Here is a 72,089-nt window from a genome sequence, read left to right on the forward strand (position 1 = left end):
CACTGTCCCCTGTAGCATGGGATCCCAAGCAATTGCCTTGCTTGCTACCACCTAACACCAGTCCTGGCTTTTATATGCAGAAAAACTCCTGGGCCAGGGAGCTTTTAATAGCATGTTCCAGGGGCCTCAGAAAGAAAAAGGTTGAGAACCCCTTTCTTAGCTCATACAGGTATTTAAAGACCCCTCCCCCCCCAATTCCATGAATTGCATCCAGTGGCAAACAGAAAGCCAATACAGAAACTTGTGCAAAAGGGTTCTATATTCAGCCCAATCCATATCACTCTACTCCACTTTCACCATATTACCTCCATTATATTTTCCCTCTGCTGTCCTCCAATCCTTTTCCCACAGTCCGCTCTTACCTGAAGGCAAACCAAATAAATGTTAGAGTGCGAGTTGCACTTTGAAACCAACATTTCAAGCAAGTTCAAAATATGGCAAAATAACTTAGCCTATCCTGTTTCTTGCATTACGTCTTCTACTGTGTAAATCCAATGGAGATATCCCTGCATGTTTTAAACTCCCATGCAAGTAGCAAGGGTTGAGCACTACTGCCCTAAATGTCCCCTCCAAGTGAGAAGAGGATTCTGCTCAGACAGATAAGAACATAAGAATGGTCATACTGGGTCAGACTAAAGGTCCATCCAGCCCAGTATCCTGTCTACCAACAGTGGCCAATGCCAGGTGCCGCAGAAGGAGTGAACCTAACAGGTAATAATCAAGTGATCTCTCTCCTGCCAGCCGTCTCCACCCTCTGACAAATATAGGCTAGGGACACCATTTCTTACCCATCCTAAGGCTAATAGCCATTAATGGACTTAGCCTCCATGAATTTATCCAGTTCTCTTTTAAACCCGAAGAACTTCCTTTTATTTGTTTTAAGCCTGCAGCCCATTAACTTCATTTGGTAGCCCTTAGTTCTTCTATTATGGGAATGAGTAAGTAACTTTTCCTTATTCACTTTCTCTCAGAGATGGAGATTATAAAGAGATATTACGCTCAAAAGGAGTATGACAGAAATATTCAATAAATATGCAGACATGTTGCGTGGAGAACCTTCTGTACAATGGGGTGATACTAATGAAGTGTTCTGCTTGCTCAGCAGATGATTCAAATGGCACAATAAGGGCTATCATTCTTTCTCCATTCTTTCTTTGTAGAGGTTCCCATCATGTTCTGATTAGACCACTTGATGGTTGTTTTCTAACACAGCTGAACCAACAATGCAATGCAATGCTGAATCAGCAATGCAAACTTCCTAGTGAACATAGGATATCAGATGCCCCAGTACAGGTACCAGCCTAGAGCCTGGCCCTTATCCTGGTGAATTAATGGGAGTCTTGCCCTTGACTTCAGTGGCATCCTGATGCAACTTTAATAGGCAAAATATTCAACTGGGTTCTATAAAACAACTTGCTATGTTAGTTAACTTCCTGTTTCTACACATAGATCTATTTTTGCTCTATGTAACACTAGGTTTATGAGCAGTAGTTAATATTCATTCAGAATTAAGTAGAATGCAGTTCCCAATTCATGCATGTTTATTTATTCATATTTAAAGACTGTTAAATTAATCTCATTTAAATTACTGCATGCTACCAGGCACAATTACTATAATTTATTAGGTTAATTTTGGTATTTTATTTCATTCTGATGGAACCTTGAAGAAAGTGTATATTGCTTTTGGAATGCACCCATAAAATATTTTTTAATGTTATTAATTCAGTATAGCTGTTCAGAATGCAAAGCCTATGGTAAGTGTTTAAAAGGCAGCAACTTCATTACAAAGATACAGCCCACAATGTTGTCTGTCACAGATAAAGCGGTGTCATCTAGTCAGAGGTTGCTAAAAACTCTCAGCACAGAAAGGTCAGCGGAGGGCTATAGGCGGACAAAGATTCTGAAGGCCTGATCCAAAGCACAGCAAGGTAAATGGAAACGTTCACATTGACTTCAGTGGAGGCATGAGCAGGTCCTTGGACCACACTTTTAGTTAGAGAAAATAGTTCACTATGTCTCATTTTCCCTTTCATTCAGAGCCACCCTCTGGCCACCACCAACTGTCTTCCAAACGGATATGGGAAAACTAGAAATGTACAGGAGAATCTCAGTTTTATTTTTTTTCCCCCAAGGGAAGTTTTTAGTCCTTTTCCTTGCAAATGAGTGGGTAGTCAGCAGCACGGACCAACCTCAGGACTCTGCCTGTTACAAGTTTGAGTCTGCTACAGCCTTGAGCTATGTGGTCCAACCACCAGAAGGAGACAGAGCCACTCTGCCAATGCATGTGTTTCACTAGGATTAAAAGGAATGCACATCTGGTCAGGAGGCTAGGGGCGTGGGAGCTAATGATGGGATCCACAAAGAGACTTAGGTGTTGCAACACAGTGTCATGGCACCTTTTAAGCAGCTAGAAAAATCACAGGAACATCACAGTAATACTGTGATCTACAAAGCCCAGTTAGGCACCCACATGCCCCATGTAGTGAACAGGCATTGCCTTAAAATGCAAACTACGAAAGCCAGCACGTAGGTATGGAGCTGCCTCAGCTAGCCAATGGGAGATCCAGGCAAGAGAAGTGTATACTAAGCCCTATCCCTCTCATGGAGATAGGGAAGCCCCTATCTCAGCTAGTAAGCCACAAATGGGAACTTGTTGCAGCTTAGCCATTTCTTAGGGGAATGAGTTACGTGCCTGCCGTGCTCCACACAAAAAGGAGAGGCGGCAGCAGCTCCATGCAAAACAAGCAGAAACAGTAGATGGTGGTAATGCCCACATTATAGCTTTTAGGCCATTGGTTACAGCACATGCTTAGGATGTGGGAGACCCAGGCTCAATTCCCCCTCTACCAGAGGTCTCTCACCTCTCTGAAGAATACTTGAGCTATGGGCTATTCTGATATGGGACTCCTTCCGTCTCTCCTCTTGAAGCTGCTCTACTACAAATAAATAATGAGACTGGTTGGAGCAGGGCTACCAGACCCAGAGTCTCCCACCGGGAGCCTTAACTGGTAGGCTACAGAATCATATTCTCTCACTTTCTCGGGCCCAGTGACTTTCCTCTGTGTATAAATACTTAAACAGTCATTGGGAGTGAGAGAGAGTAAAATTTGGAATGGGACCCCATCCAGTAGTTGTGCTCAGAGGCAGCTTCTGGGTGACGCCCCGCCCATGATTTAGGTGGCTGAATGCCCATCTTTCATGAATTGTTCTGGGGCTTAGGTGGGAGAAAGGTATCCAGGCCCCTAGAGGGAAGCAGAAGTGCCCATACCTAAAACTTAGGCACCTAGAGAACTTTTGCCGTAGGAAGTTAGACGCAGAGTGAGTTTAGCCTCCTACAGAGTTAGGTGGCAGCCGAGTAGAAGTTTCATGGACCGCAGTGGAGCTGCTCACAGGGACTTAGGACTAACTCTGGAGTTTAGGCACCAAAGTCGCTTCGTTGATCACACCCTAAGTCCTCCTCCCTTCCACTTATCACACACCCTCGGAAATGAGTCATTTCAGTGTAGACTGTGTCCCCAAGAATCACCACACAACCCTCTGAACAACCTTTAGGATGCCTCTGAATATTTGGCCTGGAATAGGTTAGCTTGTGGGAGAGTGCAGCAAAGCAACTGTATGGCTGTGGTAGCACAGCCTACCCACCCCGTGTACGTACCCAAAGAGTCTGGGTAGGTTCGTATCAAGGTAGCTAGACAGTGCCGCTGCTGCTGCCTATGCTACTACAGCTACGCTACTGTTTTTAGTACACTAACTCAAATGGAGGGAATGCAAGTCTACCTACTCAAGAGTGGAATCACTCTCCTCGCTCTAGTTGTAGACACAGCCTGAGTGTAACTGAGGTGGTGTTACCCACAGCAATAACTGGTTAGTTTCTGGACCCTGGATTTTGCCACCAGAGGAAATCTTGGGGGACATCACCAATTCCTTTCTCCAGCTGTTGAGCAAAGAAGGATATTCTGTAAAGCTCAGACAATATAACAGTCTCACCTATGAGGTCTGAAAGATAGAAGATGAAACAGGACAGCCTTCACTATTGTCCTGGGGACAAATCTTCCCCACTTTTCTTCCAAAAAGAAACCAAACATGTCCAAAAAGAAACCATATACATACTTGCTTAACAGCCACTGTTTCTATTGTTATATTTAATTATCACACTGAGGAGTTACAAATTCAACAAGCTTTTATGAAATTTAATTATGTTCCCCGCAGGATTTGCAGAGAAAAAGGTACAACTACTTAAAAATGACTTTTACTCATGATGACAGTTTCTATTAAAAACTACATGATGAAGGTGCAAGCTGCTAATGAAGGGCAGTTGCTACCTGAAGCTCTGTGATACATACTCTAGTTTTACCTTTAGTTGAGTGTTTTCATTTAGTTGCTCATTTTGTCATACAGAAAAAAAAGTGAAGAGGTTTGACACCTGCATAAAGGGCCAACTTTGTCCTGCATGTAAACCCATTAAGATTACACCAAGAATTTCTTTATTCCATGGCACTGTCCTAGCAGATGCTAGAAAGACACCGCATGCAGTGTCATCTAGCAGTTAGATAACAAGACTGGGAGACAGACAGTCTGGGTTTTAATTGTACTTATGACATCAGTAACTTTGGGAAAGTAATTTAACCTCTTTGTGGCATCGGCAAAAAATGGGAATAATACATACCAAACCTATCACACAAGGGTGTTGTGAGACTGTCAATCAATGCTTGTAAAGTACTATAATTATTTTATTACTTCTGTAAAACACACACCTTCCCAATGCATAGGAAAGACTATCCTACCTTCTGATGTAGGGGGAGGCAGGGGAAGAAAATGGATTTGAAACTGATCCACCAACTGTGCAGCGGTAATAGACTTAGAAAAAACATCATTTGTAGTACTGATTCCAGTATTCCAAATGACTATGCAGCATTAATTCTTTTGAACTAAACTGCTTAGTCAGAAGGATAAGTGAAGCTACAAGGATAAAGGACTACTTTTTTTTTTAATTAAAAAAAAAATCTGTGTTTAGAAAACCATTCATTTCATTCAAGGCAAAGAATGCCCTGGAGACAGAAAGACAATGGTTTGTTTTTGATGCCACAAAACAATATTTGCAATTAATGGTCATACAGTTAAGATTTCACTGAAATTCTCATAGCAAGTAACCAAATGTAACTTTCATCCTACTACCTAATGGGATACTGAATGCTATTGAACCTTAGATATTCTTTGATTATTTTCAAATAGTTTTAGAGCAAAATCATTATCTTTTTTTAATCTGCATGCACGATAATTTTCAGCATTCCTTTTCTGTGATGTCTATCACTTTATACTGTGCCTTTTAAAGTAGCTGGGTGCAGGAACCAAGTGGAAATGCAGTAATATATTTGCAAGATTACCTGAGATCAGAATCTGACCCTAACACAGGTATATAATAGGGCTGAAATGCCAGCTCCTGTGATGTTGAAAGGGGTAGTTTTAAATTGTTGGAAGTAATTTATTCTAAAATTACTACAATATTTAGTTTGGAGAAACAAGAAGTCATAGGCCAGCTCTTACTAATTGTTTCCTCTCGCTAACACCTTAGGGGTGTCTCCCCCAGTATTTAGTCACAGGGGCTCTTCACCTACCTTAGGGGGCACCATAACAAGACCAAGCAAAATAACCACTACTATTAACATGGGTAATTTATTATAAAAAAGGAAAAGAAAAAGCTAAACAAAAACACAAAACGGCAGAATACAAGTGGTAAATTCCATTATAATCTTGTCTGTATGTCTCTCGGTGGGGAGCTTGAACAGAGTTTACACCTTTGGGAGTGAACCACCTCTTGCAGTTGCTTTTCTTTTGGTAAGTTAAGACCAAAATATATCGTTTCCCCAAATTACTGTGAATTTTAGTTCTCAAAACAGTCTTTTAAAATTAAATTACTTTTAGAAAGCGTTTAGTTTCAGTTGTTGACTCTACATGATTATTTGGGGGGGGGGGTCTTCCTGGATTGATTGAGAATTTGCTTGTGCACTACCAGTAATTAATTCCTCATTAATATATATATTCTATACTTATACTGCCTCTTACACTAGTTTAGCTTACCATCAAATGACCTTGCTATATTTGTACATAAAACATTTCACTATTCACATAACAATATCAGGCAGTTATTATATGAAGGCTTGCTTTCAGATGTAAAATGTATATTGACAAATATTTTGTAAGAAGCTTATGCCATCTTCAGCATTGGAGAAACATTAAGTGTAAATATGTTAGAAATAATATTTTCTGTAAAATGTTTCCCATCAGAAACGTTCTCCATGATTAAAGAATGAAGACTTCTGTTTACAAAATAAAACCGTTTCAATTAGGATATTTCTCTCCTTTTCTGGGTGGAATTATTTTGACCCAGAACCAGTGATAATATGCCTCCGGACTCAGTCCCCCATTGGCTTAAAAGAAAACAAACAAACAAAAACCACCACACAACTTTTACCTCAGGATATGAGCCAGACTGCTTGTTGCCAGGCTCATTACACTGCTTGGGCCTCTCCTGTCAAACATGGTGCCACCCAAGTTTATCCTTCCTGACTGGCTGCAGTGGTTGCCCACCCAAAAGCATAGAGAAGAACTCAGGGGCCAGATGACCCTAACTTCTTCCCCGAGGACCCTGTCCAGGTCCAGTAAGATTCCCCGGTGTCCACTTCTTTAGGCTTTTCAGTAGCCATTCCTATTGCTGGGGCTCCTCCCACTGCTGACAACTGGCAAGCTGCACCTACTGCTGCTTCTGTTGACTCTACAGGAGAACTGCCTTGGTCTGTTGCTGCTGTTCTGCCAGTAGACAACAACAAAAAATCCTCCATCTTTTTCCTTCATAATAATAATTTTAAAAAAAACCCAGTGGGGTCAGTGGCAAGGCACTACACAAACCCCCACCAACTATCACATATGCCACTGTCTTTTCTGCAGCTGCTTCAATTTTCCCTCAGTTCCAGGTCACATTACTTACCTACACTTTCCACCACATATAGGCTGCTGGCCTGGTTGTTTCCCCAGCACAGGAAAGATTAAAGACCACACCCTGATTCTTTAGTCCCTTCCTTCAGGGAACTATTTATTCTTTAAAACAAAAAAACTCACTAAATTACACCCAAACAAAGCTATTCCCCTGACCAAGATAGGGTGCAGAAGGCTCAAAGGCATCTCCCAGGCCCTGGTACTCCTCCCTTCAACTAATCTCTTTCAGCCCTTTATTGTAATCACCTAGCCCCTTCTCAGCTGGGTCTGATAATCTCCTGTACCAGGCCCACACACTTGTTCTTAAAGGGGTCTGCCTTTGAACAGGGTTGGTTGCTCCTGACATAAAGGGTCAGATCACCCTATTATAGTAAGCAACTAAAGAAAACCGAAAACATTAAGAAGCTACCATATCAAGGACAGTAAGTCAACTTTAGCCTCAACTAAATGGCTTCTTTCTTGAGTTCGCAGACCTAATTTCAATTTTTTTATAGGAATCAAGATATAACTTTTAACTCTAGAGTATTTCAAAGTTTTCTCCTTTTGGATATTTGGCTAAGCAATTCCAGAACACATCCAATACATTTGACACCTGGTGGGTTATTATTTTAAACACAGTTTCAATAAACCTCAAAAGTTGATAGTGTAAAGACTTAAAAATATGTGATTTCATTAAAAACTGGTAGACTAAGAAAGATTGCTAGTGGCTGCTCACCACTAGGGTTACTGTAATTTATAACTTGGGTCCACACAGCTAAGTCATTCATTCTGATAATAAACCTCAATCATAGATTTTTATTGCAACATTTTGCAGTCTAAGCGGAAAACCTTGTTCTTGAGAACAAATTAGGCATCCCAAAGTGACTCTTGCAAGTAAATATTAAATGTAATATTCAGTGTTAGAATTCAATTGGATCAATTTTATATATAAGTGTTATTGAAGCTAGAAAAAAATTGTAATTACAAAAAAATTCACAGAAAAAGATTCATGCAGTATAATGGCATCTGGTGAGATCTGCTTCTCTGGCAGCTTAACGACAATATATACTTTCATTTATGTCTCCTATAGTTGTCAGAAAGTTATTGGGTCCAAATATCCTTTTTGTCGGTCCATAACTCACCATTAAAATGATGCAAGATCCTATTATGTTGACATGCAGACTCTCTCATTGGGATTAATCCATATTCTGCTACTCAATAGTGGGGAAAAACATTGTGGTCAGACATAATACGCTGCTGCAAAGGCTAATTGCCAGAAATAATGTCATTAAATCAGATGGACCCCATTAATATGTAATGATGCCCAATCTACTATTAATATAAATACTCTTTCCAAACCCAGCAAGCTATTTAAAAAGTAACTGGAATAATGATTTCCCCTTCTGTAAATAAAGTATAATCAGTATTTAATTTCAGATTTTGCACTCAATGGAAAAAAGTACATTTTCTTGTGGTTTTCTTGAAACTATTTTTTTTCCAAGGTACAAAAGTATATGATAAGATTACAATTATTTTAGAGTATTTATAAAAACAAATTTAAAAAAAATCAAAACTCAAATATGCTATTTAAAGTCCCACAATTTAACAGCCACAAGATGGAACAGGTGTTCAGCAATGGAAGAAAGGAACGAGTAGATTCAGCAATTTGTTGGGTTAATTTGCCCTGGAAGCCTAGAAAGAGAGGTTACATTTCTGCTGAATAGTGTGTGAGAGAAAATGGCATTTATGATTCACTGCCCAACAATGCATGTGTTAGAGATTAAATGCTTTTTCCAAGGGGTCTTTGTTTTTACTGACCACTTCTCTTAAAAATAGAGAAAAAACTGGGGTCTGAAACATTTGTCTTCAGGCAAGTTCCAAGACAGGACTCAAGTGAGACATTGACTTTTATGCCAGATTTTACTAACTAGCAATCACATGAGAGTTTGAGAACTTTGATCAAGAGCCAAATTATGCAACAGTGTTCTTCCATCAGGTTTCGGAGTTCTAGGTCTGTTCCTGAACCAATCAATGGGAGTCTTTGAGTCTTTCAGGGGACTTCAATGGGCTTTGTATCAGGTACTTACTGAGCCAGAGCTCACTCTGAACAGACTTTTGGACACTGAAGAGGTATGGAAGTGGCAGAGTGGCCCTCAGCATACAATGTTGGCATCCTTGTAGTTCCAGCAAGCTAAGTATGAAGTAGTAAGACTCGGTTTCAAACTACTAACAGAAAGAATGTTGGTCATAACCCCCAACCCAGGACAAAAAAAATGCAGATATTTGACAATATTGAACCACTATCAAAAATAAAGAGAATATTTATATTAGCCATAACAGGTAGGGATCAAGCCAATAGAAATGCATTGCTAAGGCTTTGGGGAATGTGTTCTGAAGTCAAATTACAGTCCACCATCATATATTGATTTTCTTTAATTACCTCTACAGGGCATACTTTACGCCAAAGAGAATATCTTATATGAAAAATGTATTACCTTTGTGTCAGGCATGTAAAATTTATGAAGGCACTTTCATTCATACTTTATAGCCTTGCAACTCTATGCACTCATTTTGGTTACTGATGACAAATATCTTAGCTGATCTACTCAAGGTGAAACTAAAAAATTTTCCCAGTAAACTGCCAGTTTCAAAGGTAAGGCAGTTTTCATATAAATTCACTCAACTTTGTAAATGTTGTATTACTTTAAACCCAAACAATTGCTATCTTGGGATGGAAAAGCCACAAATTTTTAGCCCATATTAAAGCAACGGATAAAAGATTTAAAGCGTCGTTTGCCACTGGAAAGAAAGCACATTCTTTGCTAGACAAGACATCAAGTCAATTTGGTTCATTTTGAGTCCATTTAGTAACTTTATTAGGCATTATTCAGATGATGGATTTCAAAAGGATATTCACTGTAGCAACATTATTTGCTTCCAAAGACAATAATTAAGTTAACACCACGAATAAATTCTTCATTATCTTTAGCCCAAATAAGGTGACAGTGGAAAAAAATAGGAGAAAATAAGGTCCTTTGACAAAACTCTCTCACACAAAGGTAAATAAGTTGCACATATATAGCACCCTTCATCTGAGAACCTCAAAGCAACTTACAAACATGAGCACTACAAGTGGTACTCTATATTCTCATAATTATCAGTATCCCCATTTTGAGGATGAGTAAATTGAAACAATAAGAAGTTAAGGCTAACATTTCTTTAAAATGTCCACTAGTTCTGGATGCCCAATTTGAGATACCTAGCACTGATTTTTCAGAGGTGCTGCTGAGCACCTGTAACTCCCAAGTATATCAACTACAATAGTAGGTGCTCAGTACCTCAATAAATCAAGCCCCGGTGTTTCAAGATGGGCATACAAAATCTGAGGAACTAAAAATTAAATGGCCACTTTGGAAAACTTTGATTTAAGTGACTTGTCCAAGGTGAAACAGTGACTCATCAGCAGTGTCAAGAATAGAACCCAGCAGTAGGAACCCTGCTTCTCAACCCATTGCACTAAACAGTAAGCTACATCCATTTCCATAAATCTGTATTAATCTTATGGAATAATTTTTAGGAGAGATGCCTGGGCTGCAAAAGGAAGAGATGAGGAGAATGGAGAGAAGAAAAATAAAAATGTGGAAACAATTAAATTAGTGTAGGTTGTCTTAGAGAGGATCAGTTAAAAAAAAACTATTCCTTTTGATCTCTGTCAGCTCCTGTTTTTCTCATGTTTGTTGACATCTTTCCACCACTGTGACCTCCTCGCACCAGTGCTGGTTCTCGCCAACACATTAGAAATGTCTTATGGGGTCCAGCAGCCTCTTGGTCCTTGGCATCACCATTCATTTCCACATGCTCCAGTGTGCATAGTCAAGCTCAAACATCTGTGATACATTAATTCAGGGGCCCACAGTCTAGCAGAGTCAGCTGAACACAGCCACGCACTTTTAATGGAGCCCTACTTTGGGTGGGAGGAGAGAAGATACAGACGATTAGGAGGAAAAGGCAGGCTAGTATGTGAGCAGACAGCTAAAAAGCTGGGTGGGAAATGGATTGGCGTCTACAGGTTAAATGGGCATCCAAAGAAGAGTGGGAAGGGAGAGGTGCAGTCCCATTTTTGGCAAAATTTTCATCACTTTCCTAATGGCTGGAACCAACCTGAGTTGAGCATGCAACACTAAGTACAGGAACAGCTAACTTCAAAAGTGTCACCACCCAAAACTTGGAGCAGAAAATAAAGAAAAAGGCAGACAAGCAAAAACAAAGCAAAGACCAGGCACACATTAAAACTCTTAAAATCCTAAGGAAATTCTCAGACTAAATACTTTGTTAAGGTAAGGTTGAGAGTATCTCTCAGTCTTTTACCAGTAAAATTTGTTACATGAATGCTGTGATGGGGAAAAACACAATTACTAAAAAGCTATGACATTCAGAATTAAGGGATTAAATTTGCAAGAATTAAATATTTGAAAGTCGGCAAAGTACTTTACCTCTGCCCTTGGAAACTCAGATTCCTTTATCCATCTTTTTAGCCTATAAGTTACCTCAAAAACTAGAATGCAGCTGAGAGTAACATGGGTAATTGAATTGATCAATATGTGAGGCTTATTTTTGAACTTTTCCGCACCCCATGAGCCATAGGAGGCTTGTTCATCCTACAGCTCCAGCTGCCTTAGTGTCACAAGATATACAGGGGGGAGAAAGCTACTTTTCAAATCCTTAATGGACAAATAGCACAATAAAAGGAATTATTCCCTTTCACTCGTTAAGGAGGTCCAAGGGTGAAATTCTTACCACATTGAAATCAATGGGACTTTTGCTAAGATTTCATCCAAGTCCTTAGATGTGCTAAGGGTGTTCAGAACCTTGGAGGAGGTACTCCGCTTCTATGATGCTATCTGTCAACAGAAGACTCACTCAGAACCAGCTTGCTCTCCAGTGGAGACATGAAACCAATTACAAACCAGTGCTCAGTGACGCACATTTTCCATGCTTGCTTGCAAAGCTGTATAAGTATATTGGTTAATCAAAATGTAATTGGTAAGATGTGGATTTCTTAAAAACTTAAGTTAGGGGTTGCACACTTTGTAGTTTGTAGAAGATGAGCTTATTGTACATTCCAGTTCCCCAACACACACTCCCCATGTAACGCACCCCTTTCCCATTCACCTGTATTTCAGAGACTCCCTGCAACTCCTCTAATCTTTCCATTGATGGGGGTTCTGTGTGTCCCATTCCCCTAATGCCAGGGGCTCTGTATTCCTCCCCCCCCCCATTATCAGGGTCTCCCACCCCAGTTTCCCTTTCTGCCAGGAGTTCTGTGTGCCCTGTTCTATCTGGGTGAAGAGTCATTCCTGGTATCAACATGTTAAACTCTGTGGGGAAAGTAGGCAGAGATGAGATAGAAGTATTGTTATGTTGGAAGTTGTTAATGGATGCCATCAATCAGTTTGATCGAAACAAGTGCAGAGGAGCATGAAGTTGTGGCTGTTCTAAACAGCTGAATGAGGCTTCATATGTCTCCCATTTTCCCCTCTTTCCGTTTTCCAAATTTTCCCCAAAATCAATAGGGGTATGGACATTGATGTGCAGAACATTTCCTGAAATTTTGGAATTGATCAGATTCAATGTTCAAAAGTTATGTTACGTAAACACAGACAGACAAACACAGAAATGCTGTTGAGTTGAATAAAAGGCCCTCACAAGCTTGGCAAAAAGCTCTTGAAACAAAAACGTACGTTACGAAATAAGGAAGTTGGAATTACTAAAAGGGCAGAGTTAGAAGAGATAAGATTCCTTAATTATGAATCCTGAACACAGTCAAATGTTTGGGTTTCTTGAAAGTTAAGTTAACTTCAAATATCCTGGTTTTTAATAGCTGTGGGGTTTTGGATGGGGGGGGGTGGCTTCCTATAACATTCGTGGAATATTTACCCATATGTTACTAATATGGTGTCTCAACCTGAACCACTTTAATGAAAACTTTTGCCTGACAATTAGTTTTATGATGAGCTAGCCTATTCATGGTATGCTATAACACTTAAAATCCTTTGACAACTTTAGGATATATGGCTCACAGCCAAGAAAAGATCACCTCTGTTGTTCATTTTGAATATTGTGAAATTCCTTAAAAATACATTCACAGTGGGTGGGAAGAAAGAGGTTAACTTTTGACCAAATTTTCAAGAGGGTTCCTTCAATGAAACAGAGCATAACATATCTGTACTAACAATGAAATTTTTTTCTGTAGTCACCTTTAAAATAATATGAATAGGTCAGTGTGTTTGTCAGAATTTATTGGCATAAAAATAAATCAATAAATCAAAAGTATAAGCCTTGTATTTAAATTAAAAACTCTACAATCCCATGTCTTTTCTTCATATTTCACTCTGCCTCTCAAATATATCATTTCTGACAGGTTTCACAGATCATGACATCAAAACCTATTCTCACTAATTCTTGCTTATAAAGACTGGAAATATGCTCTTTTTCAGCCCTCCTTTACTTAATATAAATTTCTATTGGCGCTACACTGAAAGTGAAAATTTACAGTTAATCTCAAGCTAAAGGGCAAAAACACTGTTCAGTTTAAGTAGCAGAAAGTTTAAATTATTGCCTTGATAAACTCTAAATTTAAAGACAACTTGGAAAAGACCTTTCACATCTTCTGTATTTCAGTGTTAATGCATCTATGCCCATGGGATGGATTCATTTAATTTACGTTATTGTGAAAGACCATACTGTCTCTTCACAGCTGTAAAGAAATAGAGGACACCTTTATGTAATATACTCTTAACAAATGGTACCAATAGCACTTACTTTTTATGTACTTCAGTTTGTTTCAATGAACACATGTTCAATATTTGATTAGCAATACTATCATCAGTTCATATAGTACATTTCTGCTTGCCCCAAAAATAAACATAACTCAGGGGTTTTCAGACAAACAAGAATCACTTACCAAACTGATAATTCCATTTAGGAAAAGGTTGGGGAAGGTTGTAGAGGCTGATCTGATAAGTTGTAAGTGCCCTCAGCAGCCACTGATTTACAGTCCTGCTCACTGACTTCACTGGTGTGGGCCCTTAATAGTTACATGTCATCATTCAACAATTTGGACTCAATCCCACCAGCAGCTGAAAGAAGTTTTAAGAAACACAGCCAAGTAGTCAATGCCTCCTGATGTATGCAAAGCACAGTGTTATTGCCAGCCTGCTCCCCTACTCTTACACATGATCCAGTAAGGGGAAGTAATTAAGCCCCATGCTCACCTGCCCTGCTGATGGCTAAATGTTAATCTCACAACTGTTATCTGCAGGATCAAATCTTTTAAGTGAAAGTAAACACTTAGTCTATTATCTCAAAAATATTTGGTGCTTTTGAATCCTTCCAAGTTCAGGGGCATATTTGCAAGTATTGCACATGTAAACCTGTCAGGATTGATGACAAAAGGTCCTGCATTCTGTGGAATGCTCCCTACCACAACTCCTACTGACTTCAGTGAGAGTCCCATGTGTAGAATAGCTACAGGATCTGGTCCAAACTTATTTTCATTCCAGATTTGGAAGGGCTGCTTCCTGCTATCATTTTGCAAATAAAGTCCCTGCTGAATGAAGCCTGTGGGAGTTTTTAAGTATCTACTGGTACCAGGATGGGTCTGTACATTAGGAGAAAACCACATAAATGAATGTCGCTAACAATATTTACATGGGAATTTTCAATGATTTTTTCCCTTGTTTATACCAGCCACGCGTTCAGTAACATCAGCCAGCTTCTACGCAAGGATGATATAGTGAGGTTTTCTTGTTTATAAGGCTGCCTGAGTGGACTTGTAGACTCTGAAGTTTTATATTTGTTTTATTTTTGAGTGCAGTTATGTAACTAAAAAAAATCTACATTTGTAAGTTGCGCTTTCATGATAAAGAGATTGCACTACAGTACTTGTATGAGGTGAACTGAAAAATACCATTTCTTTTATCATTTTTACACTGCAAATATTTGTAATAAAAATAAATATAAAGGAAGCACTGTACTTTTTATTCTGTGTTGTAATTGAAAATGAATATTTACAAATGTAGAAAAACATCAAAATATTTAATAAATTTCCATTTGTATTCTATTGCTTATCTGTGCAATTAATTTTGAGAGTTAATCGCTTAAGTTAACTGCGATTAATCAACAGCTCTAATACCTTATTGAACATGAAGTTCAGTACAGGCCTGAACACAATCTCCCGCTATGAAGCAACACTATTAACAAAATTGACAGTGAAACAGAAAGCAGTAGGAAACACTGCTATTCATTCTAAAAGAGATCAAACCATTCCCAGGAGTTCTTTGGTATCATTCATTGTCCCTTAGCTGGGTATTTTTAGTGAAGTAGAATGAGACAGTAAATAGTAAATGAGAAGTTAGAAAATATTTTATATGCAACATGATTAATAGCAAGTATTGTATTTTACATGCATCTTTCTGCTTTATTGAAGTGAGTCAGTTGTAATTATTTCTGGAGCCGTCTAACTTTCAAGCCTGTGTCCTGGGCCTGGAAATTACAGTCAGAACCTATTTAAATTTTCACACCACTAAACTACTAATTGACAAAACAAGCTCAGAAGCAGCTAGAAGAAGTTTGGTTGGTTTATTGTCCCCCCCTGCTTTTCTTTGCATCAGAAGAATTAAAAACCTACAGCTGTTGAATATTATTGGTGCTAATATTGAGACTTCAGGACCACACTTCTGATAACATGTAAAAAAAATTACACTGTTTAAGTGCATGGAGCCTTTATCCATTGCAGCAACTACAGCTTTAGAAAATGTAACTATTGTTATAGATTCCAGTAAGAATTCTGTCATTAATGCAGAAAAACTATTTTCTGTATATTAATGGGCCATCAGTGACATCCAGTGGCTGGTAAGTCATAGAACACATTGGTATACACTAGAATAACCTGTCTCTCTGAGATCTTCCATTATAATTAAATCTGCTAGTCTAGAACCAGACTCAGTCTCAACTGCCTTATGAAATGGGCAAACTCCATCTGTTATATCATATGTCTAATTACTGGTCTGTTTATATTTTATGTTAGGGATAGTAGCAGGGGAATTCTTTATCATTCAAAATTATGTCTCAGTGGATAGAATAGTGGAAGTGATCAGAGGAAAATGTTGGCCTGAGAAATGAAAGTTGAGGTTGTAAACACATTTTGTCACTTAGATTAAAGAAAACAAGTTAGAGAAGACTCAGTACATATCTCAAAAGCTGAAAAGTAAATTATTGATTTCCAATACTCTATTCATTGTGCTACCATCTCCTTATTACGGTGTTGAGTGGAACAAAGTAACAATGCCAGTCTTAAAGCAAATATTGTAACATCTTTATTGGCAAGTTATTATTTTGGTATCTAAAAATTAACAACCAAAGACACATTTATATTATTACACATGGTTGCACCTATTATGTACTAGCTACTTTCTAGCCATTCAAGAGAGCAGTCCCTACCTTGAGGATTTACAGTCTAAGGACAGTCAAACAGGCAGAGAGAAGTTAGGGGAAAAGGAGCAACAAAGAGGGACTTCTTATTTAAGTTGGCTAAGTTTGCTGTGGGCAGATGGCAGAAGTGATTCATTAAGAGGGATTTGAATAGGTACAGGATGGTGCTTTGCAGATGAGCTTACGGAGGTCAATATGATGCATAGAATAGTGCTCAGAGGAGACAGAGTGAGAAGCTGACAAATAGGCAAAAGAGGGCACGAATAGAACACTAGCAGAGTGGAAGGCATACGGGGGCAACTTGAAGCTCACTAAGGAAGTAGAAGTAGGAAGGGGCAGAGTTATATAGAATTTTGAAGGTGGTGACAAGAAACTTAAATTTGATACTATAGCAGATGAGGATCTAGTAGAGGGATTCAAAGAAGGGAGCAACATGATCACATGAATGGGGAAGGAAGATGCCTTGGTGGCTATAATTTGAACTGAGTGGAAGGGGACAATGTGTTTGTCTGGGACGTCAGGGAGGTAGATTATTATTGTTTGTATTGTGGTAGCTCTTCTGAGTCCAGTCCTGGAGAAGGACTCCATTGTGCTATTAGCTGTACAAACACACAACTAAAAGATGTTGCCATTGTGCCAGTAATTGCTTACACAGTTTTGATAACGGTTATACCCCAAAATGATTGTGTTCCTTGTGTAAACACAGAGCTTAGATAACAGACTAGGTAAGATTTTTAATGACAGAGAGTAAAATCTAAGGACCCTAACCCTAAGGTTCCTACTCTACATTTGATAAAAGGATTGTATGGCTCAGCTGGCAATGACAAGAAAATGGATCTGTAGATGTTTTGACAATATCTAGGATAAAACACACACACACTGAAATCATATAAAATGGTTGCACAAAACTTTCAAGTGAAAGTGCTGCATTTAGCACAGCGCTAATACAAATACCTGCAGAGTTTAAATGTGTCCCTTTGCTGAGCCCTGTGGAGTGCCAGGACCTCTATGGAACATTCAGCCCCCCAAAACCACCATCCCAGACTTACAGAATTAGTGTATATCACATGTAGTGTCCATTGTGCACACTCACAACAAACCATACCGTTCATGCATTGAAACGCAACTACCACTGCAAGGAGAAGGATAATTTTGGCCTTGCTGATCAGTACTGGAAACTGAATGAGCTTTATCCTAAACTTTTGAGGAACTAAAAGATAATATGTCATTTTTATCATCTCTCTGCTTTAGATCAGTTTCAAATAATGAGGATGGTATGCATGTTTCCTGGATCATTGAAATTTTTGCTGTTTTATGATATTCCACAGCTAATGCTAAATTGGGTCTAAAACATTATAGGTTTTCTTAATTTTCCTAATTAATCTTGAATATTTTCAAAGAAGAGTGACCATGAAGAAACTGGAAAGTAGGAATAAGTCTCTTTCCGACCTTTTGGTATCAGAACATATATTTCCAAACCATAATGAAACCCTATCCATCCCTCAGCTCTTTGGATCTATTTCTACATTAGTAACCACTTCCACCTGTGGCTATCAATCAGCATGGTTTTCTTTCTATGTCAAGCTGTTGTTATGGTTAGGCTGAAAATTTGCCTCCTATTTCAAATAAACTACCTATAATACTAAACCAAACACAAATCAGAAATTGCAAACAGCACTCTATGCAAAATCTGTGCTTCCCCTGTAACAGTTCCATTGTAATGTATTGCAGCAGGGCAGAGTCACCAGATATCAACACCACCTGGGTGCACTCCAGTCCCGAGTATGCCTTCAGCATAGTTAGCTGTGTAAAGAATTCCCATCTCTACACAAAGAAAAGGACTCCTCTTGCCATCAGAAGAGTTTTGTGACTAGCACTGTAGCTGACTATACTACATGGACTCTGAGCAGCAGAGGTGCTTGTAAGTAGATCCTCAACTCATGCGCAAGGTCCAAAAAGAAGCCCCTTTCTTCAATGTTTGCTTGTTGTTTCAATGTCTAGATTTGTTGCAAGTTTTATTTAATTGTCTTGACCAAATACTAGTAGTGTCTGCTTGTGACTTGCAAGCTTATTTTGCAGCAGTTGCTGCTTACTTTGAACTCAAGTAATAAAGAGAATATGTATAATTTCCATAGCTTCTTACATATTCTGGGCACTTTACAAACAGTAATGAAGACTCCGAGGCGGTTCTGAGAGGGCAAGAGACAAGGATAGCAATTGTGATTGTGTACGCTTGTTTCTGTTTCTGGCAGGGGAAGGACGTGGCTTTAAAGCCGCAGTAAAGCAGTGACTGGTGACTGAGGCTGCATCCACCAGGAAGATGCTGAACAAAACAGTGAATAATGCATCGGAAGAAGTCCTGTGCCCCCTAGAAGGGAGCTATAAGCACATCTTACTCCCCTTTGCATACAGCGTTGTGTTTGTGCTGGGGCTTCTCCTAAATGGTGCTATGCTGTGGCTGGGCTGCTGCCACACCAAGGAATGGACGTGCACCACTATCTACCTGGTGAACCTGGCTGGGGCTGATCTGCTCTACATTTTCTCTCTGCCCCTGCTCATCATCAATTATGCCATGGAGGACATCTGGCTCTTTGGAGAGCTGCTCTGCAAAATGGTACGTTTCTTATTTTACAACTATCTGTATGGCAGCATCTTGCTGCTGACTTGCATAAGTGTTCACCGCTTTCTGGGGATTTGCTACCCCATCCGGTCACTGGCTTATAAGACCAAGACTAGCTGTCATTGGCACTGCTATATACTGGTACTCCAACTCTTGCCCAGCTTGATCTATGCTCGCACTGGCTTCATCAATAACCGTACAGTCTGCTATGATCTGACTAGCCCTGATAATTTCAGCAACTATTACCTCTATGGTGTGGTTCTAACCATGTCTGGTTTCCTCTGTCCTTTTCTTATCATCTTAATCTGCTACTGTTTGATCATCAGAAGCTTGATTCAAAGCACTGGTAATACCATCCTCACAAGCAGCGCTGGCCAGGCTAAATCAATCTGGACCATCCTACTAGTCTGTGGGCTTTTTGCAGTTTGCTTAGTTCCTTTCCATATCACTCATACCATCTACCTTTACGTCCGGGTCCATTGGAAAGCTGACTGCCATCTCTTACAAGGAGCTACCCTATTTTACAAGATTTGGAGCACGCTTAACAGTTGCTTTTCCCCACCATTGTATTTTCTTTCTGGCCAAATCAACACAGTCAAACAGATTCTGGAACGGAGACTGCATAAAGTGGATCCCCTTCCTAGGCCTACAGTGAAGGGTAAGGAGTCAGTGGCACCCAGGGGGACTCCTCCCCTTGCTGTGGAATGAAGCCTAAGGAAAGTGATCTCTGAGAACTTCCCTTCATGGCAGATTTATTCCAATGAAGAGAGACCGTAGCAGTTAAAATTACTGCATGCATGCCTTTCAGAGGAGTTGTAAAAGACTCACCTGCACTGATAAAAGAGATACCATATAATGGCAATTCCCCTAATGCTGAGACAAGCTTTGGTAAAGAGAGGCTAGGAGTGAAGACTAAATATTTTACGAAGGACCAGAAGGCAAGTTGTTAGCATTTCATGTCAAGCAACAGCAGCAGCAGTTGAGAAATAAAACTAAACTGCACCTCCTCCAAAAAGAAACAAACCCCAGCTCTCCACTACTCACTATTCTTTTCTCAACGGAAAGGGAAACTATACACACATATGGAGAGGAATAAGTATAGCTGAGAAAGACTCACATTGAAGTCGAGAGGTGGTAGAACTTCCAGTCATTTGTCACGTAGCAGTTCATATAATTTTAAAGCTTCTTAATATACACTACATTTCCAAAGCCATTTTCAGGAATTCCTGTTGCTGTTTCAGTGATTGGACCTACTACTACAGAGTGAGAATGGCCATCTTTTCAGAGAAGATTCTGGCTCATCTAGTAGATTTTCATTATTTAACATTTTAATTTTTTCAATGTTCTTTCATTAGAATCTTGATACACAAGAGTTTTGAGATGAAAAGCACTATAGGATAGTTAAGTACCAGAACAGATTATGTAGGGAGGCTGTGGAAACTCTGTCACTGGAATTTTTAAGAACAGCTCAGATAAACACCGGTCAGGGATGATCTAATTATACTTGGATCCTGCTTCAGCACGTTGGGGGCGAGGGGGAGAAGAGTAGATGACCTCTTGAGGTCCCTTCCAGCCCTACATTACTACAGTTCTGTAAGAGCAATTGTTTGCCTTTAAAAAAAAAAATTCCAGCAGCCACTGGAGTGCTACTGACTTAAAAAAAAGTCACATAGTTGGATGACTAGGCAGAAAGCACAGAAGCTCTACAGCAGTGGTTCTCAACAAGGGGTATGCATACCCCCGGGAAGTACACAGAGGTTTTCCAAGGGGTACATCAAGTCATTTAGATATTTGCCTAGTTTTACAACAGGCTACATAAAAAACCTAGTGCCATCAGTACAAACTAAAATTTAATACAGATAAAATGAGAAAGCAAGCAATTTTTCAGTAACCATATACTGTGATAGTTTTAAATTTTTGTCTGATTTTGTAAACAAGTAGTTTTTAGGTGAGGTGAAACTTGGTGTACACAAGACAAATCAGACTCCTGAAAGGGCTACAGTAGTCTGGAAAATGTTGAGACTCACTGCTCTATAAAACACCATGGATTTGATTATATTAGGCCAAAAATCTGGCCAATGTCTCGGGCAGAGATTGTTGATCTATTTCCAGTTGGATGTTGTCCCTGAAAAGTTGTCTCTAAAAAGAGAAAATTACAAATATGAACACATTTTATATATTGAAGTTGCTTATAATTGCAAGTTAGTGACATACACTGTACAGCACATGCAGCAATTAAAGTCTTGTTTCCAAACTCTTCAATGCCCCATTGCAAAGACAGCTCTAGGCAATAACCAAGTCACCAAAAAAAGCTTGAAGCTTGGCTAAAAGTTAGATTGTGAGCTCTCTGGGACAGTGATATTTTATTCATTTGGACAGTGCCTGGTATGATGAAACCCTTATAGGGATCCTTAGTGGGAAATAAAAACAGTGATAAGCTTGTACAGTGCCCTCAGCCCAACATCCTGTTTGTCCATCACAGATGGGAGAGAAACCAAATAGGCATATTGCAGTAAGATTTCATTAGCCAGTAGCACCCATAACATATGACATTCCATATCTCATGAGAGACTTTTCATCCCACAACAGATACAACTCCTAATTGTATGTTTGACTCAAAACAGCACATGCATTATGGAACAGAAAGTGTCCCACCAGACAGAGAACAACAGTTACACAAGGCTATCATCAGTTTGAATTTTAACATTATTTGTAGTTTCCCCTAGTTTAGACTTAAGTAATTTTTAAAAATAAGACACCTATTCACCTGACCCAATGTTAAAAGAGAATAATACGGCCAGCAGAACTGAAACAAACATTTCATTTGAGCAAGTTATTCAACCAGTGAGTCAACTACTAAAAAAAGCTCCTTTCCATATCCTCTTCTCTATCAACACCCCTCCCCCAACATTTACCAAAACACCTATCCAATAAACAGCTTTTGAAGTGTGCCTACTTGGAGAAGAACTCTCTGGGGGAATTGTATGCATTCTTACATTCCTCATGGAATTGGAAGTGAAGATCAAGGGGTGTCCTGTAATTAGGAGACCAACTACATTAGACTATTAGTGTCTGGATTGAGCTATTGAATAAGTAAATACTTAAAGATGTTACTATTTCTTTTTCTCCAGTGTTTAGTAACTGAATGACTCAGGATCAGGAATGGGATATGGATAGGGTGACCAGATGTCCCAATTTTATAGGGACAGTCCCGATATTTGGGGCTTTTTCTTATATAGGCACTAATTACCCCCCACCCCAGTCCCAATTCTTCACATTTGCCATCTGGTCATCCTGGATATAGAGCCTTTAATCTCCAATATGTTTGTTCAAATTGAGCCCAGGTTGGAAGCTGCCTGGAGTTACCACTATCTGACAGCCATTTAGTGGTTCAAGTGAGTTGGTCTCAGTCCAGCTCCTGGTAGATGGTGTCGCTATCAAACAAAATCACCACTCTTGGCATTTTCCATAGAGGCCAATGATTGAAGGGGCCTGGCAGTTGAAATAGATTCTTACTGCTAGAGGCACACTTCAAGGCTAAAGTACAGGGTTAAATGTGAAGAAGTCTTCACTGTTTTTCCTATTGTGAATAAAGGCTTCTAATTCTCAGCGAATGGCAAGCATTTTCAGTAGCACTCTCTTTACCCTCAGACAGCACTATCCTTACTGACCAATGTTATATATAACTGCTGGCAGACTCTTCTACCTGGAGAGCACCACAAAATCTGAAACACTCGAGAAAAATACAAGATAAGGGCAGATTAGCCTGCCAGGCTGAGGTTTAATTTCCCAACTTTCCCAGGGAGCCAGGTACTCAATATTATTTGAATGTTTGAAATGGTTTTCATATTTTAGAAATATACTATGTTTAAATATTGACAGAATATTAGTCTAATCATGTCGGACATTGATTTTTAAAATGTTGTTTACACGATACACTATATAAAATATTCAGTAAAACCTGGGATTGGCCTTTGTCATGCATTGACACTCTTATCCCACCCAATGGAGTACAGCATATAGTCTCAGTTGGATTATGGTTAGTAATATTACCAAAGTTTAGAGATGAGCACAGAGAGAACTGGAACTCAGCAAATCTGAAAATTCCTCCCAACTTGGCACACAAGTTTGCTTACACATCTGTAACATAGGGAGTAGTATTCCGCTATCTCCTAGTGGTGAAGACATTTAATTTGTAAATATTTGTAAACTACTTAGAAATCAGATAAGAGGCTATGGCAATATTCTCACCGGTATCTGTATCTAATGATAAAAGCAACTGAGGAAGAAAGGACAACAGAACATCCCACAGTGGGAAGTAGGGCCCCTTTTATCAAAAAGGGAGGAAGAGTTGCACCTAGAAAAATCAGGTGGGACAGCAGGAGTAATAGGAAAGAGCTGCACAATCTGACCTGTTCTAAGAAGAAGAAAAGAAGTAGGAGAGGAGACTTTTATAACACTTATATTAGAAATTGTGGCTCACCAGTTGTTTTGTTTGAATTAAACTTGCATTATGCAATAGCAACAAAGACTGTTTGGGGAAATAGTAAACAACATTGTAAAACGTGCATTTAGTAAGTTATTTCTTTCCCATGTTAGCTCTTCTATACAGCCTTGCATAGGCATTGTAAACGAGTGTGCCTCTTCACTGATAATACCTCTTCTAGTGCAGCACTGCAGCTCTGAGGGAAGTCCAGGTACTAAAAAGCCTTAGTACATGTAAAAAATTTCTGTGAACAGTTACATGCTACCGGCATAGCCTTTGTTCTTAAGAGAACAAAATCTAAAGCAAATACGTACAACTGTTTTCATTTATACAGAACCTTTCAGCTCTAGTTCAAACAGGAAGTAATTCGGGAAAGTCCTCTGGCTGGTTTATACCAGAGGTTAGACTAGATGATCACAACAGTCCCCTGATCCCCCGCCTCCAATGAAAAGAAACAAATCATTCCAAGGAATTTTAAACTATATAGATACAAATGCTGCCAAAGTACACCCCAACAGCACTTGAAGAATCACTACAGTCACCTCAGTGGCGAAGGGCCATAGCCCATTCATTTGTTGCAGCTGCCGGACTATACCCACCTTGAGAGAGGGAATATGAAAGCCTCTGCTGACAAAGACATCAAATTGTAACTGGAACAAGCACATACGAAAGGTTGAAGCACTCGTGCTCCGGCCAGCATGTGAGGTGTGTTGTGATAATTGGTCCTAAAAATTAGCCTAATTGTGAACTCAGCTGTAAAAAGTGAGTGAATGTGAATGAGATGTCACAATAACCTATAACAAATGTTCATGGGACAAGACTCAAAAAAGATGGAAAGACTGAATTAGTCCAAATGAAAAGGTCTATGGATATAATTTCAAGGACTGTGTTAAGATCATGCCTGGTAAACAAGGAAGGCCTAATTGTTGGACAAAAAATGTGAGTAGTTTGTGATGGGCTGCATACCTTGTCTTTCTGGGGTCCTCAAAGAGACTTTGGAGGGACAAAGCAGGGTACTGCTACACTGGCTGACTGAAAAACAGGGAAGGAGTAAGCTTCACCATCATCGCTGTTACCACCACCACCACCTTTCTCCATCCTGGGTGAGAGAGATCCCGCCCAGACCAGAGGGACACAGGTCCCATCACCACCTCCATCAGCTCAATCCTGAACACCAACTGGGATGTCAGACTGGCACACCACCCACTGTCCTCTTCCTTCCCCAGTTTATTTCTTCTTTGCAATCCCTCTTATGAGTTTGGCTTAGTCTGCAACACTGCTGTAAGCCTTTGACCAGAAGAGCAGCAAAGTGCAATGCCCTAGAGTCAAACAGAATGTCTCTGGTCTCAAAGTGGCTGGTAAGATTGCACTGAATGCATTCAGTGGTGAAGTGAGCTGTAGCTCACGAAAGCTTATGCTCAGATAAATTGGTTAGTCTCTAAGGTGCCACAAGTACTCCTTTTCTTTTAGAGTGAATGCAGTTTGTCTCTGATCATCACTCTAACTTGTAACCTCAATGCTGAAAAATGTAGGCACAGTACTCAATCTTACCAGTCACATTGCTAGCCTGTGCTGAAGCCCAGGCCACTGGGTCTTAACTGTTATGCTCATTAGATTAAAGCTAGCACAGGTGTGCTGACCTAAGGTGCAGTCATACCTTTGATTGTTGTGTGGACATACCATTAGAGTGCTCTCATGCACTAGGTAATGTTGCCTCAACTCAAAACTCCAGCTTTCCTATTTCTGTTCTCAGTTCAATGGCTTTTTCTGACCTTTCTATATCACTTTATTATGGAGCATTAGTGCATATTGCTTCTCTGTCCCCCTCATTCAACAGTGGTAAACACTGTTCGGGGTTTAGTATAGAGACCTCAGCCTGCTTAGTACCATGACAAGCACAGCATTAAACATCCTTTTAACATTTTATTAAGATGCTATTTCATTATTTTTAGCCTAGATAATAGCTAACATGGGTGTGCTTACCCTAGCTGCACTCACACCTGATTGCACTGTAGACATACCCCATGAGGAGTAAGGCCTCTGCATACTAATCTGTTCACCCATTTAAATACAGCAAACGTTTAAGACCACAGGGAATGTGGACAGGATGCCAATATTAACATACACATTTGTACAGATTACCATGTCAGTTGTGAAATTATTTCTTGGCCCATGCTCTACCTGTACAGTACTGCCATGGATAGCAGAGAGCCATGAGATCGGTGGGGGGGGGAGGGGGAGGGGGGGGCAGGGTCAAAACAAGAATACCTTGCTTCCTTCTTTAGAGGGAGAACACAGTTCTACCCTCCTTGACTACCAACTGCAGAACTCCACTTCCTCTGGAGAAGTTTCCTCAAGTTATCCTGCCCTGAAGCCCTCCCTCCCCAAAACACAGCAGTCATGTGCACTAAACACTATACAACACTGCTTAAAAAGCAATTAAGCATTAAACACAAAGAGCCAAGGGGCCTTATCCATTTAGTTTTATTTACTAAAAAAAGATCAGCATCTATAAGCTTATAAGCAAATCAACTGTACATAATCCATCCACAGATAGTTTATGCTGCTTTCTTCCTAAATGCAGCACAGTAAAAAAAAAAAAAAAGGTTTAGCACTACCATGTGTAAATGCAATCTTCAACAGTAATACATAAAAGTACCACGTTTTGTACTAATCTTCCTGGATGGATTTCATGAGGCCAGACTATGGCAGTTCTACGCAATTCAGAATACTATCTTTGATAAAGTTTGTAGAATACTGAACAAGTCATAGAAAAGTAACTCACTTCCAAAAAAAAGTACATTTGCATATACAAAATTCTTAATAGAACCACAAGTTCCAGATAGAAGTGTCAACATTCCTCAAGTTATTTCTGATGTATTCAATTAATATAACTGTTAGGGTAACAACCTATTTGAAAAAAATACTGGCTTTCCTGTGCAGTTAAGATAAATTTTAAGCAATAAAAGGTCAGAGTATAATAATTTAGCTCAGATTAAGACCACACTTTAAAAGACTGAAAATTCAGTCAAAATTAGTCTACTTTTTCAGTTTTCTACTATCCACTTAGTAAGAAATATACATGTTGTATGAGATTTTAGGGTCCAGTTCTGCTTACATTGCAAGCATGGGAGCCCACACATCTTTGGGATAAAGTTGGTCCTAAAGCCATTCTTCTTATCGCAGATAACATTTAAAACTAGTAGATACTCCACACTATATTTGTATAAATATTACACTGATTGAAAGTTATATATTACAGTTAACGATTTGATAGTTATAAAAACTGTATCAAGTGTCATTTCCACAGGAAAATAGCTCAGCTTTGATTAACACCATTACCATGTACTAGTGCAACTTCCAAGTCTAGCTTTAATGAATATACTGTGTTTGGTTTTTTTAAATGAAACAGCCAAGTTTTTGTAAAAAAAATAAAATCTCGATTTGACAGAATTTAAAAAGGCAGTCATTTCTATTGTTACATTTTCCATAAAGAAAGAAAGTAAAACTGAGTTACTGCAGGAAGTTAACAAGGATGTCCACCATAAAAATGTAGTCTGACCAGACTAATGCCTACATCAAGAATATGTAGAATGGCTAACAGGTTATTGTTTCCCAAAGCTTTTAAGTTTCATATTTGGTTTTGTATGGCACACAGAAGTCAAACCTCACCTAATGCTTCAAATCTGAACTAATGTTTCACATTACAATAGGAGCCACTTGTTGACACTACGTTTTTTAAGGTAAGGTGGTTCCTGATGACAGCATGAGGATTCAAATATAGAACATGGTGCATTATTCTGCTTTTGTTCTAGGTGTAGTTCTTGACTAGTGGGAGCAAGTTTCTGTCTGCATAAACTTCAGAGCACTTCCATCTCTTGACAAACTTGTGCAGAGTGATGCTATTTCAGCACACTTCTGTGTGCCAATGCAGATAAGTAGGAAGAGTAATTATCAGGCAGCTGCAAAAAAGTAAGTTTGAAAGAATGATGAATCTTATTGATAACTATTCTTCACCTTATCTGTCTTTCAAGTTAAAACTATTGATTCTACCCCTTCAGTTTGGTTTTTATTTTTTTAAATTGTAGGCGAGATTCATTTCTAATAGCTACGGGATAAATTTAGTTCCTTCATAAAAACCAATATACTGCCTAGGTGAAGACACACATCAGATGTAGATTTTTATTTATTTATTTATTTTTATTGCCCTGTCATCTGCAGGGAAATACTGCTTTGCTACTAATACCTGAGCTCCTAGTTTGGAGAGATACCTATTCCTTAAACTAAAGTCATTCTTTGGCTGTAATTTGACCAAGTCATCTTCCTTTTGACGTCTGAGTTTTTCTCGTTTTTCTGCTCTGTAAAACAAAATGGATTAAATTAAGAGATGTGCAAACAAGAATCTGTTCTGTTAATCTGATAGTTACTAGAAGTAAAATTAACAAACAGTTTATAATGTTTACAGGTATAAAACTGCAGGTTAACAAAAAGCTAAGAGACAAACATGTGGCAAGTCACGCTAACTTGATATTCAAGAAAAACAGACTATTTTCTGCAATTTTTTTTTTATTTAGCATTTAGAACTTTATTGGAAAGTTACAACATGCTAACTCACATTTTAAACAAAATTCAGACTATGCATTTATCAGTTAAACAAGATTTGATCCCTTAAAATATATTAAGATGATAGCACAAAAAAGAGAAGTGACAAAAAATTGTACTAAAAAGACTGCTCAGCAGTCTTACAGAGTTAATAGCAATCAGGATTTGGTTTTATCACAGAATAAAGATTCAGTATTTGACCATACAGTACTTGTTAGAGACAGCTCCCCACTCCCACTTATTTTCAACTTAAGCCCTTTCCGTAAAGAGTAAAAAAGTCTTGGAAGACTGAACTGTGTTTTACTGCTACATATGATAGGGTTTTGCATGAAGAATGTGACAAAACCCACATTAACAGAGACCTGTTAACAAGTTTGGGAAGGCAATGATCTTTTCAGCACATAAAATACAAGTCAAATAATTGCTTAAAACCATTATTAGGCACAAGCTCTTGACACCAACCAAAGAGATACTAAAGTGCTGCTTCTGTAAGTGAGACACTTGATCTAGTTTATATTGCAAGAATGTTTGCTTCAGGTTGAAAAGGAAACGTTTTGCAATTACGTGAAACTTCAGTTCAGTTTAAAATGCTATGACCCAACACAGTGTAACTGCTCTGAGAAAGATGTATGCTTTGTAACAATTTTTAATAGCTACCAAACATTCGTGTCATCGTAAAATAGTTTACTGTAAAATCCTCGGCATGTTAGTATGTTTTCCAATCAACTGTATTGTCCAGTGCTAAGCATCGAGCTCTAAATACACTATAATTCTTCAAGTTGTTAAGTTGCTGATCAAATGCTCCCCACTTCTGGATGATATTTGCTAGTCAAATTTCTTTTCTGCAAAAAACATTGTAGTGAGAATTATTGAAAACATGCTACAAGGAACCCTGACATTCAGGGTGCTTTATCAAACACAAAATGTTATATTTTTGAATTATATATTGGAAACACTGCACACATCTTGCATTGACCAGAAAAATTGGCAAGTCAAGTAAAAATGTGTATCTGCTTCTGGTGACGGAATGCGTGCCACATCCTGACAAGAGCCTTACATAGCCTCTTCTACTGCTCCTTTACCACCCAAAACAGCTTCACATCTTAGTCATTATCTTTTGGAACCAAGTTTTCATCAAGTTTGAACAAGTTATGTTGCTGAAGTGGGATCTTAGACCCAACCCAAGTCTGCCACATGCCAGTATGAAACCACCACTACCACCAGCCACTGTGGGAGAGATGGTTTTGGTTGGGAGATTTCATTTTGAAGTCATGCATGTGTAAGATGTTGTAAAAGTGTTTTTATATAGACAATACATACAGAAATATACTAGCACTTTACAGAAAAACTATATTTAGTTCTGTAGCCACTGCTACAGAACTAAAAAAGTGTCTATTTGCAATTCACTACAGACAGATTACATATGCAAGTTTAGCACTTCACATTTTAACACTTACACGAACAAAAGCATTGTAGTTCAGGCAGAAGACAATTTATTGTAAGTTAATTTCTGTAACATACAACTAGATACCTAAGCAGCAGCATTGAGAGGGTAAAGGTGTTTTACTGTTCACAACAAGAAGTATCAAATAAAAATATTCATCTGGTTCACTTGTAAGTTATCTGAATGAAGTAGTCATAATACCTAGCTAATTTAGAATTCTGTTGACTAGTTTATCATGACATTAAAACATACTAATACAGAACACATTAAATACATTTCACAACGTTTAATTAAGATAAATTATCTGTGGAAAAAAACCCGGAAAGAATGGACCTTAGAGCTTTATAACTGTCCCATCCTTTAAGTGTCCGCTTCAAAAAAGGGCCGGACTCTGAAGCCAGTTATATCTACTTCTATAGTCATCTCCATATTATCTGAACACCTTAGTCATTACTAGATTTTATCCTCACAACACCCCTGAGACAAGGAAGTATTAACCACCCCATTTCATAGCTGAGGAATTGAGTAACTTATTCAAGATTACATAGGAAGTCTGTGATTGAGCCAGGAATTGAACTCAAGTAGATTTTAGTCTTAGTCTAATGTCCTATTTAGAAGGACATAATTATAAGTTTTTAGGAAAAAAATATCTAAAAGCAGGCAGCTTTTCTTTTGGCAGGCAGGGGAGTTTACAAGTGGGTTGTATTTTCCAGCCATGCTGGATTTCTACATTTGTAGAATAAAATCCTAAACAAGTTTATGTTATGCATCAAAGTTCAACTTCACTGTAGTGTTGTTAATGCCCTTTTGGTCACACTCTACTAAGTCCTAGTCTACACCAGGACATTAGGTCGATATAACTACATTGCTCAAGCGTGTGAAAAATCCACACCCCCTGAGAGATACAGTTAAGCCTGTGGTGTAGACAGTGCTAGGTTGATGGGAGAAGTCACCTGTCGACCTAGCTACCGCCTCTTGGGGAGCTGAAGTACCGTCACTGACAGGAGAGAGTCTCCCATTGGCATCGGTACTGTCTTCACTGAAGCATTACCATGGCACTGCTGCTGCAGTGCAGCTGTAGCTGTTTGTGTGTAGACATACCTTCGGTCTAAATCCTTAAGTTAGGGAAGTTACCTTCCATTAAACTCAGATCGTCAATGACAGTCAAAATAAACTTGAAATAAACCCTGTGTCTTGACAGGAGGCAATTATATGCATGATACCAAAGCTGTCTAGAGTGCACAAAGTCAGCAGCTGATGGACATGCAAACATTTAAAACGTGTGTGTTCAGTTATGCCCACTTTTTCTTCTAATAACTAGAAGCAGGAAACTTTTCAACATCCATTGCACTAGATAAGAATGGATACGAATTACAGAAATGTTTTGATAGCTTCCCATTCACAACTAAAAGCCAAGATTTTCAGAAATAGGACCCTTAAGTTCAACTCTTCAGTAACCTGAAGGGTAGTGGAAGCTGTGAGTGCTCAGCACTCTTAAATTATTAGGCTTCTAAAGCCATATTTAGGCACCTGTTAGAAGCCTAACTTTAAGATCCTATTTTGAAAAAAACGGAGTCTTCATTTGTCTTGCTTCTGATTTTAAACCCAGGTCTTACTTGACTCATAAGTGGCCCCAGATATACTCTGCTCTATATTTTACTTTGCAATGGCAATTTAAAAAAGTATGCCATTACCCAAAAGCCTGACTATAGAACAACAACATGCTACTTGTCTTTTCTTAGCTAGTCACACCTACATAAAAAGGTCACCAGCAAGCAGTTTTAGTTCAGAAGTGAGCAGTGCTAATAGGTTTTTTTAAAATATACTTGGGCTTGTCTACACTCATATCAGTAGAAACACGACCTATGCCAATGGTAAGGGTTCTCCTGGTGGCATTGGTGCTCTAGCTCCCCAATAGGCAGTAGCTAGGTCAACAGAAGCATTCTCTGGGGGTTAAGCCAGTTTAGCTGGGTCACACAGAGGGGTGGTTTTTTCACATCCCTGAACAATGTACTTAAACAAAAGATAATTTCCTAGTGGAGGTCAGGCCTTAGAACTTTCATTCAGCTGGAAGGAACTCTATTTTCTTCTTTAATATAAAGGTATGTTTTCAAGAGTTAGGACCAGCAAGATATGATGCCTGGGCAGTAGACATAGACAGCTTTTGCTTTACTCAATCAGAGGAGGCAGGAGCACGTAATTCAGAGAGGGAGAAAGCCACGAGCCACACAGCAGACTAAATTTTGACTGAAGATCAGCTCTATGTAACTTGAAAGCTTGTCCTTCACCAACAGGAGTTGGTCCAATAAAAGATATTCCCACCCTGTCTCTCAAATAGAGAACTGCAAAAAGTTGTGTATTTTAAAGGAGAACGCCAGCACGCACTACAGTGCGAATTCTGGGCACCCAACTTCAGTTACCAGTAGATGGTCTCTTTTTCATAGGTACTGAGCATCTTCAACTCCAGTTGGCTTCAACTTTTTGCAGAATGAAGTTGTGAAAAGTTATTCTTGCCTCATTCATTCCTGAGAGTTCAATGCCATACCTGATTCTAGACTTTTGGCACAATCTCCCCTTAACCACACTTTTGTAGTCAATTTATTTTGCAATATACTATGTGTATGTTTAAAAAAGAAAGAAAGAAAAAAAGATTTCCAAGTTAATAAAGCTTTTAAAAGGACATCAATTCTCAGCTTTATATACTTACTCAGCCGCAGCTAGCTTTTGCAGTTTTTCCCTTTTCTTTGCAGACCAGTTAAGATCACCTCCTACAAACAGAAGTTATATTTATTTAGGACCTTCTGAAATGTGTCTTTGTATGATATACACAACTAGAAACATCTCTAACTTGAGAAAATGAAAGTCAATATACATATGGAAATTAATAATATTGAGAGACCTTGGGATAAGACAAGACAGCAAATGGACAGAAGACTACAATTCGATATGGCACCTAAATGTCAATGCATTTCTAGGCTGCATAAATAGACGTCAGAGCAAGAGCAATTGGTCTAGAGTTTATTAGAGTGAATTCAGTTCTAAGTAACAAGCTAAGTTCAGAGAAGAACATTGATAAGTGCTAGAAGAAATTACTTAAAGATTTTTAGAAAGTTAACTATTTAGCTATCACCTCACCTAAGTTATAATATGATAGGAACAAAAATTTAAAGGGATAATTACCCAAGAAGGAGAGGAATTTAGGATGATAGAGCTAGGATTAACAGCATGTAGTAAAGAAAAAGTGAAGTTTTAGACTGAACATCAGGAACAGCTTTCTTGAGTGAAAAATATTTTAAACCAAGGAAAGTGGTGGAAGCCCTACAAAGCTTGGGGCATTTACACGTATACAGGATAAAATGCTAGCATGTCCTTGATAGAAACAACCCAATATTAGCAATAAAATGGACTGAATGTAGCAGCTTTTCTCTGGCTCCATCGTTATCCAACCCCAATGTTGAAAATACAATTAGATGTACAAAAACAATCATGGGGGAACTAAGATAATTTGCTTTCTGAAGAGCCAATGCAACTTTTACATATGCGAACACATAGCACTTCAACAGTTACTAGGAGGTCGACAAAAGCAATCTGAAATTTTTCCAAACAGGGATAGGGAAATGGTCAGTGTCTTACTCAAAGCCTAGTATAAATGACCAAATCAGATATCCATGTGCAGCTGTACTGTATTCCTTTACTAAGGTTGATCTCACGATATTAAGTACCAGGTGTGTTAAAACTAGTGCTCAAGTTAGTTCAAAGGATAGGTTCGGAACCCCCGGCTTACCCTGGGATATTGGGAGTATTCAGCATATTGATAAGGTTGAGGGAATTTTCATGGTAATTGGCAAAGGAAACTTTTATATTGAGGCGATTTAGAAATGTCTCCATTACCCTCCATTAAGAGGGTAAAATTTTTAATCCACAGAGTTGAGCCAGAACAGCTTCGTCACCCTGTGTAATACTAGTTACAGAGGAAAGATTTAGATCATTGTTGTAACTAAAATTACTGACTCAAACAGAAAATATGTAAAGAGACAATATAAACATGCACTTACCAGTAAGGTGATTCACAAAATACAGCATGACTACAGCTATTAGTGACACTAGAAAAGCAGAAGAGAGTTATAGTCAGCAAGGTTACTGTGAGGGAAAGAAAACCAACTCTTACCCTGAAATGCAATTAAGCAACAGTCAAATCTTTTAGGTAGCAGTGTTGACAGAAGTTGGGATTTAAAAATCAGCTAAGTGAATTAGGAGCATGTCCTATTGACTTATGCTCCTAACTCACTTAGACACTTTGAAAACTCCACCTAGAACATTTAAGCAAGATCAGGAAAATGGTCACTTAACATGGAAAAAAAATCTTTCCCTGAAGATCCCCTTTTACAAAGGTTCTGACTATACTTAATAACCATCTGACCTCATTTTCCCCCTCAAAAATTTCTTCAGTACCCAGTATAAAGTCCACTTCAGGGTAAATGATCAATACTCCAGTGAGAACTGATTACTTTCAACATCAGTTTATAAAACAAGCACCCAACTATCAATCTACACAACAGAAAATATTCACTGATGTGGCTACAAACACACTGAGTATTAAGGAAAATATGTCATGTGAGCTCCCGTATATTCAGGAGCTGTAAGTTCCCACAGTAATGTACTTACAGCAAACACAAGCACTGAAGAAGACTTCTAGAAACAGATACCCTCGAGAATCCAGTATTGTACCAGCTGCTATGGCAATAATTGCCAGACCCAGATTTTGGATAGACTGCATACTAAAACACAGGGTAAACAATCTGGTTATCCACATTACATGAGGAATTTTTTTATTATTTACTTTTATTATTTTTAAAGACGCCAACATGCTTAAGTTATGAAGAGTACCTAGAGTTTCCTTATTTGCATTTATAAAATACAGCTACAAGAAGAAAAAAAAGAGTACTTGTGGCACCTTAGAGACTAACAAATTTATTTGAGCATAAGCTTTCGTGAGCTACAGCTCACTTCATCGGATGCTTATGCTCAAATAAATGGGTTAGTCTCTAAGGTGCCACAAGTACTCCTTTTCTTTTTGCAAATACAGACTAACACGGCTGCTACTCTGAAACCTGTCAGCTACACGAAAGACTCTGTACACGGTCACAAGTTGCATCAAGGCATACAGAGGCAGATATGCAACAGGTACATTTTCAGATTGTACAAACTGTACCCACAAATCTGAGGACAGAATCAAGTTCTATATTTGTGACCTGTTAATTCTGCCAGTAATCCTTTAAATGTGAAAAGCAAAAGCTATTTTGGAGACGGTAATTTCAGAAGAATGAAAACGTATTAGATTTGTTTGATATCAAAACAAGCATATCTTGAAGAATTTGAGGACTGTTCCTAGCTTGAGTAATTTTATAAGATAATTTCATTGCAACGAACATATTAGCAACCACTCTGGAATAAGATACTCAAAATTTAAATGGTTCTTCTGTATTTGGAAGTACCCGCTGTAGACCTCCCCTGGGAGACAAATATATGAATACTTACAAGCCATAAGCAGTTCCCAGCTGATGTTCTGGAACCACAAAAGCTACCATTGGCCACAAAGCACAGGCAAGCAGTGAATAGGCTACTCCTAATATACACTGTTGAAAACAAGATTAGAATAAATATATTCTAAAATATATATATATAGAGAGAGAGAGAGAGGCTGGTGTTAAATACAACTAACTCTACAAGTACTAAAATATAGTACTTGGTATAGATTTTAATAAAAGGATGACATTTCTGTCAACAGTTTCCTCAACAGAAATGTCAGACTCAATAAACATATGAGCATAAGCAAAGTAATGGTATTTTGGCAACAAGCTTCTGGATGAGCTTTGCATAAGCAGAACAAGCCAATTAGGAAAAAAGTTTAAGTATATAATACATAGAAAAGCCAATTTATTTTAAAAAAACAAGCTGAGTGGTTAAATTGTACCAGGTATGATTCGGGATAACCTGGTACCATTGTAGGGATCTTCAACAACTCATAGTGGAAGCTCTCAATTGGGGAATTAATATTAAAAAACTCATGGGTTTCTGAACAGTACAATCAAGCACCAATGAAACCTTTACACCAATCACCACATAGTCTAAAAGCTTCCTGTAAAATGTGGCATATCTTCATACCAATAAGAAAAGAATTACAAAAACTCTTCCCTCTCCTACCACCTGGAAAGCCAGGTGCCTTAGTAAAAGTCCACTGTACAGGCCATCGGAGGAGTGAACATTTTAATTATGTTTTAATGATATCTAAGTTAGATGAAATAGCTTTTCAGCACATAGCTGTCAGACCTTAAAATTGTAATGCTATCAAAACAAGTACTGTGTCACACTGGAAAGCAGGAAGACACACTGCTAGCCCTGATGGGTTGTTAGGTATTGATCTTCAGTCTGTCAGTGCTTTAGGGCTGACTTTTTGGGGTCTCAAGTAGTATGTCTTGGGAACGTGGTACGGACAGAAGGTAGGGGTTTTCTGGCAGGCTCCTCACACACACACACACACACACACACACACGTCAATAAAATGGATGTGTGAAGCTGTTTAGGGGTTTCAAGTATTTGTACACAACTGCCAGAACAGAAAACAGCCGATCACAGAACTGGAAGGGACCTCAAGAGGTCATCTAGTCCAGTCCCCTTCACTTGTGGCAGGGCTAATTATCTAGACCATTCCTGACAGGTGTTTGTCTAACGGGCTTTTAAAAGTCTCCAATGATGGATATTCCACAACCTCCCTATGCAATTTATTCCAGTGCTTAGCCACCCTGTCAGTTAGGAAGTTTTTCCTAATGTCTAACTAAACCTCCCTTGCTGCAATTTAAGCCCATTGCTTCTTGTCCTATCCTCAGAGGTTAAGAAAAACAATTTTTCTTCCTTCTCATACTTGAAAATTGTTATGTCCTCTCTTTTCCAGACTAAACAAACCCAATTTTTTCAGTCTTCCCTCATAGGTCATGTTTTCTAGACCTTTAATCATTTTTGTTGCTCTTCTCTGAACTCTCTCCAATTTGCCCACATCCTTCCTGAAGCGTGGTGCCCAGAACTGGACACAATACTCCAACTGAGGCCTAATCAGCACGGAGTAGAGTGGAAGAATTACTTCTCGTGTCTTGCTTACGACACTCCTGCTAATACATCCCAGAATGATGTTTGGGTTGTTTTTTTTTTTTTTTGGGGGGCAATAGCATTACATCCAGCCCATTATCTCATTTGCCAGTGCCCAATACCAAAGGAAAATGCAAGTATGTTCCAGGGGCAGACTGTGGAAAGCCTCAGAGCCTGGGAGCTTCTTCCTATAGCCGCCAGCTGTTTGTAAGTAGGAGGAGGTGGCTGCAGAATTGCAGTCTTACAACCCACCCTCTGCCCTCTACCAGATTCCAAAGGAGCACAGGAATTACTCTAATGGATTAGACCTGAGTTAATGACTTACCAATAGGGGAAGTGTCCTGCTAACCTCTCCAACCCCCAGTAGTTGGCTTGTACCCTGAAGCATAAAGGCTTATAATCTTTATAAAAGTTTGCTTAACTAATGTAACTGGGGTGCTCATTAGCCACGAGTGTCTAATACAGTTTTAAGTCCTATTAAGCTGTCTATGTCTACACTACTAAGAGAGCGATGCTACTGCGATTGATGCACCAGGGTTCAATTTAGCAGGTCTAGTTAAGACCCACTAAATCTACAGCACAGCGCTCTCTGGTCAACTCCAGCTCTCCACCAGGAACGAGATGAATAAGGTAAGTCAACAGGAGACTGTCTCCCGTCGACCCAACATGATGTAGACACCACAATAAGATTACCTAAACTACGTCGACTCCAGCTATGTTATTCATGTAGCTAATGTAGCCTAACTTAGATCAGCTTACCAAGGTAGTGTAGACGTAGCCATAACTTCAAGCAGATAATCATGTTGTGTAAAATATTCCCTAACTTCACTTTTAATTTCTGTTTCATGTAGCGTTCCCTGTTCTTGTATTCAAAGAGAGTAAACAGGAGTGCCTGATTAACTTTCTCTACGCCATTCATTATTCTCTATCTCCATGGTGGTGGACTAGTGGGCGCAGTGCCAGCAATATGGTCAAAAGAGCATGATAAATACAATTTATCATATGGCTATTAGATAAGATCACATATGTACACAATTAAAGTCATTGTTACCAGCAAGATTTACCATAGCAATCCAAGGGTTCCAGAAAGTAAAGGCCAACATAATGTGAGAAGCAAGGGTTGCCAGTATAGCAAACATAACCCAGATAATATTTCTTCCAAGTTTATCCACCAGGAATCCAAAGACAGGGGACATGGGTGCTGATATGATATATACAATGCTACAAAGAAGTGATAAGGAGAGTTTGAAAACACATTTAGTCTACATTTTAAATCATAAGGCAACTTCTGTCTTTCCATCATGAAGCATCACTATCTAAAACACCAAATTCCCTCTCACTGTGGAGCCCCACGCTTGAATTGTTCTGGGATGCTTGAGGGCATAACAAATACATTCCATCTCCAATAAATAAATATCAAAACAGCATAATTAGTATCTGGTAGTTGTGGGGTGAGGGGCAAATTTAGCATTTACTACCTGACAATTCAGGGATCAGCCTCAAGAGAAGAAAATCTAGCCCACTTATATCGCAGAAAGGCAATTAGCCATTTGTAGAAGTCAGAAGGGCATCATCCCAGAGACCAAGATGCCTAGGTAGCCAGCGGTGTAGTCTACTGGTTAGTACACAGGAATGATTTACGAGCGATGGATTCTGTTTCTGGCACTAACAGTCACTTGTATGATGTTGAGCAACTCATTCACCCTCCGTTTCCTCAGTCTACCTCACAGATTTGTTATTATACTTTAGTTAGTTGACTGCTGAGTACTATATAGCTACAAAGCATAATTAGTCTACCTTAATAAGCTCTGCTGGGGAAAGGAGTGCTTCTCAGTACATGACTCTTCTAACAGTGGTCACAAAACAGATCTTTCCTTGTCTAAACGAAGTTTCATGATTCATTTCTATAGTTTGGACTTCCCACAAGGGAGGGACTGATGCTCCTTGATAGGATAGCCTATGCATACCCCCGGGAATGCATTAGTCATACAGCACAACACAAATATGTCTGAAGACAAGATTTTTGAGAAAGACTCTCTACTCTCTCCCTAGACTAACAGACCATAGTGACTGACACGCTCTTACATAAAATCCTTTAATCAAGTAAATTTGCAGGAGTACCTGTTAATTGCACTTGCTTCTTGAGAAGAAAATTTGAATTTCTCAATGAAGAAAACCCTAAAGTAAAATCCATAGAGGAGTTTTAGAATATTTTTTACCCATTTAAAATGTTATCGTTTTAGCTTAAATTTGACAGTGAAAATAGGAAAAAATCATATTTACTTAGTTTTTTAAACAGTTTTTGACATAAACATAAGAATGCATGTTACAGAAAATGAAATCCTCCAGAGAACAAAGAAATTCTATATGAGGTATCAAAGGTATTTAGGAGATGGACTTCTATGATGGAAGGTTCTAAAAATGTTTTCTTCTACATCAGAAGTAAGTAAGTCATCAAAAGCACAACTCACTGGTGGCTAACCTAGTGATGGGACAGGAAGGACCAAGCCACTGTATTAGACCAGCCAAAGCAGGACCTTTTGGACAGAATGCATAAGCAAAATGGAAAAGCCGGACAACTATCTTAGTGTGGAGAAGTCTGATGGTTAATGATGCTTAGTCAAATCTCCACTTAACAGGACAGCAGAGGACACAAAATGGCAGCCTTCCATGGCTCTTGCTGCATTAAAATTGCAAGTTTTAAGTAACCCAATTCCAAGTTTTAGGTAACAAATGTAACATGCATTACGCCAACTCAACCAGTGCTAAAACCTAAAGTGTATTTTCTAGAAAGTGCAACAGATAAGAAAATCCACATCACAACTCTCAAACGGTAAGAGATGGCACAAGCAATGTCACTGAAGAGACATCAAAAGCAGACTAACATGCAGAACTGCTACAAAAACTTTTCCTAATAATTTTTTGAAAAATAAAAATTTTTCATTTTAAATATATCTTTAAAAATTTACATTGGCACAAAGTTAATGGACAAAACTACTTGTAGAGACAAACTGGTATGGTACATTAGGAAGTGATGTTTCTGGTGCAGCTTTTTTTTATATTTCATTTTTAAAAAGGGGGGATGGGAGGAAGGGAGGGAAAAAGAGAGACACTTACTTCCCAAGTCCAATGAAAGGAAACACAGCCGCATAATAACAAACACAGATTATAAATATGAGCCACAAGGACAACGAGAAGTCTTTCACATCAGTTAATTTAATCACTTCACCTTCAGAAAGAAAGAAATATTGGGATCAATGCAAGTTATCTATAGGTAAGTTTAATATTTTTAAACACTGAATAAAACTAAATAATGCATTGTAGAATTGAGCGTTCATGTAGTTAGATTTTGTATGATATAGTCTCACTGTATCATAAATTGTGCAAGAGGGAGCTAATGACAAGTTTAAACCAGCATTTTCTTGATCCTATCTTAATGCTATAGAATTGCCAAAACTGAAGACTAAAGTCCAATGTATTCCATGGCAAGCTGGACATAAATTCTGTGGCACGGTCCCTAGAGTCAGAGACAGTCTGGGAGCAGCAGAGTGGAACATCTGCAAAGACTTCTATTTAAATAAAGAAGTTGTCAATTGAAAAGTGAAATTTTGCTGCAACCCCGAACTATGGAGAAGTGATTAAATATGGGAACGGAGCAAAACAAACTATTTCCAGTATGCCTCAGATTTTTGTATAGACAACACATCACTACAGATTGTTGGGGGAAATCTATACTTTGGCACTTGTGTAAAAGAAAGTTGGACTCTTCAAACCTAGAGAGCACAGGAGGCTTTTGAGGTTGCAGGATGCATATTAGCTGGATGTTTCTATTAATAGTAAGCAGTTATTAAACAGCTACGGCTTACATTTATATGGTCTTGATTTCAGGGTAAAACATGGGGCATGAACTGTCCTTTCTGTAGGCTCGAGAGCCATTGCATCCAGTTTTCACTCATGTTTTCCAATCATGACAGCTAGAAGCAGGGTTTGTTTTTTTATTAAAATCAAGGATTTTGCAGCAAGAAGAGGATGAGGGGTGGTAAAATCAGAGCACTGGGAGCCTGATATGACTAATGGACAGATACCCTTTAAAATTAAATTCCAGTTATTTTGTTCTAGAGTGAAAGATACGAGTCCAGGTTATATACACACTTTAAATAACTGATATAGTACTATAGATGAACATACTAAGCAAACTGAGCGTTTTAACTATTGTTATCACTCACCAGTTTTTCCTTGCTCTTTACAAAGGATTTTTTCTGCTCTCTTGTCCAGATAAGCAAGAAACAATGCACAGCTTAGTGAAAAGATACATGTTACACCACCTGGAAGAGGAGACGTTCACTGTACAGTAGTAACTCCAGAAAGACCTAGCTCTTAGAATATGCATGTTTTATCATACATCTCTAAACAGACCAGACCAGTCTAACAATCGCAGAGTATACTATGAACACCAGTTGCTGGCATTATAAAACTAAATAATGGACTACTTCAAAGTCTTTAAAGAATGTAAAGATATTTCGGCTTACTAAACACCACCTTATACAGACACCACCTTAAAATCTTTTACCTTTTATTTTCAAAAACAAGTGTTGAAAGTACAATTGTGCCTGTATTTGATTACAGATAATTGCACTTATCTAGAAATATAGTTCCCTGACTACACGCACAAATCAGCAGTTACAGGATAGTGAGTGTAATGTGTGAGCAATTCTGCACCAAAGGTTAGCTGTACTTGGAATATCAGAAGCAAAGCTCAAGCCCAGATGTAAGCAGGAGCAATGTCTTAATACCCCTGGTTTGGTTTTGTGGGGAGGAAAGACCTCACTCAAGTGGAAATTTTCTCTCTCTTCAGAGTACAAATGAATAAACATGTACAAGAACTTTGACATACTGCCTTTTTGAGGACAAAGAATGCACATAGTTCAGTGGAAGTTAAAAATCTGCCCATGATTTCCAAGCATATGCAAGACATGAAGGCCATTATACATCCCCATAATGAAGACTAACTTTGATTTCAGTTGCTGGTTTATACACACCATAACACACCACTAACTGTCAATCAAATGTGATAACTTCCCATACGTTGACTTTACTTAAAGTTTGAACTTATTGCAGGCCATAAAGACTTGCCTTGCCAGTTATACTACTGCTCTCAGACTCATCTACAGTTTATTTTCAACATTATCAAGCAAATTTTCAACTGAAGAACTCATAGTAACTTATCACTCATTTAGCTTTTTCTAGTTCATGCATATCATTTAAAATGTTCAATGTTTGTTGCTTATGTCATGTAGCATTCAGGATTTTCATACATGTATCATTGATGACTTTTTTTAAAAAAATATTTACTAACCTATCATGAGTGTAAATCCAAGTGTACTGTGACCTGTAGAGCCAAGCAGATCCTGAACTCTGGAGTATATCCATCCCATGATATTCATATTCACAGTGCTCCCCTAGACAGAAAGGATGGTCATGAAGAATATTGCAGTTTACAATTCTATTATAGTTTTAAAAGGATCAGCTGAGGTGAACTGTTTAAGTCTCACCAAATGCCCAATAAATATCAGGTGTCTAAGAAAAGCCATCTGAAAAAGAATGGATCTACAAAGTAAGCTTGATTTATGCATCCGAAGGTATAAAATTAAAATTGCAACTAGTACAAGAACTGAATAGGTTCAAGATTACAAAGATAAGAATCCAGTCACATACAAAGTTTCAGAAGAAACCCATGCTAAATCTTTCTGCACTAGCAGCAATATCACCATGAACTCTACATTAAATACTGCAATGGCTTATGTGTTATATGTATGATTTGTTTAACCCATACTTTAAACCAAGTAGCAGACTTCAGGAGGACATGTCTAACTAGAGCAGAAGATAGCCCTCCCAGAACAAGAGATATTCTAATGATCTGTTAAGGGAAGGCTAGAAAAGGAAAAAGAAAACTGAATTTTTTGCCAGAAGCTGGGAATGGGCAACAGGGAATTGATCACGCAGGGATTACCTGTTCTGTTCTCATTCCCTCTGGGGCACCTGTCATTGGCCACAGTTGGAAGTCAAGATACTGAGCTAGATGGACCTTTGGTCTGATCCAGTATGGCCGTTCTTAATACAGCCGATTCTTATTTCCTAGCCCAAACAAAATGAATAGCAGGCCTATCATTGGATGGCAGGTCAGATATATTTATATAAAGTCCATAAAATACTCTTGTAACACTTCCATACTGAACAGCTATGTTGCAGAGTAAGCACAGTTAGAAGCTCAGGTCCCAAATCAATTGATGTACATGGTGTACACTGCATCAGTAAAGTCTGTTGTACATTTTAAAAATTCACCCTTGAAGAAGGCAGACGTTCCTGCCCTGCCTTTGTATGCAATATTAGTTTATACCAGGGCCTCTTCAGAAGTTTGACAGTTAAAACCTCAAGAAACTGTTGTGTCCTGGTGGTTACATCATGCAAGCTGTAATGCACAACATCCATGTTGGAGTTTAAAATGCTCTCTTATGAGAGTCTTCGTAAATGGTGTTTTGGCAATTTTTCATTAGTGCATCCTGACCTTACCACACAGTTCCCTCTTCCAAGAAGTACAAAGTCAAATTTTAAACATATGATTATATAAAAATAGTCTTATAGGTCTTCATACTTACAATTCTGGCCATGCTAAGTTGTAATCCAAACACGAGGTTTAATTCCTTGCCTTTAAACCAACTGACAGCATAGGTGTTTTGTGCTACTGCTAAGGATTCCCCACCAATTCTAAATAGGGAAAAGAGAAATATGTAAAAATGTAATCTGAACACCTGTTGTGAGATAACAAGTCAGTACAATGAATTGACTTCAGTTTGTGTAGTGCTGTGTAGGTTCACTTGAATTTTACATACACACATCTAATGTAACAGGAATCATAACTAATAGAAACATGTAGGAAAGACAGGTTTTGCATTTTGAAGACGATAGCAAAAAGTGGGAAAGAATAACCTGAAGTCTATGAAAATGGATTACAATTGCCTTTGGTTGTGCAAAGCGCAATGTGAAGAAAGCAGAGGCAAAAGTGAAGTAAGTGAGACTGCAGCACCTTCTTAGCTGAGATGGAATAGTGTAAGAGCCAACGGGTGATGACTGAAGTTAACAGAGCCAAGATTTCACAAAACTAAAGTATGTGTTTATTGTTGCTCATCCATAGTATGTCATGGATTGTCAAACTTTTTCATACTGTCGATCAGATGCATCTGATGAAGTAGGTTCTAGCCCACGAAAGCTTTTATGCCCAAATAAAGGTTAGTCTCTAAGGTGCCACAAGGGCTCCTCGTTGTTTTTGCTGATACAGACTAACATGGCTACCACGCTGAAACCTGTAACCTTAATAAAGGTATCTTATAGCCCACCTCTTTTCATTTGTGATCCTGCAACATCCCTAAGGGAACTACAGCAATTATTTACATGTTAAATTGTATTAAATGCTATAAAACATAACTTTTACAACTAGAGACAAGGAGCACCAGCACCAGAGTGCAATTCAGATGACTGCATGGCCTGCTGGTTATGTATGGTTTCATTATTGTTTAAATTCAATGAAGACATTTATTAAACACAGTACTGAAACATTAGAAAGTCATTTCTAATTCTTTAATAAATTTAGGAATGCAATTGCAACCGTCCACAGACCTCCCTGAAGATATATGTAGACTGTGGGAGCACAAGTACGCCAAGCACTTTGTAGAACACAGAAAAAGGTGGCCATGCCTCTAAGTGCATATAATCTGATGTTGACCTTTTACCTAGACTTACCCAAATACGAATCTGCCAGCTTCCATTAGCCAAAAAGCATTAAGTAGAGCTCCCATCGCAAAGATCACCTGTAAAATAGTAACATGTAAACAAAAAACACCAAACTTTTAATAACCCAACTTTAAACTAAAATGATTCTGGAACATCAAACTACACAAATCACATACCATGCGAGCTAAGAAGCTGGTTTTTGCTTGGTGATTTTTTTTCCTGAAAGCTAGCAAACATGGAACTTCGCAACATTTTAATGCTTAAATGCTCATTAGCACATTAAATACACGTTTGTAAGTATGCACAACACTACCTAGTAAATTTAATCAAATGCCTACTGACTAATATCCAGTTGTTAACTGATGCAAAATGAATTTCTGTTCAAGCATTTAAGTTTAAAAACATAAGAAGAAAGTCTCTCTGTAGATGTATTCTTCATACTAGCTGCTGAAGGCACCCAAAAATGTGAATGAACATTTGAACCTGTGGAAAGGGTTTTTTTTATAATTACTAATTATAGTCAGTTCCTATCACTAATGTGTTATCATGCAGAGAATATGGATTAATGCATTACCCAGTTACTTTAGTTTCAATAAATATAAACAAGCTAATAAGCTTGAAAACTGCTACAAAATCCTTACAAAAATATTGTTTGCAAAGCCTAGTTAATTGTACCCAAACCTACAGAAGTTTATGTACATGCAGTATTCCCGTAACTAAAAATATAGGAAATATAAATCTGTGAAATAGTTTTGCCTAGCTTTAAAGGAGCTTAATTATTGGCCATGTTATCTGATTACCCCTCACCACAGGAAGATGGACAAAAGTTACTGCAAGGCCACAAGGGAGGAAGGATGTTTACAGGGCACTGTACTTTATCACTACATAAGGCAATCAGAACTACTACAGAACATATGCACCAGATGTGCTCTATGTTCTGAGGCCGTGCAGCTTTCAGGTAGAAGGGAAGAATCAGGACAACTGTTAACAAGGCACACGATTCACCTCAAAAACCAAGTACAGGTGAATGCACTAACAATAACCATCCTGGAGAAATGTGGGCAACAGCAAGTCTTTATACAACTCCAGCCCCAAATACACACTGTAAACTGTAAATAACTGTTACTCTGAAACCTGTAAATAACTGCTTTGCAATAATAAGGAATTTTAATTTGAACAAAATATAGGCAGATATATCTTAGAAAATACCTCTACGGGTTTCTTAAGGCAACTCCACAATTGTTAATCCTAGCCGGGTTTTTGCCTGCAACCCTCTATCTGAAATGCACACTGTTATGGAAAGGCATAATGCATATTAGCTAGCACAGATTATGCATTTTGTTCAGCAAACCCTTCAACATCATGAGACAGCCTGTTGTGCCCCCTTTTGTTTGCACTTACCTGTCCAACACAAACAAAGGAGCTAAATATTATGGTGCCCAACCTGTCAACGAAAATTTGAGATATTTAAAACTTTAAAGCCAGAGATAATAGAGTACATTGAAAATATTTAACACTACTACACATTAAAAACAGAAGTGCTTCTGAAGCGTTCTTAGGTTTGGAGATTTACATCAAACTGCCCAGAGATCACTTTTCTACCTGTTACTAACTATGTGCTCCAGGATGAGGAAACTGCTATTGTCTGTGACAAACAGAAATGTTATTTGGAAGAGTACATATGTTCAGTGCATGGCTCGGGACTTCTAGCTCTATTTAAGAGAATTTACATCAGAAAACTCCCTATTACATGGACATGCTAGAGCTCTCTCTGGCTAAATATTGCTTATCTGATCATTAGCAGTAAAAAAAAAAGTCTGGCACTCTTCATACAAGCTTTCTTTGTGTTACTGATGCATCTGTTGCACTAATTGTATTAGAAATGCCATACTTCCATCCCCAAAACTTTAAAATTGAATGTGTAAACATATTGAGGGGACTGGACTAGATGATCTCTGGAGGTCCCTTCTAGTCTTACGATTCTATTATTCTAGGATTATACTTTACAAACAATAACTGATCCTTTGTTTTATACTAGGTTTGGTGTTCATATCACCCCAGACATGTATCTAACAGATTTGAGAAACAGAAGTGCACATGTTCTGGTTTTCAAGTACCATGATCAGTTTCCAATACATTAAAACCTGTAACTTTAATCTTCATGTTATGTGTCATACCGCCTTCCTTCTAACAATGAAGTGACATAACTAGAATATAGTGAAAACATTACACCATAGGCGCTGACTCCATGGGAACTTAGCACCAACCAGCAGCCAGCTTCCCTCCCACCCCACAGGTCTCCTGTCCACAGGCAGCCCCACTGATCAGCTCCTGCCCCTTCCTCCCAGCACCACCCACCCACCGCCATCAGCTGTTCCACAGCATGCTCCACAAGATGTGGGGCGAGGGGAGGAGCGGGGACAGGGCGCACTCAGAGGAGCAGCAGAACTGGGCAAGAAGAGGCAGGGCAGGGGCAGAGCAGGGGGTTGGTCGGCACCCAAGCCCAAAGGAAGCATCAGAGCAAAGGACACATATGCCTCATTTTTAACGGGATTCAGTTATTACTTTTAAAAAACTGAAAATGTATTCTTTCCACAATGTATGAGCACCATTCAGCACTTTGTAGTCAAAATTCCCACTAAATCTAATCATTTTGCTCTGTAGCGAGTGAGTGAATATTTACTTCAGAGGTTGGAGGAATCAAAGCTCCTATGCAGTTTTTCCACTTGCAGACTCTCTCATACTATTACTGAATGTACAAGAGATTCATATACCCAGAAGTTTAAAAAACACCACAGTACTATTTTTGAAGTACAGCTTTTAAGACACTACTCCTCTTTAAATAAGCCTGTATTAAATATGGGAATCTATCTGCCTACCTTTGAACAGTTTGGAACTTTGGAACAGTTTCTCAGTAAATAAGTATATAGTATACCTTAGTACACAAACCATAAAACTAAAGTTGTGAAATATTTCCGATCAAGGTGAATTGATTTAAATCACTGAATTCAAATCATGCTTAAATCAACAAGCAGGTAACCTTGATTTAAAAGTGTTATTCTTGTTTTATATTTGTACCTGGGGTATGTCTACATATAGAGTTAGGGTGTAATTTCCTACCTGAGGAGTCATTTGTGCTAGCTCTGATCTAGTGTGCTAAACACAGAGCACAGGTATGGCAGCATGAGCCACAGGAAGGGCTAGCCATCACCAAGTACATGCCGAGGGTCTCTGATGGGTACATACTTGGGGCAGCTTGTCCATCCTGCTACTGGTGCCTCCACAGTTACAATCTATTTTTAAGCATGCTAGCTAAATCAGAGCTAGCGCAGGTGTGTCTCCTTGAGCGGGGAATCATATCCCTAGATTCAAGTGTACACATATTATTTGATGTAGTCTTTCTTTAGGAAAACAGCTAAGACTGAGAATGAACCATTCAAACACATTGATTAGCAACAAATATAGCCCTTCCACTAAATTTAGTACTTTGTTAGCCTGAAGAATACACTAAATCTATAAACGTTTATTTAAGCAGTTATATAAACTAACATATTTGTCCAGATTCTTAATTTTTACATTTTGTTATGTTAGAAAATGGCATGACACACTTCTGATTTGCTAGATTACTGTATTTCACTTAGTATTTGTGTCAATTGGATAGAAATTGAAATTCAATTAAAAGGTGTATTTTAAAATGCATTTTTGTACTTTATGAAGCCACCTTACATGTGCCGATATATAAAAAACTTTACCAAAAGTAATTAAGCAGAATGGAAGTATCAGCTGTAGTTCACAAATTGACTGATCATTTCAGATCACTATGGACCAGAATTTCTAAAGTAAATGTGCTTACTGAGCTAAGACACTTTTGAATCCCACTAGGCACCTAAATCTGGCCTGCCTTCTCAAAACTAGATCTCATCCTCTCCATAACTAGTTTTTAATCCTAGATTGGAGGAGGAAAAACTTTCCTGCTTTTTCATCTTCCAGTTAGTTTCTCAACTTTGAATAAAATAGTCCACATGAAGAAAACTCTCTCCACACTTGATACTGAAACCCAAAAGTAATTAAGGCACAAGATTTTCAGCACAACTAAAAGTACTTACATTATGAAAAGTATCAGCATTCGCTCCATTGTAATATGAATACTTCACACAGTACATGACTTTGGGATGCTTATAAACCTTGAGTTGACTTCAAAATATAAAGATATTTTACCCTGATTTTGTACATAATTTAAAAAGCTACATCACCCTTTAACACATTAAAATTTGAGGATTGCTCACTGATGCAGCAGATTTTTATTTAAATTATTGTGCTGTATTATAGTAAATGTAGGCCTTAACATAAGTTTTCAATTTCAAGTCTCATTTTAAACAGGGTTGTTGTTTTTTAATGCAATTAAGTTAAAAAAAAAAAACCACATATCACCCTGATTTTAAGGGGTTTTTTTAAATGAATCAAACATATTATTCACCCTCTTTCACAAATGTATTTTTCTATAAACAGATTTTGCAGCCTATTCAGATTTAAACATTCAAAGAAACTCAGTGAAAGCTGGTAGAATGTCACACTTCAAAGGATCAAGTCATTAGAAGGGTAGATAAATGTCCAGAAAAATCTCATCTACATTTTCAGTGTAGATGACAGTGTTGTCATCCTTACCTTATTCCAAATACTCTGTCTATCAGAAAGCCTCCAAAGAAACAGAGAACCACATTAGGCCAGGAATACCAGGCATACAATGCCATGAACGTAGCTGTGTTCACCTTCATATCCTAAAAATATGCAAAATTTACAAAAAGTGTCAGTTAACACTACTTTAATTACAGTGACAGGTGACAATTTCTAAGACAGCATCTAATAATTAAAACATTAAAATCGCACCCTTCCTTTTAAGAGAAACTGTCACCAGGTGTTTAGAAATCCAAAGGCAAGTCTTGATAAATTCAATTGCCATAGATAAGCAGAAAACTTCCAAGGGCAAAGCATAACCCTTGCCTATAAAGCCTCTGTAGAATTTGAATGGGAAGATTTTTAAAAGGAAGTCAAAGGGAATGTTGGGTCCTTAACTGCCCTTTTTGCCTCTTAAAATCCCCCCAAGTTAGTTAGTTTTAAACCAGTTTCTAGCTCTTGCTGTGAAGAAACCATTCCAAATGTGACGCAAATGTAACCAATGCAGACAGAGTCTGAAATGAGAGATTTTAACCACCCGAGGTTCAAATTCTAATCCAGACATATCATTCATATGCTGGGGAGCTCATCCAGGAGAAAACAAGGAAAAGAAAAGACAGAGAAAATATGAGAGGGGTGGTGGAAAGCATCTCTTCCCTGGGGTCACTGTACTTCAGTCTTAGCTAGAAATCCCGAGGTCCTTGCTTTGCCTCCAGAGATGCAGAGGAGATCCCACCCAGAGCATGGCTCCATGGGATGCAGCAAATGCAAGCCTTCTCTTTGGGATCCCCAAATCTTGCCTCCGCCTCCTCCTCCCCTGCACAGTCTTAGGGCTAGTCTACACTACCGTGCTACATTGGCGCAGCCTGTAGCACGTCTGGTGAAGACACGCTATGCTGAGCGCTCTCCTATTGGCTTAATTATTCTACCTCAACGAGAGGTGGAAGATATGTCAGTGTCTCCCCCCAACTTAAGCATTGTCCATACCAGCGCTAGATCGATGTAACTTGCATCACTTGGAGAGGTGGCTTTTTCACATCCCTGAACGATGTAAGTTACATTGATTTAAGCAGTAGTGTAGACAAGCCCTTAGATTTGCCCCTAAAACTGCTTTTACATCTACAATTTTTGGAAGATTTCAGTCATACCCCAAACCCTAAGCACAAGTGAAGCCTGGATATAGAGGAGGAGAAGTCTTATTGCCAACATGCAAAAGAATGGTGCCAAGCAACACAAAAGGCAAATACCCTAAAACAGTCAGATGCGGACTGTATTCTTACAGAATGTTAAAATTAAACTAACCTCCAAGCTGATTTCTATAATCTCTTGAAAGACAACATGGTTCAGTGTTAAAATTAGGGTTAAGATAACAAGAAATAAGCAAAATTTTGACAGGTATATAAACACTGTTTAAATGGAGAGCCTTCAACATGCAAAATACCAGTGGATTTTGCATATCAATTTGTCTTTGAGTAAACTACACGAGTGTAATTATTTCCTCTTCGTTTTGGTTTACTAAGAGCCCAACTATGCAATTTTTACTTTTAATGAGTAGCATTTACCCACATGACTAGCCCCAACTAAGTGAGTGGGATTATTTGTGCACAGATACTACTCAGTGAGAGTAAGGGTCATGGATGTTAATCACACTGCTTAATACACTGTAGGAAGGTGATCAGGTACTATGGTGATAAGCACAGTATAAGAAATTAGATAGAATCACCAGTTACAGAATAATGACCCAGACTTTTTGCATATACTCGACTTCTTCCTTGCAACATAATCAATACATTTTCAGATGGTCATTACTTCTCTAGAGTTTGAGAACTTCAATTAGAGAGCCATCTGAATGTGACATTTCAGTCATTTTTCACCCTTGATTTTAAAGCAAGAGGCCATTTGTATGCTTACTGCAATCACATAAAGAAGAATCTGGTAGATTTTATGCAGCATTATTCCACAAGCTCATCTATAACTACATACAGAACGCTACTTGAATGTTATATAGTCGTTGAGATTTCAAAAGTAAAAAGTCATTGAATAAAAATATGATTCCCAAAGCAACTCTAACTCCGCTACTTTCAATATACGCAATATTTGTGTGTTATTCCGGCATATGACACTAGCTTTAGGCTTTGTCTACACTAGCACTTTGTCCGCAAAAGTTTTTTTGTTAGGGGGTGTGGGGAAAAAACACAACACCCACCCCTGAGCGACATAAATCTCACCAACCAAAGCACCTGTGTGGATAGCACTATGTCAGCAGCAGACAGCTACCACCACTTGTTGGGGTGGTTTAATTATGCTGGTAGGAGAGCTCTTTCCTGCTGCCACAGAGCGGCTACACAGGAGACCTTACAGCAGCGCAGCTGCAGCAGTACAGCTGTGCCGCTGTAAGGTCCGTAGTGTAGACATCATCTTAATGCCTTTAATACATGCAGCATGGGAGAGTTATGGTTCCTTTGGGAAAAATCAGCACTTAAAGTCTCAGTCATAGTTCTACTCCTCCCCATCACCCCTTTTTAAAATAAAAAGGGGCTGGCAGGTGCAACTGACCGCTGCCAAACGGACATGCAAATGTGCTATTCCAGATAAGCAGGTTGCAGCTCATGTGGAGAACACTGTGAAGGGTCACAAGAAAGTCACACTCGTGAGTATCCAGTTATTTGCATGTACACAGAGTGTATTACTCCAGTTCATGAGCTCTCACCTTGATAAGGAAGGTCAGGTATTGCACATGTACAGTAGTTTTAGATTTAAAACCTAAACTACAGTACTTGACAATGCTCTTGTTATAAAGATAAGTAATCAACCCACTGGTTAACTAAATTACATGGGTGATTTCCCCATTCCACTAATGCATGGTTAAAGTTCTCTTGATAGGTTATTCAAAAGTAAGCTTATTACTGAAAACAATCCCCCCAGAAGAGTCGGTTATTATATATAAGGAATTTTCGCCACTTACCCTTTGAACCTGAGTCTGCAGAGCTGCTGGATTGTCATAGCAAAAATAGCTACCTACAAGGAGAATGAAGATACTAAATAAGCTTAGATACACTATTTAGACATACTGAATACAAAACTAAGATTATCTTAATAGAGACAATCTAGCTACTTTGTACAATCACATTGGATTGCATTTTAATGACATTTGCAAGAAGTCATCTCATAGATAATAGAAGTTGCTTCCATTTCTGTCTATTAAGTTCATTTCTCTCAGAACTTAATGAAGAATATTGCAAACGTTTGTGATAAATTTACAAATAAAACAGCAATGGTATATTTACAGTGCTATTTTAACAGCTTTAAAACTATTATTCTTTCCAGTTAAAAAAAAAGTCTTCCTAAACTTAAAAAAAAAAAAAATCCAGCCAGTGACATTCATCTTCAGTTTGTTTACCAAACTGCTAGGAGGTAAATTAAGCAGATAATATAAAGTATTCACATACTTAAACAGTAACTAATCTTGTGAATAAAGCAAGTTCTCTTTCATGTTAATGCAAGATATAACTTTTTGGAAGGGTTTTTCTTTTAAATTTGTTTTATACCACAGCATCATTAAGGTATAAATGGGGCCCTTGAACAGAGAAACACTTATCTTAACCATTACTGCCCGGCTGGAACATCTTATTGTTCTGCATTTACACTAACCACACCCAAACTTTGTTACTGCAAAAATACAAGACGTGCCAGTGCTCATAAAGGAGCCAATTTTTTTTTTTGATAAAGGGAGCCCCTTCCTGCTCTTAGGAATCTGCTCATAACTGTACTGAATAAGCAATGAACCTTCAAAAATCACATAAAATGGCATTTGATTAAAATGTGGTTCTTTAAACTGAAGGTGTCCATGCTTCTGACAGGTTTTACTTTTGTGAAATGTCTGTATAACCGACTGCAAATGTTTTAATTACTTTTAAAACTCCTCAGTGAAAGGGTGTTTGGATTCATATATTCCTGTGCAGTGTTCACAATTTAAACATTGTAGCACTGCACCAGAAAGTCAGACTGAAAAACAAAAGGGACTACTCCATCCAACCTGGGCAAGGAAAATAAAAGTACAAAAAGAGAAAAGTGAATTAAGCTTTTAGTAACTCAAATCATTAGTAAAGTAAGATTTAACTTGAATGTCTCTCTTCATACTGTTAGCATCAAGTTCAGTGCACAATGACCACTATTATTAACACATATCTAAACATGTTTTAACCCTTGATCATTTGGAATGAAACTTCTCAACTCTGAGGACAGTCATATCACAATCACAAGCTGTGAGAGTTTATACCAGGGGTCGGCAACGTATGGCACGTGAGCGGATTTTTAATGGCATGCTGCTGCCTGCCAGGTCCCAGCCGCCAGCCCCGCTCAGCCCGCTGCCAAACCCAGACCAGCGGCCGGGACCCCGGCAGGCAGTAGCGTGCCATTAAAAATCCTGTCCGCCCCAGCCCGATCTTCTCCGTCCCCCCTCCCCCCGCAGGGGCAGGGTGAAGAAGCTTGGTCCTCCCGGCTGCTGCTGCAGGGCAGGCAAGGTCCCCCCTCCCCTGCCTCTTCCCCCAGCATGCTGGGTTCCTGCCCCTCCTCCTCCCTGCCACTCATCAGCTGATGGCCCTTGCGAGGGAGGGGGAGAAGCAGAGGGAGGGGGAGAAGCAGCGCCGCTCCGGGGAGGAGGCGGAGAAGAGGTGGGGACAGGGCCTTGGGGGTGGAATCAGGGCATATCCCCTCCAGCCCCCTGCTGTGAGCCACTCTGGGCACGGGGCTGTGAGCACTCCCACGACCCTAGCCCACACCCCCCAGCCCCAACCCCTGCACCCCCCCTCACACACACTCCCAGCCCTCTGCCCTGACCCCTGCACCCCTCTCACATACCCCAGCCCTGACTCCTGCACACCCCACACATACCCAGCACCCCCACACTCCATGCCCTGACTTTTGCACCCCCCACATCCCCACCTGAGCACCAAACGGGAGGTCCTGCAACCCCCCCCTCCCCACACACACATATTCCCACCTGTACCCCTCACACCAAATGGGAGCAGCCCTGGTAAGCACTCCACACCCAAACCTCCTGCCCCAACCTTGAGCCCCCTCCCTCACTCTAGCTCCTGGCCAGACCCTACACCCCAACCCCCAGTCTGCTCCTTCACCCCCAGCCCTGTGTTCAGTGCATTCCCACCCTCAGCTCAGTGCGGGGGGGGGGGAGGAGAATGCGCTAGAACCAGGGAGAAAGTAGGTACCCATTCTATGTGGGCAGGGCGCGGATCCCAGACCAGCAGCGGGCTGAATGGGGCCAGCAGCCGGGACCCTGGCTGGCAGGAACCGGCGGACGGAACCCCAGACCGGCAGCGGGCTGAGCCGCTCAGTGGTCCTGGCTGCCGGCCCCGCTCAGCCTACTGCCGGCCTAGGTGAACGGAACCCCAGGCTGGCAGCATAAGAGCAGCATTTTAATTTAATTTTAAATGAAGCTTCTTAAACATTTTGAAAACCTTGTTTACTTTACATATGACAATAGTTTATTTATATAATATATAGACTTATAGAGAGAGACCTTTTAAAAAACATTAAAATGTATTACTGGCACGCGAAACCTTAAATTAAAGTGAATAAATGAAGACTCAGCACACCACTTCTGAAAGGTTGCTGACCCCTGGTTTATACTAACTGAAAGGTAGACAGTGATTTTGGTGTGCAGTGATAATTTCCATGCAGGCAAATAGACCAGACACAGCCAGGATTTTCTTGTTCAGAATGTATGGAACCTTCAAACTCAAGAAAAACACATTTACATCAATAATGGGTTTGTTTGTTTTGGCACAGTGTGGTGAAAAACAAGGAAGGCCAAAAGAAAATCAACTTAGCACCTGCCTATACAGCAAAATTCATGTGAGGGAAGTGTTACATCTCAAATTTGAAAGAAAATAAAACACGACGGAAGGTTGATGTAGAAGAGTTTTTAAAACTTAAGATGGAAGAATAAGAACAGATGCTAAACCTATCAGCCTCCGAAACTTTAACAAGCCCTGCCATAAAAAGTAAGGGTTCATCTCCAGGAGGGCTTTTAATCCTCTCTATGGCAACAGGCTTGGCTCCTGCCTGTGCAGACGGGACAGGGCTGCTGGAGAAGGGCGGTAGGTTTAGTGTTGACAGCCGGGGACACGGTTTGGTCGCAGGAAGGCAGACGGAACAAAGCCAGGGGATAACAGGGACCCGGCCCCAGGACCCTGTTGTGGCGACAGGGCCCGAGGTTGCGGGCCTTGTTTTTCCCACCAACACGTTAGAGATATTGCAGGGAGCCCCCGCCCCAGCAGCGCCGCGGCTACGCTCGTGGAGTTACCCGATGCAAGGAACTGCGCGGGAGGGGCAGTGGGAGGCTCCACCGCCCTCCTAACCATGGGCGGATGAGGAGCCCGGGCCCAGCCCGGCCTCTAAGGAACTGGGGGGCAGGTGCGCAGCCAACAACTGGCGCGGGGGGAGGGCGCACGAGGCTGGCTGCCGCTGGGGCGGCTCCAACAGGCGGGACTTACCGAAGCCCAGGAAGCACATGAGGGCCAGGACCAGCAGCCGGTGGGCCAGCCGCCGCGGGTCGCACAGGGGCGGCAGCGCCTTGCGCGGGGGACAGTCATTCTGCGCCGAGTCCAGCAGCGGCCGCTCCTCCTCGCCGCCCGGCTCCACCATCGCGGCGGGGCCCCGGCTTCCCAGTGTAGGCTCCGAGCAGCACCAGGTCACGTGAGAACCAGTCAGCTGATCCCCGTCAACTAGCTTATCACGTGGCAAAGGGGACACCCCATGGTGCCCGCCTCTCAGGCCAGCGGACCCACAATGCAGTGCGGCCTAGTAGCAGGCTTCTTCGCAGGCGCCTACGTCACCTGCTGTGGCGCCGCTGGGCTCGGGCGAACACCCTTGGCCCCGCCCCCGCTCTCTCTGTCCTCCCTCCCGCCTGCTCTCGCAGCCTAATGGGGGTGAGGCGCACACCTCTAAAAATGTCCCCTTCTCAGTGCAGTGTGACCTCACACACTGCTTGCACGTGAGGCTATGCTGTTGGGAGCAGGGTCACACCAGCAGTGGCAGGCCCATGCTGTTCCCGGAAGTACTGGAATATCCATTATTCCAGGGACATAGAATATCAGGGTTGGAAGGGACTTCAGGAGGTCATGTAGTCCAACTCCCTGCTCAGAGCAGGACCAATCCCCAATTTCTACCCCAGATCTCTAAATGGCCACCCCAAAGATTGAACTCACAACCCTGGGTTTAGCAGGCCAGTGCTCAAAGCACTCAGGTATCCCTCCCCCACGTGTGTGGCGAAGCTAAATAATGGGCCTATTTCATTTTCACACAAGATATCCTACTGTAAGTTAGAGATACATAAGCAAAACATTGCAGGGCAGCATCCATTTAAAATAACATACCCCATGTTTTCCAGGCACCCTTTCTTACTTTTCATAGCGTCAGAAGGGACCATTGTGATCATCTAGTCTGATCTCCCATACAACACAGGCCATAAATGTTGTAGAAAAACATCAAATCTTGATTAAAACATTGTCAGTGATGGAGAATCCACCACAACCCTTGGTAAATTGTTCCAATGGTTAATTACTCTATTAAAAATGTACACCTAATTTCCAATCTGAATTTGTCTAGCTTCAACTTCTAACCATTGGATCATGTTATCACTTTCTGTGTTAGATTGAAAAATCCATTATTAAATATTTGTTCCCCCTGAAGGTATTTGTATATAGTAATCAAGTCAACCCTTAACCTTCTCTTTGTTAAACTAAACAGATTTAGCTCTTTGAGTCTATCATTACAAGGCATGTTTTCTAATCCTTTAATCATTTTCTTGGCTCTTCTCTGAACCCTCTCCAATTTATTAACATCCTTCTTGAATTGTATTCTAGCAGCGATTGCACAAGTGCCAGATACAGAGGTAAAATAATCACTCTGCTCCTATTTGAGATTCTCCTGTTTACGCATCCCAGGGTCACCTTAGCTCTTTTGGCCACCATGTCACAATGGGTCTCATGTTCCACAGATTATCCACCACGACCCCCAAATCTTTTACAGAGTCACTGCTTCCCAGGATAGTCTCTCCCATCCTTTCAATATGGCCCACATTCTTTGTTCCCAGATGTATACATTTACATTTAAATGTATTAAAACGCATATTGTTTGCTTCCGCCTGGGGTGGTTTATCAAGGGATCCAGATTGCTCTGAATCAGTGACCTGTCCTTTTTCATTATTTACCACTTTTACACATTTACAAGCTTTCCCTCCATAAGGTCAGATTTTATTTTTAATTTTAAATATTTTTTCTTGAATGTTTTCTTTACTCCTCTTGCCAGTAATTACACAGTGAAAAAGAGAAATATTAAGGGCCAAACTTTGACAGGGGAGTGAAAGAACATGTAACATTTGCCCACAGCCCTCATTTAAAAGCAATAAAAGTACCAATGTGTCATAATAAAGTATTACATTTCAGTATTATAACCATTTTACTAAGGTAAATTTACTGATTGCTTCCCAAAATATACTACCCATAACAGACCAACTTTTGGCCACATTCTCCATCGGTGTAAGAGAGTGCCCCTCTCTTGGTTTCACTGAAGTTTCACTTTCTTCTTACACCAGCAATAAACTGGGCTCTATATGGCACTAAACGCAGATGTTATGCTAGAGCCATTTAATTAAAATTTTGTTTTTATATTGGCAGAAATGCTTATGCCAAAGTCTTTAACTACCTTTTCAGCATGATGGAATTAAAGGTGCTGAATTTGCCATGTACACAGTGAACTAAAATGTTCACTTTCAGATTACTCTCCCCCACCTACCTTATCTCTCTCATTAACCAGGTCAGCAGCCATTTAAGAAAATTGAGGTAGACTTTCAAATAATTCTGGAATGAGCAAAGAGGTTGAAATTTCTTCCACTGAAATTCTGTAGGTTGAAATATTATTGGTACGCCTGTCTAGTCCTCATGACTATTGTTTCAGCAGTCTTTTAATTAAGTAGCAGTTTGTGATGGATATCCTTGATGGATGTGCCTTTGCCAAGTTTAAAAGGAGTGAAAACTTGCCCATTGAGGATTATTGCAGATGACTGATAAAACCAAAATCATATTACAGAACTGTGAATGGAGTCTGGATTTCAGCAAGATCAGTTTGAAATATTTCTACTAAACCCTCGCAAATGCTTCTGTCCACAGAGAGATATTGTTACTGCAAGTCTGATTAATTTGTTAGCTACTGGCATAGGGGGTTTTTTTGTTTTTTTTTTTTTTACATTTTTGCATTTTGAAAACTTACCTCATCTACCACTAATAAGACCCCCTGAACAGGATATATCAATATAAATAATGCTTCTCTGGCCACATATATTGTTATTATTATTAATTGCGGTATAATACTTAAAGGTCACAGTTAAGATTGGGATCTCATTGTCCCAGGTACTGTATAGCAGCACAGTAAGAGAGCAATTGCTGCCTGGTAGAATTTACAAACTAAATAGATCAGACAGATAACAGGTGTGAGAAAGGGATGTGACATACCAACAGAAGATAGGCCCAGAGTGATTAAGTGATTTATTTGAATTCACAAAGAATTCTTTGCAGACACGGGACTGAATAGAGATCTCCTGAGTCACAATCCAGTACCTTAACCAGAATTCGTTCCTTCCTACTGAAGGAGGAAATAATATGGTAATAATAGCTTTTGACAATACCTTTACAAATTATCTATTAGTTTATAGACAGAAGAACTTTGCTTCAGAAAACTAGGAATCAGGGCATTAATTTGGCACAGTTTATGTGGAGGACATAACTTCCTGTTTCCTAAAAGCACATTTTATTTATACTTACTGTTTGTTAAATATACTCCACTGTACACTGTTTGTGCTGTATCTGTTCTGCCAATAAATATTGTACAAACATTTCCAGCTGTCGATCTGCCAACTTCCAAGAGTACTAAAATTTCACTTAAAAAAAATCTCTATTTTTATATTATATATGCTAAGAAAAAACGGGTTTGTCTAATACATAAGTACAAGACACAGTAATGAAAAGAACAACATTTCTGAGCCAGATATTCAGCTGTTGTAAATCATGTCAATTTACATGAGCTGAGGAGCTGACCTTTCCTGTGCACTATTTCATAGCAAAAGCAAGACAGTGGGGTGGGAAGAGGTATTGTTTCATATTCTCTGTGTGTATATAAAGTCTGCTGCAGTTTCCACGGTATGCATCTGATGAAGTGAGCTGTAGCTCACGAAAGCTCATGCTCAAATAAATTGGTTAGTCTCTAAGGTGCCACAAGTACTCCTTTTCTTTTTGCAAATACAGACTAACGCGGCTGTTACTCTGAAACCTGTCATAAAAAGCTTTCTATCTTAATGGTCCACTTGGGGGAGCTAGAGGGTAATTTGTGGCCAGGCAGATTAGGATAAGGGATTTAGGTAACATGATTAATTGTCACAGAGCAAAGAGCATCTACATGGATCCCTGTCCATCTGACAGAATGATGGGGACAAACTCCATGAGGGGATCCTCATGGAATTTTCCTCCCCTATCTCCTCTCCTGTAAGTTTTACTGCAGGAGAGAGGAAGCAGCCTACTGACACTCAAAAATATAATGCAGATTAATTCCTAATACATTTTTTATTTTATTTTAATGTGAATGTAGGTTAAGGACAGACAACTGCAGAGACTAAAGCTATCTATCCACAGAGTTTCTGTTTCTTCTTTGTGTCTTTGAGGGAGCCTGAGAAAACCTGAAATGAATGTAGTTTGACTAAATCCGTTTAAAAATGTCACTTTTTTATGCTATTGTCATGATCATGTTTTTAAGATTATTATTCAATGGCATTGCAATGATACTGTTTTAAACAGAACACAGACACTTTATAATATAATTTAATATAGAAACTATGCTATCTAGATTTATTAGGAGAAATATAGGATATTTTTCCACCTTTAAATCCAAAATTGTTGCCATACTACTTGCGCTTCCCTCTCCCCCCTACCCCAACCATCACTACAGTCTTCACCTTGGGGATGACCTTGTTGTGTCTGAAGCATAATATCTTTAATGTACAGTATGAGTTAAATCTAAGATGATTCTCAAATGCATTGCAGGTAAGTGTTTATGTCACAAATAAATACTGTAGATTACTCTTAAACCCATACTTTGGAATGTTTATTACAGATGGAATTGCTGTGTTAACATAAATCAAAACTCTTAAAATGCCATATGATACCAAATGTTTAGTTTAACAGCATAAAATTGAGCAAAAACTGTATACAGAACTTTATAGGTGCTATAAAATTCTAGTGCTTGTGGCCTCACTGTTTTGCTTTACCCTGATCAATCAAGTCCACTGAACATTCTGGATAGTAAATACTCATGTGAATCAATGATTAGCTTTCACATTTTAGTTTTTTTAAAAAAATTACTACTGTCTCCAGTGAAAATGTTTCAAAATATGACAACATAGCAGTGAGGCAGGGGCTGTATTTAATGTTATTGAATACACATCACCTTTATTAGGCTTTCTGTTATTATACTTTCTCTGGTAAAAGGCTCTTGTACTTGGATCCTATCTGCATTCACACCCCATTATGAAAACTCCTTTTTATACAATGAAACAAACACTTTATTAGCCATCCTATTAGAATAAGGAATGCTTTGTTATATAGCTCTGTGATTGTGATGTGTCCTCCTTCTTCTGTCTGAAATATTAGTGGTTTTATATACCAGATCTGGAGAATATGTCAATTTTTTTTTTTATTCAGCAGGAATACAGCCCATGAGGTACTAGAATGCAGCACAGTCTGTCTTAACTTTACTATAGTGTGAAGCCCACAGAGACTTCAAATTGCTGTATGCGGAACCCTAACATGATCCAGGAAAGAAGGCAGCCCAATTCATGCACACTGGCCCTTCAATCTCTATAGGCTGCATTTCCATACTGAAGATTAAAGTGGCTGCATTCTTCTCCATTTCATGCACATTGGATTAAATGCCCCCCTAGGCAGAGGGCTAGCACAAGGTATATGCCCCACTTAAGTCCCACTTAAACCCTGTTATTATGATACCCATTTTATGAGTGTTTTAACAGAAAGGTTAAGTCACCTGTCTCGAGCCATTGTAATAACTCAATGTCAGAGCTGGAGATAGAATCCAGAATTTCTGGCAGCAGGTACTGTGCTCAGATCACTTGGCCATACTTCTATTGCTTAACATACCTCTTTCCTTTAGTATAGGGTGACCAGACAGCAAGTGTGAAAAATCGGGACCGGTGTGGGAGGTAATAGGAGCCTATATAAGAAAAAGCCCCAAAATCAGAACTGTCCGTATAAAATTGGGACATCTGGTCACCATACTTTAGCATCTACATAAGTTTCCCCAAAAATATGCATGTTTCATATTATACTATGTAGAATAGTACATAGCATATTTATTTATTTATTATTTGTATTCCCATAGTGCGTTGGAGCCGTAGGCACAGATCTTATTGTGTTAGGTACTGTACAACCACAGAACAATAAGGCAACAATGATCAATTTTTAAAAATGTTTTGCAGGCACCTGGTGAATCAAAAATGTAAATAGGGAAATAATTGAAATATTGGAGGACTGTGGGTCACTGAATAGCATTATGTCACTGTGTACACTGATGCTAAACATTTATATGGCAATTAGTTTGTAAAAAGAAGCATTTTGGTAACATTTAAAATTGTTTTGAAAGGTTTACTGACTATTTAATGAAATCTAGTGACTCAAGAAGGAAATTTTGATTTTGAATAAGCATGCTCAAAGGTTAGTTCCTCATCACACTGCTATGCTTTGGACTAAATGCCTTGGGAATGGGGGAAATTCGCATCCCTGTCAATGCCATTGTTTTACTCAGTCTGGCTGAAGACCAAATGAAAGCAGTCTAAAGGCTGTCTTTGTAACCAGGCCTAGACGGTTCATTCTTTTTAAATGAAAGCATATGGAAGCATAGAAACAGATGGATGAAAGAAATTGTGTGCCCAGTGACACCATCACTTGCCTTACAGCGGAACCCTTGACATCACTGTAAAGGTATAATGTATACAGATAGCCATTCTGTTCTTAAATTAATTTCTATTAATACCGTTCAGTAACTGCAACAGTTGATCATCATACATTAAAAATTCAAAAGGAATTGCCCCATCCTTAACTAAGAGCCTAAGTCCTCATGGTTTCCCTCTCTAAAGCTTTATTTACCCCCCTTCATTACTTGTATACCAAAAGCAACTCTCTTTCAACCTTCTTTTCTTTTTTCTCATGGCTGAGCATTTTATGCACATTTAGCAGTTTCACATAACACATTCCTTCCACTCACAAGTTATTGTTGTTGCTCTTTTCTGGAGTGTTTCCAAGACACTGATGCGTTTTTTTTCCCTAGAATTGAGCCCAGGACTGAAAAGAGTTTTCCATGTGAGTCCTGACAAGAGCCTTATTCAGTGGCACCAGTATTTCCTGAGCTTTGTAACTAATTCCTTTGTTTATACATCTGAGCATTTTATTTGCTTTTCTTGCAGCTACTATGCATTGTACCTTTGCGCTATTGCTCACCACCGCCATTAGGAATGGGCATAGTTTGCCAGGGGGTGGGGGCGGGGGAAACTGCAAGCCACCGGCAGTCCTGTTAGCCTGACTAGAGCTCCCCACCCCCCAAATATAGAAGTCAAACTATGCCTGTGCCCTTAGGACCCATCCTTCAGTAGTTTCTTTCAGGTCTCTACCTTAATTTTACTTGCTCTCCTGAACCTTCTTGAGATCCTATCTGTCAAGATACTTATGTGGCCCTGATCACTATAATATCTGAGTGTTTCATAATCATTAATGGAATTTATCATTACAACACCCTGTGAGGCAGGGAATTATTGCTCCCATTTTACAGATATACTATTCCCTTATCATTAGCAAATCCTCTGTCCCAGAACATACATTTGTATCAATTCCTAGAGCTTACTAATTTACATGTATTGCTTTACCCTCATCTGTATATTTTTATACTATTTTGAACAATTCTAGCAGGTTAGCCTGTGACTTTTCAGAATATAGCACAGAGCAAAAAATCAGTGCCACCTGGTTTCAGTTATTCCTATGCTGAGTTGTCTCCTTGTATCCAATTTGCGTATCTGACTATACAACACAAAGCTTTTCTTGTAATAGAGTACATTTGCTGGCACCTTTGAAAGGTTTCATGTGCTAAAATATGTGACCTCATGAAAGTCAGAGCACCAGGGAAATCACAGAAGAAACAGGCTGGACATTCAGACAAAAGAGTTTAATTGTTTCCTTACTGAGCAATGAAATGAACACTAGCAGTAAATTCACCTGGAGGAGGGGTTAGAATTGACAATAGAAAATATTGCTCAAACTTTAAATAAGGGACAAGCGTTGAGACTAAATTATTAAGGAGGGGTAGAGGAGGAATTATAATTTTGAAGTATACAATTTTCACTTTTGCTTTCCATGAAAGAATAAATGAAAAATTCTCTTACCACACAACAAAATCATTTGTAGTGTTGGATCATATTAAAGAAGTTCTGTATTAAAATCACAAATGAGTTTGATTCCCCAGAGTTTAAATTCCAGGGTATTACTAATTAAGAGGTCTCTTGGTTTTTGGTACTGTTTCTCTCCCTCTATGTGTGAAACTTGCAAGCTGCTAATTGTGTTAGTACATTCTAAGACAGAGTCTGTTCTCAAAGCAATTCACAGAGAGAGAGACTCAAAGCAATACTCTAACAACAGAAACAGCACCCAGAGACTCCCCGCCCTTTTGTTGTATTAACAATTGTGATTAAAATAGAGATAGGTTTCAGAGGAACAGCCGTGTTAGTCTGTATTCGCAAAAAGAAAAGGAGTACTTGTGGCACCTTAGAGACTAACCAATTTATTTGAGCATGAGCTTTCGTGAGCTACAGCTCACTTCATCAGATGTTTACCGTGGAAACTGCAGCAGACTTTATATACACACAGAAATCATGAAACAATACCTCCTCCCACCCCACTGTCCTGCTGGTAATAGCTTATCTAAAGTGATCAACAGGTGGGCCATTTCCAGCACAAATCCAGGTTTTCTCACCCTCCACCCCCCCACACAAATTTACTCTCCTGTTGGTGCTAGCCCATCCAAAGTGACAACTCTTTACATAATCAAGTCGGGCTATTTCCTGCATAGATCAAGGTTTTCTCACATCCCCCCCACCCCCATACACACACAAACTCACTCTCCTGCTGGTAATAGCTCATCTAAACTGACCATTCTCCAGGTTTAAATCCAAGTTAAACCAGAACATCTGGGGGGGGGGGGTAGGAAAAAACAAGAGGAAACAGGCTACCTTGCATAATGACTTAGCCACTCCCAGTCTCTATTTAAGCCTAAATTAATAGTATCCAATTTGCAAATGAATTCCAATTCAGCAGTTTCTCGCTGGAGTCTGGATTTGAAGTTTTTTTGTTTTAAGATAGCGACCTTCATGTCTGTGATTGCGTGACCAGAGAGATTGAAGTGTTCTCCGACTGGTTTATGAATGTTATAATTCTTGACATCTGATTTGTGTCCATTTATTCTTTTACGTAGAGACTGTCCAGTTTGACCAATGTACATGGCAGAGGGGCATTGCTGGCACATGATGGCATAGATCACATTGGTGGATGTGCAGGTGAACGAGCCTCTGATAGTGTGGCTGATGTTATTAGGCCCTGTGATGGTGTCCCCTGAATAGATATGTGGGCACAATTGGCAACGGGCTTTGTTGCAAGGATAAGTTCCTGGGTTAGTGGTTCTGTTGTGTGGTATGTGGTTGTTGGTGAGTATTTGCTTCAGGTTGCGGGGCTGTCTGTAGGCAAGGACTGGCCTGTCTCCCAAGACTTGTGAGAGTGTTGGGTCATCCTTCAGGATAGGTTGTAGATCCTTAATAATGCGTTGGAGGGGTTTTAGTTGGGGGCTGAAGGTGACGGCTAGTGGCGTTCTGTTATTTTCTTTGTTAGGCCTGTCCTGTAGTAGGTAACTTCTGGGAACTCTTCTGGCTCTATCAATCTGTTTCTTTACTTCTGCAGGTGGGTATTGTAGTTGTAAGAAAGCTTGACAGAGATCTTGTAGGTGTTTGTCTCTGTCTGAGGGGTTGGAGCAAATGCGGTTGTATCGCAGAGCTTGGCTGTAGACGATGGATCGTGTGGTGTGGTCAGGGTGAAAGCTGGAGGCATGCAGGTAGGAATAGCGGTCAGTAGGTTTACGGTATAGGGTGGTGTTTATGTGGCCATTGTTTATTAGCACTGTAGTGTCCAGGAAGTGGATCTCTTGTGTGGACTGGACCAGGCTGAGGTTGGTGGTGGGATGGAAATTGTTGAAATCATGGTGGAATTCCTCAAGGGCTTCTTTTCCATGGGTCCAGATGATGAAGATGTCATCAATATAGCGCAAGTAGAGTAGGGGCTTTAGGGGACGAGAGCTGAGGAAGCGTTGTTCTAAATCAGCCATAAAAATGTTGGCATACTGTGGGGCCATGCGGGTACCCATAGCAGTGCCGCTGATCTGAAGGTATACATTGTCCCCAAATGTGAAATAGTTATGGGTAAGGACAAAGTCACAAAGTTCAGCCACCAGGTTAGCCGTGACATTATCGGGGATAGTGTTCTTGACGGCTTGTAGTCCATCTTTGTGTGGAATGTTGGTGTAGAGGGCTTCTACATCCATAGTAGCCAGGATGGTGTTATCAGGAAGATCACCGATGGATTGAAGTTTCCTCAGGAAGTCAGTGGTGTCTCGAAGGTAGCTGGGAGTGCTGGTAGCGTAGGGCCTGAGGAGGGAGTCTACATAGCCAGACAATCCTGCTGTCAGGGTGCCAATGCCTGAGATGATGGGGCGCCCAGGATTTCCAGGTTTATGGATCTTGGGTAGTAGATAGAATATCCCAGGTCGGGGTTCCAGGGGTGTGTCTGTGCGGATTTGATCTTGTGCTTTTTCAGGAAGTTTCTTGAGCAAATGCTGTAGTTGCTTTTGGTAACTCTCAGTGGGATCATAGGGTAATGGCTTGTAGAAACTCGTGTTGGAGAGCTGCCGAGCAGCCTCTTGTTCATATTCCGACCTATTCATGATGACAACAGCACCTCCTTTGTCAGCCTTTTTGATTATGATGTCAGAGTTGTTTCTGAGGCTGTGGATGTGGATGGATGCTTGGTGTGGATAATAACTGAATGATCAGGGAGGTGCCAGCCTAAGAATCCAGTGTCCATCGGCTGAAGAAGGCGTCAAGTGGAAATAACCAGAGGACCCCCGCCCCCCCCCCCCCGAGGGCAGACTGGAATCCACCCAACAGCCTCAAGGATGGGAGAACCAAAGAACAAGATAACATCTTGGAGCCGTCAGGAATGTGCTATCTGCTGATTGATTCAGCAACAGCATGATGAAGCAATTCCCATAGACTGGCATAGGAAGAAATTCCTATAAAAATAGACTCTAAAAAGTGAGAACTTTGGGGTCTGATTCTGCAAACCAACTTCCAGGAGCATCAGATGAGCATCTGACAAGGCCCTGCTCCCTCCTCATGTCCAGGCCACCTGGCCAGTGGCTTGGCATGAGCAACTCTAAGGCTGGTAACTATGATAACAACCTTGCAGAACCTGTGTGTGTGTGTGTGTGTTTGTATGAATGAATGTGTGACTAAATATGAGATTGAATGGCATGTTATAGCTATAACTAACTGCTTACTATGATTCTTTCTGTATTCACAATAAATGTGGTATTTTGCCTTTTTCCCTTTAATAAGATCCTGCTGGTTTTTATTTTATTGGTACAACATTTTGGTGGAGAATTGCGAAAGGGGGAATATTGGTAAAAAACCTCAGTTATTGTAAATATTGGTGTGCACACCGCCAGCTCTATTGAGCTAGGCATTTCTATTAGGTTAACCAGACCTGCTGGCCTCCGAGAAGGTAGCAGGGAACCTGCTGGCCTCCGAGAAGGTAGCAGGAAAAACAGATTAAACCAGACCTGCTGGCCTCTGAGAAGGTAGCAGGGAAAACAGATTAAACTAGACTTGCTGGCCTCCGGGAAGGTAGCAGGGGACCTGCTGGCCTCCGAGAAGGTAGCAGGGAAGAACAGGTTAACCGGACCTGCTGGCCTCCGAGAAGGTAGCAGGGAGAAACAGGTTAACCAGACCTGCTGGCCTCCGAGAAGGTAGCAGGGAGAAATAGGTTAACTGGACCTGCTGGCCTCTGGGAAGGTAGCAGGGGACCTGCTGGCCTCCGGGAAGGTAGCAGGGGACCTGCTGGCCTCCGGGAAGGTAGCAGGGGAAAAACGCATAGATTAAGCTATGATTTCAGAATCTAAGCTGTGTCACTTGCTAAGTAATACCAGCAGTGACAAAGAGATTGAAATATCCATGTTAAGATGTTTAAAAGAAAACAGGGTAAGCCAGTACTAGAGGGAGGAATGGAGTCAGAAGGAACTCCAACCTCACCTTTTGTTAAAGAAATTACACCTTTTAAACAAATCCTTCAAAAATTTGGGCACAGTCCTTGGACTAAACAAGCCCTAGCTGATGTCTGCACTATTTCGGACCTAGAGGATAGATTGGCTCAGTATATCCTCATATACAAACCTTCTAGTGCTGCCAAAAGAGATGCAGCAGCAATTTGGTTGTTGTGGGAGGCATGTAAGGATTCTTCCCTCCGCTTGTCTTCATGTAAAGAGGAAAAGGCACAAATGGAAAAGGGAGCAGACAATTGGAAGGTGCTGGCTACAAATACCCAAAGCCAGCTGAAAATAGTGAAAGAGGCACTCCAGGAATACAAAAAGAGTGAAAAAGTTAACTCTGCAGAGGCTGGAGGGAGGCAGGTAAAGGGGGAGAAGGTCCTATGTACGGCACCACCAGGCATAATTACAAAGAGAAAAGAGAGTAAAAAAAAAAAAAAAAAAGTTAACTCTGCAGAGCCTGGAGGGAATTAAGCAGTTAAACTTTGTATTTCACCCAAACAACTTTTAACCGAAAATGTTAAAAAGGAAAAGTGTTAGAGCATTCTTGGTTTCTTTGCAGCCATTCTGAAAGAAAAATGGGCCCTTTTCCAAAGGAATGTCTGTAAATTAGCCAGGCAAAAATAAACTATCTGATTAAAATAATTTGACTGGACAATTTAGTCAAATTTGCTAAAAGAACATAAGAGGGTTCTATTGGAACTTAACTGCCTCAAATGTATAAAGGGAATGTAAGATGTAAAAAACAGAGCAGTGTGGAAGGGATGTTAAGGAAAAGAAAATGTGTATGTATCTGTCTGTGTGTGTGTAAATATGTAAAGTTCTAAGGACCAGTTAGTTTTGTTTTTGTTTTAAATAATGCCACTAAAAATCCATTTGACTCTTTAATTCAAAGTTGCAAAACTGACAGACCTTTTTTGCTAGACACAGGTAATTAGTGTTGTTTGGCTTTGGGATTTGGCATTTAACCCTTAAAAGGTAACTCAGTGCTTTACAAAATTTAAAATGTTTTTAAGTTGTGGCTGCAGCAGGGCAGTCAAAATCAGGAGAATATAAAAAAAAAATTTGGATTCTTTTTGTTTGTTTTTTGTTGGTTGTTTTTGTAACAAAATAGCAGATGAGAGTTGTAGTAAAAAAAAAAATTAAAAAAAGACAGTGCCTCTCTGAAGCAACAGCAGGGGTGAGGTGCACAAAACAAAAAGAAGCAATGTTAGAAATACTGAGTCTTAAAATGGCTCTGAGTAATCAGAACTGTCACTTTGATAAAGGTACATGAAAACTCTGTAAGCAAAAAAAAGAAATAGTGACACCTTATGTAAAAATGGATCTGGATAATGTTATAGAAGTTAAACTATGGAAGGAATGTGCATTTGCCCCAGAACATGTGCAGGGTATATTGTAGAAGGGGCAAAAGAAATGCAAACATACCATGCTACTTAATTAAAATGCTATTAGGGCTCCAAAGGGAGCCACAATAGGTTGGGTTTTCTTTTTCAGATTGCTGTGTGTTTTGGAAGCAGAAGTTAAAAGTAATCAAAACTCCGGTGAAAGTTGATTGTGTCCCTTTTAAGATAGAGTCTCTGAGCTGCTGATGGCTTTAAATCCAAAAGCAGGAAGTTTCTGTGAAAATGCAAATTACCTAAATGATAAAGGAAGGAAAGAACTAGCAGCACAAAGGAGCTGCAGATAAAGGACATACCTGGTCAGCAAACAAATTGTCTAAATAAAAGGCATGGGATAACAAGATAATTTTAATAAATTTAATGATAATAAGTATCCCTGTAACAACATATAGTGTGTATGATTTTTGGAAAAATCCTTTAAGGTCGTATGGTAATGATGCTTCTCAGTTATTACCTGTAAATAAAACTTAAAGCTTAACACAGCAGGAAAAACATTATAAACTTGGTCTGCTGTATAAGAAGGAAAACTCAGGGATTTAATGACTAAACAGTGGGATAATTTCCCCATAACCCTTAAAAGATAAAAGCCTTTAAAACCTGGCCTGCCTATAGAACAAAAACAGGAAAATATGGGGGCAATTTTTCTGTTTTGCCTGCTGTCAAGGTTCCTCCCCCACTCTGAACTCTAGGGTACAGATGTGGGGACCTGCATGAAAAAACCTCCTAAGCTTATCTTTACCAGCTTAGGTCAAAACTTTCCCAAGGTACAAAATATTACCCCCGTTATCCTTGGAATGGCCGCTACCACCACCAAACTAATACTGGTTACTGGGGAAGAGCTGTTTGGACGCGTCCTTCCCCCCAAAATACTTCCCAAAACCTTGCACCCCACTTCCTGGACAAGGTTTGGTAAAAAGCCTCACCAATTTGCCTAGGTGACTACAGACCCAGACCCTTGGATCTTAAGAACAATGAACAATCCTCCCAACACTTGCACCCCCACTTTCCTGGGAAATGTTGGATAAAAAGCCTCACCAATTTGCATAGGTGACCACAAACCCAAACCCTTGGATCTGAGAACAATGAAAAAGCATTCAGTGTTTTACAAGAAGACTTTTAATAAAAAATAGAAGTAAATAGAAATAAAGAAATCCCCCCTGTAAAATCAGGATGGTATATATCTTACAGGGTAATTAGATTCAAAAACATAGAGAACCCCTCTAGGCAAAACCTTAAGTTACAAAAAAGATACACAGACAGAAATAGTTATTCTATTCAGCACAATTCTTTTCTCAGCCATTTAAAGAAATCATAATCTAACACATACCTAGCTAGATTACTTACTAAAAGTTCTAAGACTCCATTCCTGTTCTGTCCCCGGCCAAGACGACTACAGACAGACACAGACCCTTTGTTTCTCTCCCTCCTCCCAGCTTTTGAAAGTATCTTGTCTCCTCATTGGTCATTTTGGTCAGGTGCCAGCGAGGTTACCTTTAGCTTCTTAACCCTTTACAGGTGAGAGGAGCTTTCCCCTGGCCAGGAGGGATTTCAAAGGGGTTTACCCTTCCCTTTATATTTATGACACCTGCAATCAGCAAGGGTATTTGTAAAAGAAATATTTTAAGCAATAATCTGCCACCCCAGAAGGGGTAGAAACATGTTTTTTTTGTCTTTCAGAAAATCAGGAAAAGCTGCCAGCTGAAAAGCAACCCAATACCATGAATCTACTGTCACAATAGAAATTGTGTTCTGTGTTCTATGTTTTGTCTTGTGTTTTGTGTTGTTGCTAGCACTGTTGTGTGTTTAAAAAAAAAAATACAGAAGACCTGCAGGAACTTAAAAATAAATTAAGCTTTCTGTCCCAGCTACAGGACAGCCTGATACAAAAACAAGTACATGCCAATGTAGACTTGGTCTAAATTGGTCTGGGTAACCTAAAAGGCCAATGGAATCTTTAGTAATGGCTTAATACTACCATATGGCTTATCCATAAGAAAAAAAAAATATTAGAAATAGGAAACTACACAGCCATAGCTATGGGATGCACTGAAATGCAGATACTTGCACTAGCTACTTTGGAACACAAAATGTTCTGGGTCATATTGGGAAATATTAAGGGTTTGATGCATTTGTTAAAAAAGAAAGAGATCATTGTTTGACACTTATCAATATGAATGGATGCAACATGTTTCCACTATTGTAAACCAGACTTGTTAATGGGAGAAATTGTTGTCAAAATTGCACACCAACAGTCCCTGGAGGCAAAGGTATTGAAGGTTAACCCACTCCCCATATTACACATGGGATCCTTTTGGCTACCCTGGACCTTGAGCCAGTGGGCTGGGGAGGGAGGGAAGCTATTGGACACTAGAGGTTGTACCGAATGGACTCCTCAAAAGTGGGTGTGCCTCACCTTGCCTGTTGCCCCAGAACCTTGTAGTAAAGATACATCACTAGGATCATGTATGTGGCATGAATTGGAATCACAAACTCAAATTGCCTCACAGTACTTTCTCTTGAATAGGCTACATAGAAAGTGACACTGACGATTATAAATCTTAGTGTCAAAAGGGGGATTATGTTGGATCATATTAAAGAAGTTCTGTATTAAAATCACAAATGAGTTTGATTCCCCAGAGTTTAAATTCCAGGGTATTACTAATTAAGAGGTCTCTTGGTTTTTGGTACTGTTTCTCTCCCTCTATGTGTGAAACTTGCAAGCTGCTAATTGTGTTAGTACATTCTAAGACAGAGTCTATTCTCAAAGCAATTCACAAGAGAGAGAGACTCAAAGCAATACTCTGTCACAACAGAAACAGCACCCAGAGACTCCCGGCCCTTTTGTTGTATTAACAATTGTGATTAAAATAGAGATAGAGGATGTATGTGGATGGATGCTTGGTGTGGATAATAACTGAATGATCAGGGAGGTGCCAGCCTAAGAATCCAGTGTCCATCGGCTGAAGAAGG

General features: G+C 39.5%; 2 protein-coding genes across 6 annotated transcripts; one reads left to right on the forward strand and one right to left on the reverse strand.

The window, feature by feature from the left end:
- The first annotated feature begins 18,784 nt into the window (after nucleotides 1–18,784).
- Nucleotides 18,785–19,792, forward strand: LOC140916989 (P2Y purinoceptor 3). The gene has a single exon (XM_073358885.1). The coding sequence runs from the start codon at nucleotides 18,785–18,787 to the stop codon at nucleotides 19,790–19,792; it is 1,008 nt and encodes a 335-aa protein (XP_073214986.1).
- A 641-nt stretch (nucleotides 19,793–20,433) lies between these two features.
- MFSD1 (major facilitator superfamily domain containing 1) lies at nucleotides 20,434–55,986 on the reverse strand. Of its 5 annotated transcripts, XM_073359546.2 has the most exons (17): nucleotides 55,737–55,984; nucleotides 52,187–52,239; nucleotides 49,213–49,325; nucleotides 45,949–45,991; nucleotides 44,557–44,624; nucleotides 43,416–43,524; nucleotides 42,116–42,218; nucleotides 40,986–41,084; nucleotides 39,877–39,988; nucleotides 38,881–38,937; nucleotides 37,824–37,980; nucleotides 35,155–35,252; nucleotides 34,282–34,394; nucleotides 33,672–33,719; nucleotides 32,324–32,384; nucleotides 27,817–27,928; nucleotides 25,944–27,532 (listed from the first exon to the last, which is right to left on the reverse strand). In XM_073359546.2, the coding sequence occupies exons 1-17, from the start codon at nucleotides 55,885–55,887 to the stop codon at nucleotides 27,473–27,475; spliced, it is 1,557 nt and encodes a 518-aa protein (XP_073215647.1). In that variant the 5' UTR covers nucleotides 55,888–55,984; the 3' UTR covers nucleotides 25,944–27,472. The 5 variants fall into 5 exon arrangements, with proteins under 5 accessions (XP_073215651.1, XP_073215648.1, XP_073215649.1 ...); XM_073359548.2 differs by lacking the exon at nucleotides 55,737–55,984 and adding an exon at nucleotides 53,133–53,701 and having other exon boundaries at nucleotides 25,938–27,928; XM_073359549.1 differs by lacking the exons at nucleotides 25,944–27,532; nucleotides 27,817–27,928 and adding an exon at nucleotides 28,898–29,014 and having other exon boundaries at nucleotides 55,737–55,982.
- Between the last annotated feature and the right edge of the window lie 16,103 nt (nucleotides 55,987–72,089).

Source organism: Lepidochelys kempii, chromosome 9, assembly GCF_965140285.1.
Source record: "Lepidochelys kempii isolate rLepKem1 chromosome 9, rLepKem1.hap1, whole genome shotgun sequence".
Classification (NCBI taxonomy): domain Eukaryota; kingdom Metazoa; phylum Chordata; order Testudines; family Cheloniidae; genus Lepidochelys; species Lepidochelys kempii.

Bases quoted from the DNA above. Each gene is read 5' to 3' on its own strand.
- LOC140916989 (XM_073358885.1), top strand. From the start codon at position 18,785: ATGCTGAACAAAACAGTGAATAATGCATCGGAAGAAGTCCTGTGCCCC.
- MFSD1 (XM_073359546.2), bottom strand. From the start codon at position 55,887: ATGGTGGAGCCGGGCGGCGAGGAGGAGCGGCCGCTGCTGGACTCGGCG. The intron at 39,989-40,985 runs GTGAGTGATAAC...TTCTTTCTGAAG, and splicing joins TAAAGAGCAAGGAAAAACTG to GTGAAGTGATTAAATTAACT. The intron at 37,981-38,880 runs GTACTCCTGCAA...ACTTCTTTGTAG, and splicing joins GAAGCAAGTGCAATTAACAG to CATTGTATATATCATATCAG.